The sequence below is a fragment of the Cygnus olor genome, chromosome 14, assembly GCF_009769625.2.
Source record: "Cygnus olor isolate bCygOlo1 chromosome 14, bCygOlo1.pri.v2, whole genome shotgun sequence".
Classification (NCBI taxonomy): domain Eukaryota; kingdom Metazoa; phylum Chordata; class Aves; order Anseriformes; family Anatidae; genus Cygnus; species Cygnus olor.
Window position 1 is genome coordinate 6624498 of NC_049182.1, and position 72089 is coordinate 6696586.

Below are 72089 nucleotides of genomic sequence, written 5' to 3' on the forward strand. Positions count from 1 at the left end.
TTGAGAAAAAATCTGAAAGTAAAATGTAATCTTCTTTGGAAATGTCAAAATAAAGTTTTAATATGAAAATATTCTTTGTGCTTTTTCATTTATATTAGTTTGAATATTTCTATATTATTTTGAGGTCTGTCATAAATACTGCTTGATAGGCTTTGTTAGGAACATGTCAAGATACAGTGTGAAATACAGACTGACATAACATGACATTTATATATTCCTTTACCTTTTAAAATAAGTTTAAATTACACTTCTGAGTTGAGACCGAACCAGAAAAGTAACACAAAGTCTGTCAGAGTGTTTCTCATTTGATCGAGAAGACAAGAGCATCACTGAAAGTATCACCCAGGGAATAGGTGTTGTCAGTAGCCCAGTGATGGGCTTGGAGTATTCCTAATTTGATACGTTCTTAGTAATAGATAGAAAAATGTATTATTTAATAAAAATGAATGGATTTTTAGACATTTTTCACTCAGCAAAAGATTTCAAGATTTCATCTATTCCTCCTAATTCAGAAAGAAAACAGGTCTTTAAGCATTAGTGTTTCCAGTGAACCCAAAGTGCTGACAAATTCTAATAACCATCCATTTTCTTTACTCAGATCGATTATGTGTGCATCTGACATCTGAAAAGTTCCACAGCCACCTTCGCAAATAGGATCCGGAGATTTTAGGTAGGCAAGATCACATTTACATACAGAGCAGACAAGCTTTGAAGGGGTGCAGCATCAGACACTTCATTTTCATGCAAAACAGACAAGCTGTGAGGCAGGGCCTCAATTACGCACATAAGAGAGGGCAGGAAAGGCAAGTCTCGATTCAGAGATAACCTGTTAAATTGTTAACAAGATCTATTAGGGACTTTTATATGTGTGCACTTATACATGTCTACATAGAGGGGCAACCTCTCTATAAAGGGTAGATATAAAACTATATATTTTCTTTTGCATGGATTATCCTAGTTCTAAGCCTTCCATAAATGAAAAAAATAAATATATAGATAACTTCAACAATATTGCAAGGAATATTAGTCTATATTTAGAAAGACAAACTGTGTCTCATGCTTCTGACACTTGTTTTAAAGCTACTATATGACTCTAAAAAGGTTAAGATATTGGTGTTGTTTGAAACCAAACGCCTTTTATTTACTGTCTGCATTTCTATTACATTTTCAAGTGCATGAGATGACTGACGTATGAAGTTTTCTGGGGATTTATCTGCCCAGCTTTTATTGAATATAACTAGAGTTCTGAGGATTTTGTAAATAACGTTTGAAGTACAGTTTTTGCAGAGCTCACGATATTTACTACTTGAGATTGCAGTCTTAAACCTATTAAGTATAGGAAAGAAAAGCAATACTCTCTGACGTTGCTTGAAGTCATGTAAATACAAATACTTTCCCCCTTAATAGATTTTTCCAGCTCAGTGGGATCCTGGCTGAAAATTTTGGAATAGTTTTGCAGTTCTCTATAGGAAATAGCTGGGGATAGTACATCATAGTATCCCAAAGTAGTGAGGGGAAGGGAAGGGAAGGGAAGGGAAGGGAAGGGAAGGGAAGGGAAGGGAAGGGAAGGGAAGGGAAGGGAAGGGAAGGGAAGGGAAGACACAATGCATTAGACTTCAGTAGGTAATTTATTCAATCCATATTTTTTTTCAGTAGAAAGAGAATGGTTATCAGAAAATGTCAAGTTGCTGTACTCAAAACCTTTCATGGGAATGCACTCATTTCAAATAATTATTGGGTGAAGATTTCTCTGTTTCAGGATGGGGTTCTAAGAAGCACATTGAAGTACTTTGTTCCTTTCCAAGAACAGTCAACAGCCCAGTGCTCTGGGTATTACCCCAAGCTTATGAGAGATCATATTCAAATCCCCGTTCCTACACATTTTTGAAATTAATTCCACAGTAGCCAAAAGTCTGGCACTTCAACTCCTTCTGTGGTGAGCAGATTGAGACATCTGATCCAGAGCTGTCAGAGCAGAGGTTTGAGCCTGACCTAGATGTGCCATCATGCTGAGCGAGCACCTACCCAGGAGCAAGTACCCACACATATAAATGTGTTTTCTCAAGGTAACATTCAGATAGTCTTTGTTTTAAATAAAACCAGATCCTAAAGTATTAATGTGGTAGCAGAGACATTTCTTCTCAATGTCTGAAAATTATTTCAGAAGGTAGCTAACATTCAGTGAAATTCTGGTGAGGACACATACCCACCAAACACAAGCAAATACAGAAAACGGAGATAGCTTTGAAATTTTTCCAAAGAGCAAGTAAAAACTATTTTTCCTCCTTTATTCTCCCTTATATGACAAACAAATGCCATTAATAATGACAAATGAAATGTAAAAACTTCTGTGACTTGCCTAGGGCTGGAAACCGGGTCAGTAATTCAACTACTATAAGAATACAATGTTTATGGTTCCCAGCTGCCTCTTTGCTTCCCTAGATTGCATTATTTGTTTCCCTGGTATGCTGAAAATGCCCTAAAGTATAAAGAGGAACTTTTAAGAACTACATGTGATTACATAATGACAAAAATGGGATTGTTTGAAATAATTTTTAAATGACTAAATGAGCTATAGATAAAAATTATCTCCTAATTTTGCTGATAAGAGTGTGATAGTTCAGAAACATACCTTCAGTAATGAAACTGCTGCACCTTAGAAAGGGAAAATGTAATCATTTTTGCAAAGGTAAAGTTAGACAGTTTAAAGTAAATTAAAAAATCAGTGACATCTAATTTACTACAGCTTTACACACACACAAACCAAATCATTAAAATTTATATACATATATATAATATATATATTGCATATTTAGTTATATATTCAAGTAGTTTTATTTGGAAATTTAGCTTAAACAATGAAACGCATTAATACCTGATATCTATATACTTTTCAGCAGAGCTGTTCCCATTTTTATAAGCCCTTATTATCATAATAACTCTAATACAGCAGGAAAATAAAAGTCAAATTCAAAAAAATATACTTGCACATGTTTCAAGATGCTTGCTCACTTAAAAGTCAGGATTATATTTAAGACTCTTTTGTAATCTATGTATAGTTCAGGATGCAGGTTTCTAGAAAGAGAAAGAAAAAGCAAGAGAAGCCCAGCAAAAAGGAAGTGATAAATAACCAAACTTCTGCAGACCTGACTTTGATTTGTTTTTTCCTATAAGTATATTCAGGAGCTGATTACTTCTGCTTTCTCAGTGACAAGTACTTCAAGTGAATCTATTTATCTCCTTATTATAGCAAAACCAACAAAAACAAAAATCAAAGCCAAACAGGACTGTCTTTATGAATAATCACAAATGACTTAACTGCATTCTGAAAATGTTAGTAACAGGATAGGACATACAAAAGAGGCAGAAACAGTCACCAGAATGAAGAGTGCTGCACAAAATATTGATTATGTCCCCTTACAGATATGCATTCAGGACTAATAAATATGTAAGGATGGGAAAGTGAGTGGTGGAAGAAGAACGACATAATCAGGTGAAAAATTAATCCTGGGTAAACTGCCTAAACTAAAGCATCAGAAATCACAACCTTCTCACTGAAGAAGAGTAGGCAATCAGTCATAAAGATGAAAATCTCAGTTTTACAGTATTTGACAAAAACACTATTGATTTGCTATGAAAGCTATGAAAGTTGTGATACAGAGGTGTTACGCAGAAGTCATCCCTGATTTTCTGTGTGTGTGTGTTGAAGAGGAAGGGAATTTGTTTTTTCACTACCCACAGGTAGCCAGAAATATTACAGGAAACTAAGGGGCTCTCACATCTGCAAAAAGAATGTTGTTACATCTTCCTTCCACCTCTCTCTACCTATGCTATGTGCCTCCAACATCATTTGGCTCACTTAGAGCACCTCCTTCCTCTCCAATCCTTGCTCATGTCCTGATTTCCCTTTTCTACTATCTTTTAATTCTCTCGGCCAAAATAGAAATCTTACTAACATCCTACCAACATAACTTGAGTCCATACTCTCATGTCTCAGTGCAGGATACCCATCTTCTCAGCAGGATAGGGAAGAAATGCAGAGAAAGCTCTGTTTAAACTCTGGGGACACGAGGATGGCTGGATGCCCTGCTGCAGCTTTTTGCTGCTTCTCCAGTTGCTGAAATCTGCAGTAGTGCAGTGTCTGACTGCTCTGAAGCCATCCATTCCAGATTAACCTTTTTTTTTTCTGTGTGTTTGCCTGACATCTGCACAGCTTCTCTTTTTCAGGTGTTCCTAGAAATCAAATAACACCTGCCATACAAAGTATATTAAATACATTTGCTATACCAACATTGATATTCATCTCCCATCAGCTTTGCCTGATGTATTTGTGTATGTTTGTGTCTGTGTGTGTAAATCATGCTATAAACCTGAGGGGATTAAAATGATCAATTTATTTCTTTTGACACCAGAGAAAATGGAGCTAAGGACTGAAGGTGCTGATCCATCAATGCTAAAAAATAATATTTGAACCCTTCTTCCTTCAGAGCTGACCTTTTCCTCACCTTCTGAGCACGCATCTCTCACTTGCTTGTTTTTCTGTAGATTTCTTCCATGATTTAATAGCTTTGACAGAAGAATACATGTAGTGTTTATTATCAAAATATCTTGGAAATGCAGATCAGCATGCCCAGAGCAGAAGTAGTTTGTTTGCTACTTAATGGCAAAGTGGTCGAATTCTAAAAAGGGCACTGATGTTATTATTTAAAGACAAGAGGAAAATAGGCAGTGAAGAGAACCGACCTATTAGAAATTCAGTACTGTCTACAAGATAGTAATAACCTTCTGCCATGGTAGAGAAATAGAGGTAGTTAATGCCTTTAAACTCAGTTAGAAACAGCGTTCATTTCTTTCCTTTCTTGACACTGTTTGTCTCTGAAAAGGCAAAACAAGTGTCTGTAATTGTCAGCAAAATGCCATCTCTGCCTGGGTAATGTAGTGGTTCCTCAGCTTTTTGTAAAGAAAGGATTTCCCAAGTTTTCTGGGGAAGAATAAATAAATAAATAAAAATTGTGCTGCATGTATAGACATCATAATATGTTCCCCAAAGCAGGTTTCCCATGCTGTCCTCTCCAGGGGCAGGTCAGGCCATGGGCAGAGGCAGGATCACAGCCTAGACAGACCATGGTGTGACCTGGCTGGGTAGATGCTATTTGCTAGACAGATAAATAGAATATATAAATATAAATATAAATATAAATATAAATATATATAATCCTAAAAGGAAATATGAGAGCTTTTGAGAAATTAAATCTTTGCATGCATTTTGCCTAAAAGTTTTATTAGTTTCTTATTGCAGAAAGTACTCTTGGGAACTGTGCCTCAATCTCATATAATCTTACAAATAAGGACCATTACTGTTCAGCAAATTTCTCCCTCTGGTGGAGATTGTGTTATAAACAGAAGATAATCTTTCTGTAGCCACAAAACTAAGGCTTGGAAATCCCATTGCTTGGACATGAGTTTCTCTGAATGAGCCACCCAGTATGAGGCTGTACACTTAACCCAGAAGCAGAGAGTTCTGCAGCTTCTGTGCATACAAACATTGCGAATATGCTTTCTTAATGATCTCCAAGAATGTAAGCCTCATATTCCCACCACAACTGGTGCCCCCCAAAAAAATAAAAATAAAAAGAGAAACTGTCTTTCTACTCAGAAAATAGGAACAATGCAAAAAATTTCTCTTTCATCAAGGTCTCTTTAATTTTGTCTGGAGCAAAGTGGTGTTCTGCTTAGGTGTTGGGGCATAACTTCAATTCTACCACCTTGGGACAATTTAAACTACACGGAGGAGCAATGCAAGGACATGTTGCAGTGTCCAGAAGGGCTGATAACAACCTGAAGAGGGTAGCACAGCGAGGACTATGCCTAGGAGCCTGGTTAGCACTATGAGCCAGCTGCTCCTTCATGGCCATGATCTTTTTGATGGAGCAAGGTGCCTGCCCTGCTATGGTTCGTGGGATGTGTTTCAAAGTTGTCAATTGCTTGGCAGGATACATAGCTGCTATTTGGGCCATTTAGCAGACATATCATCATCCAGTATTTCAAAATGGGGCCATTTTGTAGGAGGCATTTGTGAAATAGCACATTTGTGCAATCAGAAGGAAATGGGGCTCATTTCAAATGTCCCCCTTCACTACAGCTCTCATCAGCATAGTAGCAGAGCAACTTGCAATCTTCAAGGCCAATAGGCAGGCATGTAGATTTTCCTAGTGAGGTATGCCAGAGGATGTGCTACAGCATCTCAGATGCCTTTGGCTTGCAACATTTATCTACACGTGTCCACAGTCGTGTTTCACAGAATGAAGGTTTCACTGCACATGCACAGATCCAGTAACCTCTTGCAGTGCTTCCTGCTGGCAGAGGATCTGCCTTGCTGCTGATAACTCCTTCCCACCCAGAAAGGAGCAGGGGGGTTTGGGACTAATGTTCTGGACATAGGTCCATTTTTTCAATATATTCCTAAGTGACAAGCACTGTGCACATCCCTATAAATGGTGGGGCTTTAGTAATTTCTTAACCTGCAGTATAAAATGGCTTTTCATATAAAAATGAAAAAAAAATAAAAAAATCATTGTTACCACTTGTCATTACACGTATCATTTAACATCAACTTCCATCCCCAAATTGCAGCTAATTATAGAGATAAGGAAGAGGAAAAAGAAGGAAGAATAAAGACTACAGTCTTGAAGAAGAGTTTTCCAACAATTCTTTAGAAGTAGAAATAAGGATGTCAGTTGCACAGTTTCGCCTTCTTTGAATTTTTTTGTCTAGGTGAGTCTAAGTAATCAACTCTCATAACATTCATAAACTCTCTGGGAATGAATTTCAGCCTTGTGAGTTCATACTGTGAGAAAAATACCATAAATAAGCTCCCAGGATAATGATTTGTTTCCACAGAGGGCCAGACCATGGGGAAATGTCATAAAATGAGATGAAGATGCGGCCTGGACTCTAACAGGCAGATAATTCTCCCAAATTGGCTCTCTGTGCCATCAAACAATAACTTCAGATGCTGTTCAAATATGACAGTATTGATCTGGCCAGTGCTAATCCCCCAAATCTGTTCTTCAATTGAATATTGCTTGACAGCTTAGTGGCTCCAAGTCATTTCTCGGCAAGGGAGACTCAACAAATGATTGTTTCATTGCAGCAAGGTAAAATATATTGAATTATTCATGGGTTAGTCTATCTGAAACCCGCATGGCTGTGGCAGCCGCAGAGTGCCTGGAAGCCATCCCGACATCCATGCCTTCCCTTACACCCATGTGTCTCTCCCCTAATGCCAGGCCAGTAACCCAGTCCCTGCCATGGCAGCTCTGGGGAATGTTTGCATAGATAACCAGTAAACCCTGCCGATGGGGCAAGTGGGAATTATTCAGCTTGTCACCAGGACCAGAGTTACGCTGGGGCAGACTGGTGGCCTGACAGAGCTCCTTGAGGGTGTTGCATAAGGTAAGGGACAAAACGTCAGCTCTGAGGTTCACCCCAGTGGGGAGGGTGCAGGGGAGCCAGCCAGCCTCCCCATGAAACACACCAGGGTCTTCACACACTGCCACGTCCAGAGTGACAAGGGCACTGGGCGAGGGAGTCCAAAAAAACACAGATTAATGCTTGCGAACCTTCCACACCCAGCAAAAGGAGCAGTCCAGATCCACTGCAATGCAACTTTCATTAGTTTTGCTTTTCTTGGTGCTACCCTTTTTGCACGGAATACCACAGGTTTTTGTGGTTTATTGATTATTACTTTTATGGGAGAAAATATTTTTATTTGAATACTCCTGAAATGTTCAAATGACATCAGACAAATTCATTTAAGGTGGTGTTGCAATTCTGTAGTTAAAGATGAATCATCATAGTTTATCATCAAGATAGTTTTAAGCAATAAAAACCTGCTTTTGTGACTTATTTTAATTTCTGGTGGGTCATTTGCAGTTCTACTATATTTCTTAAGAACTTTTCATACAGTATCCTGCTAGCACACATGACAACTTGTAATGATTTGCAGAGGTGGATCTTTTATTCAAGGAGCTTTTTACTTTCCTGTGATATCCAATAATTACTGGAGGGAAAAGAGATTTTAAAAATAGGGTTTTAAAAGTTATTTTCTTATTCCTGATTCAATAGACACATGATTTTATATTCATTTTGTGGGATATCTGTGGATTTATGTATTGAGCTGGTTGTTCTGAAGTGATTGTACAATCAAATTATCTTAACATGACAGCTGGGAGGGTTCTTCCAATGAATTTGTATCCCACACAGCACTGAAAATGAAGGCTTTCCTAGGAATATTCACTTCACTTCATTTGAATTGCTTAAGTGCATTTCAATGGCCTTTCATTCCACTTAACCTCGCTCTATTATCAGTGTGGTAAGCTCCCTTCAAATGCAGCACTTAACCTCTTTGGGGTAGGTTTCAATTAGAACCAATATTGACCTTCTTCTGTAATGACCACTGTGTTTTTGGAGCTGGTGTGATTCTTTTTATTGTTTTTATTGTAAATGAATGGATAAATTGCTAGACAGGGAATATATTGTGTAATAATTTAACACAGAAAGCCACTTAAATAGTAAGCACTACAAAATGCAGTTAGTTCTGATGTTTTTGTTCCATAGACAACCTACAGCATACAAATATAGCAAGACCAAAGTATAATCATTGAACTAGAGATGGGTGGGAATGAGTCCATCTTACAAATAAGCAACGTTTGTCTAATATTTATCTCCCAAATATTTCGCATCTCTTAGACGTAAAGTATAATCAGGAATAGCTACCAGGAATAATTGCAACATTTACTTATTCTTAAAAACCTCCATTGCTGAAGTATCCCAAATGTTCCTCGTCTAAAGCTCGAATTTCCTTAATCAGATCTTTTTTCTTAATATCTCCATTATCTTAATATCTCCAATATCTCTTAATATCTCTTTTGCTTCCAATTAAGCCCCATATCTGTGAACATGGAGAAGTGCAGATCACTGCTCATGTGATGATAACCCTCCATGCACATTGAGGCTTATCAGATTTTCCCTGTCACTTTCCTTTTGTGGAAGAAATAAATTAATCTCTGTCAACTTTCTGTTATAATGTGTCTTTCCCAAAACTCTATTATTTTTCATTTTATAGCCTTTAGCTGTTAATAGCTGTTCTGTAATTATTGCAATTTACTGACTGCTTCCTGGTAATCACCCCCTGATATATTAATAGAGGGCAGTTAAGTACACTCTTAATTAAAATTTTAATAATATTGCAGAAGACTTTTTGTGGACAGCAATATCAGAGTAGAAAACATTGCAATTTCAGCCACTTTTTTTTTTTTTTTTTAGTGGTTTATGGATGAACTTTCATGCCTAAATATTAACCATGGAATGAATCTGATGTTATACAGTTAACAGGTTAAGGAATTCTGAGCTTAACAACAACACATACTGAAACAGAAAAAGCCTGGGAAGAGTGTAAGCTTTATCTCCTTGTACTGGAGTGGCAATTTTACCAAGCAACAAATTTATCTTGGAATTTCTAGATTGCTGGAAATTCTGAAGTGTTGGCTTCAGAATAGAAAAGAAGGAAAAATAAAATAGTTCTTTTTGTTGATCTGATCTAGTTACAGCCACACATAACCTTGGGGCTTAAGTGTTCTCTCTCACTTGAGGTTGACTTCATTTGGTAGGATAGCACACAAACCAACTCAAATCCAAGTATCTGAAAAAAAATATAAAAATAAAAAGACAAAAATGATCAGAAGTCCTGGGGTTAGTCTTGTTATTTTTGTCTGATGTTGTTTTAACTTAGATGGCTCTACTTAGCTCATTCCTCAAACATTATAGAAAGTCCTAAGAAGTAAAGGATTGGCTCTACAGTCATTGCAAGGACGTCTGTAGCCTTAAAGACAAGGACACTTGAGGAGAGGTAACGAGCTATAGGATTTTCTGATTAACCATTTATTACAGTGGAAACCCCAGGAAGAAAAATCCTTTTGTGATGGCAATGACTAAGGTGTAGGAATCAGTAGGAAATTGTCACTTGTCTAGTAGGTACATAGATAATATTGTTCACTTTCACAGACTACCCAGAGATCATGGCACGGATTTGGCATGGATGATGTCTACCCTCCCATTCATCATGGACGTATCATTGAGAGTTTGGATATTTCCTTGTTTCCATCTGTAATGCACAACAAAGAGTATCTATCAATCTCTGTATCCTGGCACTTCACTCTACAGAGGTAAGATAACTTACCTTAAAGAGGTAAGGATATTGGGGCCCTAGTGAAAGCATTGGTAACCATCTTCAGTTTGTTTTGCAAATCTTACTTGGTTCCCAAGAGCCTGGGATTCCAACTTAAAATTAAAAAAAAAAAAAAAAAAAAAAAAGCCAGGGGAACAACAGTCTTTTTTTAGAGTTGAAAACATTTGTAAATTCCTACAAAAGTCTTCTATCAAAATCTTTACGCACTACACCTTTCTGGGAACTGTGCTGCCTCAGCCTTTGGTTGAACTCTACTGACCTTTCCATTTATTAAGCTTCCCTGGAGAATTTCTCCAGGAGGAATAGCAGAGAAAAATACATGACTATTCCCTGACTGTCTTAAGATGAAAACAAAATGTGCCTTAAGCTGCAACTAAATGCATTATTTTAGAAACCACGCTGCAGCTTGACACTGGCAAACAGTTGAGAAGAAGTCCAGGCAATGACAGCCCTGCGGCATGGGGCTGGGATCGGCCGGACCCGGCAATAGCGCTCTGCTCTGCCAGCTGCATGGCGAGCACCGCGCTGGGCACTGAGCTGCATCACGCTGCTGGAACCGCACCAGAGCGAGCCTCGGGCAACCAAAGGAGAAATTAAGTGTTAATGAGCAGACTGCCCTGAATCACTGCTTCAAACAGACTGGAAATCTGGCCAGCCAGCCCTCCCGGGTGCGCACAGCGGGGCGAGCAAGAGCAAGACAGAGATGCTTATGGTGCAGGGAGGAACACCGAAAGGGCTGTAACGGGTTTTAGGGTATCCTTTCCATCCTGGAATTCACTGTACAATTTTTAATGGCACGGAAATTTTATTGAAAAAAAAGCAAAATATTCCAGACAGTGAATTATTAGGGAAATATCTGCTAATTGTGCAGCCACTGTGAAATGGGTGTTTCCAGATGAGACAGTGCCCTACAGCCAACAGAGTGAGTCTGTTTATAGTGCAATTGCCATTTCAGTAAATGTTAGCTGGGCTGCTGCTGAGAAGTTCAGGCTTTTCTGTCAGCAAATCTTTTTTTCTCCCTGAACTTTGCTGTTGTACTAAATTGTGGTGCTGAATCTGAAGAAAATTCTCCTGGCATTACATATATGCATTGAAAATTTGTCTTCCACTCTGTAATTTCTTGATCAATCTGTGGTAGTTCTGGCAGAAGGAAAACAGGATATCATAAAGCCACGGTGATTCAGAGTTAGTATACAGTGAACACAATTTCTTTTTCAAGTACAACACCCCCAGATTTACCATGCAACACAGGGTAGATTACTGCCTGAACTGCTAATAAACATTGCCCTATCACAAAGATAAATATCTACCATTAGAGCTAAATCATACAGCGTGTCTTGCTGAAAAAGTAATCCCATTAATCTAGCTGGTCTTCTCACCTTTAGTGGACATGCATACTGACAGACTAACAATTACCATTGCTTTAAAAGATGTACAAATATGGTTTTGTTTGCTTCAAACTGAAATATGTATTTTTTTCTCACTAAAAACAACAACAACAAAAAAGAGTTTTTTCCTTATTTTCTAATTTTGAGATTTAGAAAACAAACAGTGGGAACTAAAGGCCAGACATCAGCTCCATTCCACAGCTAGTGGGAGCAGTTCTTTTCCTCAAGTCAATAACTCACCACAGAAGGCACTTTCTTATCCCAGCTCAATTCCCACATCTTCCTGAGCCATTCTGACCAATGCCTCCTGCTTCCACAACCTTTGAAGTATTTGAATATGAGAATATGAGGTTTTTCCAGCCTAACCTGCGGGAAGTCTCCCACTTTCCACAGACTATTGCAATATTATTTACAGTATGAGTAGGTAGGTGCTCCCAACAATATAACCCTGTCGAGTAGATGTTTTCCTTCTTTGACTGTACAGACAAAAATTCTTTAGAAGGAAAAAATACATATATATTTATCTATTTAAATTAATAAGTTAGGGAACAACCCCCCCCCTTTTTTTTTAAGGTTTTCTTAGGTGTAAGGTTCTCAGTTTATCACAAAACAACCCCCAAAATTTCAGATCTTCTTTTCCTTTCCAGAAAGAGGAAAAACAAACTCTGAGGCTATAGAGATGGACTTGTTCATGGTCAGGGATCTGGTAATAACAGACCCATTCCTGAATGTCTAAAACACCATCCGCTTCTCTTTCCCCACTTTATTCTCACACTGATACAGAAGATTCATCTTTCTGTTTTTTTTTGTTTGTTTGTTTGTTTGTTTGCTGTTTGTTGGTTTGTTTTCCAGAGCTTTCAGTCAAGCTGTTATTTCATCTTGCTTCTCACATCTCCTAGAGCTGAACATTTTGGGCCATAGAGATGCTGTCTCATGGCCAGTTCAGACCCGAGCATGATTTTCTCCTGTTCTGGAACCTTACCGTCATTTTTACCTTATTCATTTTAAAACAAATGGACATTTGGCTTTCAAACTAAAATTTTCTAGCTCACATCTTTCTTAGCTAGGCAATATCAGCACAGAATGATGACTATATTAGCAGCAAAGTAAACTCTGTATTTCTTAGAAGAAATATCTTCTTTTTAAGGTTTTCCCCTAAGATGCCAAAGTTGCTGGTGGAGAAACACTTGAAAGATTTTCTGTTAGAAAAAATGGAAATGGAAAAATGGAAATGGAAATTATTTGATGTCTTCATAAGTCACAAACCCATGACTGCAATGGGGCTGTTCAGAACTTCTCAGCAAACCTCCTACATTTACCTTAGGACCATGGATTATTTTTAGTGATGAAAGTGATGCAGAAAGGGACAGAAGATGCTGCCCGGGTTTTCTGCAAGCAAGAGATAAGTTCAGGTATTGTATTCACAGCATAGCTGAAATAAACCTTAATTTTCCACAAAACCTGATTTTGCTAATTTCAGAGTATGAAGAATCACAACAGGTAGCTCAGCCAGTCTAGCTTGGTTCAACATAAGCATGGAAAATTGCAAATACATTCAACCCACATTGAAGAAAACAATTGCCTGAATAGTCTGGGGATACTTTGGCTTTTTCTTTCCCCTGCAGCAGTCTTGTGGGCTATCTGGGTTTTCTGATTGTTTCTCACCATTCCTGCTAAGACATTCGACTCTTACTCACTTCTTTTTGGATATCACTTGAAAAGTAGTAGCTTTTAAAAATTGTGTTTCAAGCAATTGCCCTTCTGTAAGGCAGAGAACAGCAAGGCTATTGTGCAGTGGTAATGCCAGGGAGCAGATGGTGACATTGATGCCAGTTACTGAGAGGCACAAGGCTCTCAGTAACTCATATCTGTGGAGATGAGTGATTTTCTACACAAAAGAAAATCTCCACATATGATCTGTTATCCTTTGACTTGTGTATATTCATTTAATTTTATCCCATATCCAACCCTTTTTCCTGTAGCTTCCTGAATCTTTTTGCAGTTATGAAATATTCATTTATATTGTCTTATGTCTGTCACTCATAGCTTTGTGCAGCTGGTTGGCGGAAGAAGACAAGCAAAAAGTATGGTACAGTGTATTTCAGTAACACTGACAGAAATGGTGCACAGGTGCCAGAGGGGCTGACTTAGGAAGGGCACCAAGAAACATCTGCCCCAACTCTTTCGGAAGCTGCTGCCCAGTACAAGGTGCTGCAGAAGTGAACATGCACTAATCCCTGAAACCCTCCCCAGGGAGAGGCTGGAGCCCCTTGTGGTGACACATCTGGCTCTGCCTTCTCTCCTGGAAAGACGTGGGAAGGCTGCTGTAAGGTGACAGGGCTCAGCTGTCAGAGCCCTAATCCTGCTGTCAGTCTCGTTGCACCTCAGAAAGTGAAATGCCACATGTGAGAAACTACCTGCAAGGTAAGCGGAGCCAGACACACAATGTGCTTTCCAATAAATTTAGCTTCAAGTCATGTATTTCCTTCAAGGGGACAGAAGGGCAGGCATGTTCAATAAAACCAACACCTTGCAAAAAAGCAAAAGCATTCTTGAACTGAATTTTAGACCAATTAAAAGGGTTTAACTAGACTGGAAATGAAACATTTCATTTCAAGGTGTTCAACCTTGAAATGTAATTAGAAATTTGAATGGAGAAGTCTGTTTTGGAACAAAATTAAAAGAAAACAAACAAACAAGCAAAGAAACAGAAACACAAGAAAACAAAACTCACAGCTTTTGATGTTGAAGCAAGACCCTGCCGTCTGCCAGTGAAACATCCTAGTCCTCTACTCTCTGACCACCAGGCAGCGAGGAGAGCTGGGTTACAGCATCCTAAAAATGGTGCAGAAAGATGTTCAGACATGCTTAGGATGTTAAACCATGATAGAAATGAGTCAGATCCTGATTCTTCAGTGTGAAGAAACAACTGCAAATAAATAAGACCGAATACAAAAGTTAAACATATAAAGATTAGAAAGATTTTGCTGATACTAAGCAGTGAACCCACAGTGCATCCTGAGTAGCCAGGGTTTTCAGCAGAGATCACAGATGTATTTTCAGTGCCAATAATGAGAAGCAACAGTTGGTTAAACAATATTAAGAACTTTCTTTTGATGTGTGAGTCAGCAAGGCATAGAGTATTAACCATGTATGATCCTCATGGGCTGGCTCTCGGCTTCATCTCTTGGCGGGGAGAATAAGAGAGCACATAATTGCTGGTCCCGGCAGGGAAGCAAAGCAAAAAAGAGCTGTAGCAGCAGCAGAGCTATAGGGGTCCCAAATGTATGAGCTACTGTGTGTATACCTTCTCTGGGGGGAGCCTGCACAATCCTAGAGCATAAACAGCAACAGCTGTTTGTATCCTCATCCTGCTCCAGCTCCGAGGGAGGACTTGCTTATATCTAGGAGAAATATTGAAGAGTATCTATCCCATTTTTTACCAGATGTTTTCATGTTTTTAATATGCCAAGGTGGGGAGGGAAGGGGAAGCACAATTCTGTTTCAGCTTTTAAAAAAAAACATATATTACAAAACCTTTCAGATTTCATTTCAAATTTTGGTGGGGAAGAATCATCTTGTAGGAAACAAAACCCACAAATATTGACAATCAGTACTTCCCAGAATTGACCAGGGAAGTTACAAAATCTATGAGGATCAAATGGGAAATGGCACAGCGAATAATTCAGTTTGAAATTGAATTAACACAATATTCAATTGTATCAGGTCTCAGATGGAATATCAGACAGAAATCCATCCCAGGACATCTGAATCCTGACTTTACAACTGAAACCTTTATAGACCAAATTCAACAGTTCTATGCTATTTCCTGAACTTTTCCCCAAGAAGAAATGCAATATTTGGTTGGCACTGATAGCTGCCAGGGCTTAATTCTTATCTTGCCCACATTACTTTAACAGAGACCAAAGTCTATGAATTAATTCACATTGCTCCCTCCACATTGCAGCCACTGTGTGCTCAGTTTCCTCTTCAGTGTTGTTTTGTGAAACAAATTTTATAACTCAATGTCTTGCTGCTGTCTGTGAATGCTTTCCCTTAGGCAATGCCCACTTGTGCTATTGTTCCTGTGCCTCCTTGAACAGGACAGCCGTCACTAGTCTGTCCCATAACAACAGCCCAGAATAAAACCTATGCAAGAGGAGCCTTGACTTGCCTGCAAGTTTCCAAGAGGAGCCTCTGGCAGTGCATCTTGGAGAGCAGAGGCACGGCTTGGGTTCCACCTGGTGGCCAGGAGATTGCCTGCGATAGCCACGGGCTCCGAAACGTCCACCTCGATGGCCACAAGGACTTGCACAGACATCCAAGGACCACAGGCCCAGCTCCAGCCATGAGGATATGAGTGACACCACGGAGGTGAATGCCCCTGATGAGACCAGTGCTGGGCACTGCCAGTGCCTGAGCAGCTGCTCTCACTGCAGCTGGGAAAGGGAAACAGGTCCATCAGTTTTCTCCAGTTAGTCCATGGTGAGCAGCTCCAGGGAAGAGACAGTTGAGGGTCGTTTGTACCTTCTCTGTCTTTTAAGGTTTGTCAGAGGTTGTCTGGAAGGACGCAATCAAGGCAGCTTGCTCCTGCCAGTTTTGCATGTCTCCCTCACCTTTACGAGGCACCTAAGCAGAGATCCCCTTTGCAGCACAGTGATGTTCAGTGGCAACTCAGCAGGATGACCCCCGTACATCTTTCCAAAGCAGCAGTGGCTTCTCTGCTGGATACTTGCCCATCAGATCATTCCCAACACGAAATCTGGCTGCAGCGGCTGGCTCCAAGGAGGGGCTGTGGGCTGTTCATTGACAAAACTGTTGAAACTTGTTAAAACATGTGCACTTCTCCACAAAAGTAGATCCTCAGTGAATTATTGCCATGGGAAGATCTACCCTGTGGCAGTGCTTGCCTAGGATGCTTCTGCAAGAATTTCCTGTCAAAGAAAAGCAACCACCAGATGTCATTGCAGGATAAATTGTTTTAAATATTACTGTTCAAAGAGCACAAAATGATTTCACTGGTTTGCCAGCAATCCCATGCAAGGTATCACTGAGACCTCAAGAAACGCCTCTTTAATCACAACAAAGCTTCCAGGGACCCCTTGCATCTATTTAATTTGTGTAATACAACAAAAGCACTAAAAAGGGGTCCAGACGTAATCCTGCTTTAGCACCTGGAAGGTGTTCTGGCATATGGTACTTCCCAAACATCTCCAGCTGTTCATTGCTACCCCCCAGCCATGTCCCACAGAATCAGAGATGAGGGACACATACCGGATCTCCATCCCTCATGTCCATGTTGTGGTACACCAACACAAAGCAGCCCCCAGTGGATGATAGACTCGAATACATTTGGCTCAAAATTGTGCACCTGAGCTCATGCTCCTTCCTGCTGACTCCAGCCGGGTGGATACTGGGCTGTTAACAACAGCTTTCTGCACATGGTGCACCAGTGTTCATATCTTGGAGCTCCTCTGCTAAGACCTCTGCTGCTGCACTCTCTGTTTCTAGGCTGTGGTTTCCCCAGTAACACTGAGACCTGTAGGAAGTGAATGAGCATACATAATTATAAAACACAAAATGGGGAGCTTCTGTGCTTTGTAAGAGCTTTATTGGCTTTGCTGGCAATATTCCTCCTCCAAATGTGAGTGTGGATTACTGACCACCAGAGGTCCCTTCCAGCCGACATTTCTCTGATTCTACTACTTCGCTCTCAGTTTGTTTTTCCCTTTTGTTTGAGGGAAGGAACTGAGAAGCTGGACTATATATTTATTTACTTTTTTTGGCAGAGAATGAGAATTTTGGTATTTAAGATTTTATGTGTTGTATTTTGGATTCCTTTGCAGGTTAAACCCTGTTAACAAATAGAGTGTCAGAAACAGCAATTACCATTACTCACATCCAGCCATGTAAATGGATGGGGAAATGCTACTGAAGGTGTGTATGGCTGTCATGTCCAGCAATTTTCTGTGTGATGGTGGGATGAGATGAGGGAAGAAAATTTTCATAATCGTACTGAATTCACAAGAAAAAAACAAAGGAACAGAAAATAAATTATTATTGGCATTGAGCTATTCTTATAGCTAAGCTTGGGGTTATGCCAGGCATAACACGTAGGACTTTTGTTAGGTGTCACTCAAACAGATGCCAATTAGGCTGCATGTGTTAGACTTTCCTGTTTGGTTTTCACCCTTAAGACATAATTGAAGCACAGGGTTATCCTCTAGCCAATTCGGTTTTTCATAATAACTAAAAATGCCTTCATTTTGAATGTTACAGGACACACTGTTTTGTCTCCCAGAAGATCTTCCACAATGTTCGGGACAAGCCCGTGGTTCTCTCTGAATCACTTTCTCACTTGGTGCGTATGGAATTCAGTGGAGCTCTGCTGACATAAGCAGAGCATCTGTCTCTTGAACTCCAAATGTAGACCTAATAGTGACGTGTTGTGCATGTGTTGATGTGTGTTGGTTCCTTTTATCAGGAGGCAATATGTTCTATGCAATTCCTTCTTGCTGACAGTTCCCTTGCAGCTCATCACATCTACTAGAGAACTAGGATGAGGGAATGGCACCTCTTCTGAAATTTCGCAGATGGTAGCATGCCATGACATCCAAAGAATAAAAATACGTCCTCTCCATTTGAGCCGCTTTGGATCTGGCCTGATCTTATGACATTCCTATTTGTATGCCCAAGGTGGAACCAGTTTAGAAATAAATATCATGATAAATTAATAATAGAGCCAAGATATAATTACACACACATTCAAAGAAAATTAGGATTGCAAAATTAAACACTACAAAATTAGGAAAGGTGGACCTAAATCAGCTCTTTTGGATCATACCGATGCACATCATCCTTAATTGCATAATCACATACTGTTTCTTCCACTGTCTCATCAGCTTACAGGATGGATGATGTTCACTTACTAAGCAGCTGTTCTATATTTTGTTTTCTCTTGTTTTTCAGAATGTTGCCCTGTATGTTATTTTTTGCAATGCATTACTGATTTGTTCTGAGATGAAGATTATTCCTTTTTTTTTTTTTTTTTTTTTTTTTTTCCTGGGATCGTACAGGGAAATGACTCAGAAATCAAACAACCCTCACCTTCTTCCCTACCTTCCCTCTAAAAGTGAGTAACGTAACAACTTAAGTACCATGCTGTGAGACTGCACTCTCTCATGTCTCCCAATATTTTTCCAGTATTTCCTCATCTGTATATATCTTGATCTATATCTTGTCTCTTTGTTCAGCCTGTAAATGGCTTGGGATAAAGCATCCTTGTGCTTTGAGCTTGCTAAAACCAAACTACCCTACAGCAACATTTGGTTTTCTCATCTAACATGTATTTTTTCTCCCTTCTTCCAGGACATTCTTGAGGTTTTTCAGCAAGCTCAGAGGAGCATAGAGTTGTCAGCAGGATATTACAGTGACAGATGATTTAGAAAACTCCAAGGCTGATCAGTTTTAATGGAGTCATGCTGAGGTGCGGCAAGCATAGTGAGCCCATATCGTTCCTGCATGAAATAGAATTTCTCAAAGGACACCACAGCAGAGCCCAGAATCCACAACCTTACAGATTGGAACTGTTTTCATCTTCTTCTGTCTCTGATTTCCACAATCATTTTGTATACCTAAATGGATTGTCCAAATTGGAAAAGACAGAAACAAACAAAACAAAACCGTTACGACCAACAAGAAAACCCTACCCTCCTGTGAATGAGGAAGGTTGGGGAACAGAGATAACAAGTAGATAGACTATCCTGTGGCTCCCTTCTGTAAGGACACTTTCGCATAAAGTTGCTGTTGCAAACTAATTGCCTTTGCTGAATCATTCACAGAATCATGCAGGCCACAGACTGTAATTATCATGTCATAATTATCACTTCAATAGCACAAAGAGTGCACTCTTATCTGATATGATAAAATAGTTCAATTAATTTTAAACAGAAGGAAACACTAGTACATCCTTACAGCCTGGCCACAAAGACAAAGCAAGCTGTCAGCATTAGATTATTGATTTCATGTTCTCTCCTGGCTTTATTAATTTTCGTTCATGCATACAGTCACCATTTTTCATGCACTTAATTTGGCATAATACAGATGAAAAAGAGTAAGATTAGATATAAATTGAGGAGAGAGACAGGAATAAAGGAAAGAGAGGTAAACTATGGTTAATATTTGCAGTGGAGGTACTGGTGATTTAAGCAAGCCGGAATCTGGTCCCACTGTGAACAAAAGGTTGCAGGGTGGAAAAAGGAGAGGAATTGCTTATTGCTGTCAGTCGCAGGGCTTCTGCTTCTCTTGACAAATCAAAAGAGGTAGCTGCAAAATTAAAGCTTATATCTGAAGCAAGGGAATTCTACAAAGGAATAGAACAAAAGTACCCTTTAATGACAATGCTTCCAAATTTTTCAGCTCGATAGTTTTCATAAGCAGTTTCTTTTGGGCTTGCTCCTGCTGTGTGCTTCGGGGGCAATTGCTGTGTAGCATGTCAGAGTAATTCTCTGTAATGTTACCTGATCAGTCAATAGTGCTGTGCTTTTAAACAACATGGTGAGCCGGGGAATCTCATAGGAAACCTAATGTACAGGGTTGTGGTAAACTAATTCTTTTAGCATCAGAAAACTTTCCAATGAGTGCATTGTGTTACCATGGTTGCAAGACATTTCACTATTCCAGAACTATCGCCTGTCAGCCCTGCTCGAGAAATAATAGAAAAGTCTGAAATAAATAGTTCAGAAAGAAATTGGGGTTAAAGAGTTAAGATTAGGGTTAAATTTAGGGTCAGTGATTCTCCTGTTTTCTAATGAGAAAGGCAGAAAAAGCCTTGTGTAGGAGGGAAGCTGTATTTAAGGACCACAGCAAGCAGAAGACCCCAGGATGTACCTGCACTGCAGAGCCTGCAGCTCCGGGAGGGAAGGACCATGCAGCTGTATCATGGGCTGCTTGTGTTCATGCTGTGCCAACACCAGGACTGCAATCACCTCGCTGGGTCCCTTTGGCAGCACAGAAGGTGTGGGAGGTGGTAGAGGACTGCTGTCTCCCCAGCCTCTAAAGCTGTAACTGGGGCTTCATAACAGCATGTGTCTGCATTGTGGGGCAGTTTGGGTTTCTGCAAAACCAAAGGCCTGTGCTGGGCTGGAAGGTTCCAGTGGTTTATGAAAGGCTTCTTTTTAGGGTAGGTAGGAGATTTGAATTATATAAACCAAGGAAATTCCAGTGGTGACTGCACCCACGAGATGACATTCAACAGATCATAGCCAAATTACATGATAAGCAGGGATAAATTAGGTTTGATCACAAAATCAAAAGTTAGGTTCTGCCCTGAGTTTGCAGTTTCTTTTCTTAGGTATCTCAAAAGATGAGTCAAAACCATCTGAATGCCTTTGGCAGACTCTGCTAATCAGGGTCTCAGCAAGACTTGGTACAATAAACTTCAAGACACCCAGCATTTCCTTCAAAGCATAATGAACTTTGCAGTGGCTTGTTGTCCCTCACTCTCCATCCCAGTGCCTCACAATCTTTATTGCAATTATCCTTATAGCATATCTTAGGTGGGCCTCTTTCTCACAACAGGTTGTAGAGCAAATTAGTACAGCAATTAGGGTTTTCAGAAACCCTAGTTAAACATCTAAAGTTTTCTTTGACATACCCAGGTCTGAACGACCTAAGTGAGCATACCTGAACTTCTGTAATACAGAGACTTTACTTGAATTTCCCAAAGCTCTAGTAGTTTATTGTCATTTCCATCCTAGATGTGTACCTAAAGATCTGGCGCTGTTCAAAAATAAATGGATTAGTTATGCACTTCCCTTTGAAATCTGAACTAAATTTTGCGACGAGGCAGTCAACAAAATAAAAAAGATTTATCTGAGATACCAGTCCCAGCTCTTTCTGCTGACGGAGACTCATGTCCTGCAGTATTACACACATTGGCAGTAATTCCTCATCACTCTTCCCTTGAGGGGGAAGCTGACAAACAGCAAGGCCAAGAGCTGCCTTCAGCTAGAACACAAGCATGTGGTCTGAGGCTGCCACGGATGCCTGCCAGGCACATAGCCAATGGCGCTGAAGTTTGATGTGGCTGATTTTCAGATCATAAGAATTCTGTATTGCCGGAACGGTAAAAATAACACAGTGCCTTCTAGTTTGTACTGAGACTTCTGCAAATTTAGATTATAAGGAAATATAATAGTAAGATTCAGGAAAACACACGATTCCAAAAGCAGCTTAGGGGTTCTGCCTTTTGGTCATCTCAACAGCCAGGCTTTGCATCCAGTAGCTGGCTTCATGTTGCAAACCTTTTCCCTGTAATACAAGCTCTGAAAACTGAACTCTGCCCTCTATCAACTGTCAACTTTCTTCAGCATGTCCTATATTAGAGGCAAAGAACAGGGGTTATATGGTGTAACAGCATCGTAGGACTGAACATAGTTCTTGAAGGAAAACAGAGCCAGTAGTGTTTGCCATCCTCCAGGGTGATGTCAAACAGGTATCCACAAATAAATCTATAAAATCTTTGTACACAGCACAAAGAGGGAATTATTGATTGTAGCTGCCTTTGACCAACTAGAGAATCAGATAGGTGCTACAAAGAGATAAGAGGACACTAGATTGTTTGTCAGTCTGGCCATGGAAAAATTTGCCTTAGCAAAATTTCTGGGCAGTCCGTGAAGACCTAGCTAGATTTCAGTCCCTCCTGATGTTCTCCACAGTATGACACTGCTTCCCGGTCTCTTTTGCAGACACTAACAGATCTGTGCAACAGACCAGTGAGTCTTCCCCTGTGGTAATGGCCAGACAATCACCAGTGAATACTGCTGTCGGGAACCACGAGGTAAGAAATTCTATACCACATAATACGTTCTCTCTTCATCCACTCTTCTCATGCTAGCTATATGCTCCAATAATATGAGAAAGGAGCCTCCATGGAGCTGCTCCCTAACTGACCATCATTAAAGCAGGTACAAGGGAGCATTGATCACTGGATCTGCTGGAGGAAAATAATCTACTAGGGGACAGATCTGGTGCTCTGTGCTAAACTAAACAATTTGTCTCTTGGCCTTGGACAGCCTTGAGGCTGACAACCACTAACTATGGCTGAACCACAACAGAGACCAAATAAAATAAATATTTTAGAATAAAGCCTAAGGATCCAGTTCAACAAAATAATTCAATGCATGTTTTAACTGTCGCATCAGGGTTCAGTAACAACAGCAGCTGACTCGTAGTGGTTTAAGCTAATTCACTTATTCACCCATGTAAGGTAAGCTAAGGGTGCCCCTGCACCCAGGAGATGATAGCATTCAGCTCACCTGCAGCAGCTGGCTCACTGGGTATACTGCAACGTTAACTGAGTGTCCATATTCAGAAGAAAAAGCAATAGTGATGTCTGCTTCACTTTTTCTCCTTCTGGTCCATGCAATACAGAGTGCATTGTTTATTATTTTCTCCACATAGATGTCACACACCATGTGTTACCTGATTATCTCATACCCAGGGAAGTGGGTGACTCCTGACGCAAATTTTGATTACTGAGATTGCCTGCTTCTCAAAGACGACATCAAAAATTAGCAGAGAAATCTTAATCACATTATCAATTTGATCTAGTTCTAAGGACCTAGACAAAACCCAGTAGCTAAAAGCAGCAAGCAGAGATAATAAACAGAGTTTCTGCCTAGCTGTAAGAATCCACCCAATCAATTACTCCTTGGCACATCACTGCTTAGGAGTGAACATCACTTAATTAATGTAGCAAGTGCAGTTACAAAGGAATTTATGTATTTATAGAAAAATGACATTTTTTCTGAAAGTAAGGATGTAAGATGCATTAATGTATTTATGCATGCCTCGCTTACATAAAAAGAGCTTAGCGTGCTAGTTGATGTTAATAGCAAAGCTTCCACTGACTACACTGATGCATAAATTTTTGACACATGTGCACAAGTCAGGTAGTGTATTTGCATACTAAGCAGGGAATTTGAGTTCTAGCTTTCTGGGGCAGAAACTGCTTTTGATTGCGTGTGATGCATAGCACAAGGAGGTTGACAGTGCTAATCGAAAGTTAACAAGCAGGAAGGATTTGTTCTTTGAAAGCTGAAATTTCCAAGTAATCCTTCACACCTAATCCAGCTTGAGCTAAGGAATGGGAGAAGAATTTCAACTGGACTTTTGTGACCTCTTCTAAAGATTGTCAGTCAAGTTTCTGCTCTCCCAGAGAGACAGGCATAGTTCTGGCCTAGTCAGTGACATAAATAAGGAGAGAATACTGCACAAAAGCAAATTGGAAAAAAAGTTTCATCGCATTTCTCTAAATTGACGTTTTTTTTTCTGGGTGGCTGCCAGATGCATGCCAATGCCTCTCTCGTATTGTTTGGGATTTGCTGGTTTCAGCACTAAAGTGAACAGCAACGGAAGCTTTCAGTGTGTTTGAAGATTAATTTCACATAATCGCAACAAAGCTGAAGTCAACAAGCTGAATTTAATTACTACCCTGACAGCTGGGAGGCAATTAATGCCCTTAAACTTTCGAGCGCTCCCTCGCTTGTATTTTTCCCCTTGTCTTACTCCTACTAATTAGAAACATGCTTCAGGGTACAGCTGACCATGGTGTTAAATTACCACCTTGTCATCAGAACCACAAAAACCTCCCAGTTAGACATCACCTCTTTCACCAGATTGAGAATCAAGGCCATCTCTAAACAGTATGTATGAGCTGCAAAGTACTGCTAATACTTTTCTGTTTTAGGGTATCTCCCAACATATTTATTCTCAGGGACCTATAACTAAAGGAATATCCCATTTTGACTGTGGTAGGAATATTTTTATCACCTTAGATAACCTTTTATATTCCTGTATCGAGTATTAAAGTGTAAGAAAAGCTTTACACAAGGAAATTAGTGTGCCAACAATTTAGATGAGCATATAAAGAACTTTTCCTGTCATGCTTAATATATCCCATCTTGTATGTGAAAGGAGTGGAGTTGCACATCTCTGGGGATAGTAAACATAAAAAGTTTCCAGTTGTAATGGCATCATTAAGAGAGGGTTGCACACCACATACAGAATCAGGACCATTGCGCTTTACGCTAGAACTGGAACAAATATGCTGATTCAAAAGACCGCAATTTGGAATTTCATCCCCAGATAAAGTTTCAGTGTATAGGTTCATTGTGAATCAGACAAACATGAACTTTTCATAGGATCAGGGATTTTAGTGTGTGTTTTTGTATTTTCAGTATTACCAAAATTAAATTCCCAAACTAAATTAACAAAATTAAAATATTTTGTTTTATTGGATTGATGTAAATATCTCTCATTTCTGTCAACATTAAACAGCATTTTTCTGTTCCAACACCTTCACTAATGCTCTTAAAGTTGTTTATCAGCTGATGACTGTGGTGCTATGTTGAGGACTACATAGAAGTCTACAATATACATCTGCATGTACATCCAGTACATCCTATTACAGAGCCCAAAGAGGGTTCAGAAACCACTCCCCCAACAAAACATATCCCCAATGACGCAATAAAACAATGTAGTGTATCACTTTATTGAAGAAGTTAAGAATATCACAGGTAGGCTACTTCAGTTAAACAAAATATTTTATTTTGATTTTCCTCCATGGAAAAAAGAATGATAGTTCCCCAAACAGTTACGTTTGTGAAATTGTGCAAAACCTGCGTTTTTAAGGGTTCAGATCAGAATACATTTGGCTTTTTTGAGAACTACCTACATTGTACAAAGAGGTCAGTGGAGTTACTGCTGGGACTGGAAGCCCTTGTGGCTTCCTTCCTGGTTGTGTTCTTGCGCTTGCTAAGCCTTGCCACTGGCAAATCCCAGCTATTTCTGTGTGTGCTCAGTCTGACTGCTGTCAGCAGAACAGAATTTGGAAAAGAAACTCTGCCCAATAGTTTTGCTTTATGTCTACGTTTCAGCGAGTACTGGCAATTAATGATCTGTTCGTAAATTAACACTGCACATGGCAATTGACTGTGGTAATGAAGTTATAGAGTCGTCTTTATGGTTTATTAGTACAATAATAACCCGTACTCAGCATGTAATAATGGCACACAGTTAAATTAAAGACTTGCTGATGCCTTATAAACCATTTTGAGAAACATTCTTGTAGCAATCGGTAATAGTCTTCCCTGTGAGTGCAGGCAGGCTTTGCTCTGTATTGTGTGGATATGGTTTTGTCAATATATTTTTTCTATTACTCTTACATTACTAACAAAGCAGGTCAGATAGTGGAAAAACAAATTGACTGAAGCATTCACTTCAAGTTGAACTAATTTTTAAGCACTTTGTGTGAAAAATCAGTCTTGGCTCCTTCAGACCGCATCTATTTCTTTTGCTATTATGAAATACAACACTAGAGTTGTTCATCACTTTCCTCTCAGACAGAGTCACCAGCTGAATTTTACAGTGTTTCTCAACACTTGGCAACTTGAATTGCCTGTGCAGCTTTTTTAAGATGAGCAGAGACTAAATCTATCCTCCCAAGTCAGCCAGGTGAAACATATTGTTGTGACCCAGGTGTTAAAACGAACTTCCCTCAATCTTTCTACTTCATATGTGTGACGAAGATCCTCCCTGTTCAGAGGTGAGGCCTGATCCAGATTCCCTGCCTGTTCACTATCTGATGCCAAAAGTGGCAAGGCCTTCACGCTGGGCCTGAGCTCTCTGTCCTGTGCCAGCTCAAACCACCCAGCCAAGCCTGGCATCAAAGTACTTTCAGATCTGCTTTATAGCCCCTACTGTAATACAGGAGCATTATTTCTGTCATTCTTCTGCAGGAATGGCAAGTGCTTTGCTTTATTCAGTGTTGCAACATAGGATTCACGCAGTGAATGATCGGGCTCTTAGAGGAGCCTGTAATGGCATCTGTACACCGAATTTAACAACTGACAAAAATATCTGGAACTCTCCAGACTTGTCTCTGTGGGAAGCCAAAGCGATGCTTATGGAAGCTATTATCTGTTTCTTTCCAGAAAAGCTGCATTTCCTTCCTCCAGCTCCCAGTGTGCAGTACTGGCCACTAGAGGACATCCCAGACCTCTGCAGCTGCTGGCCCCATTCACAAAGCCACGCTGAAAACCAAGGTCCTAGTCTGCCTCAATTCAATATTAGAGCTGACTGGTTTTTAGGTGAGTTGAATTTTTCTCTTTTTGTCTGACAGGACGGGTATAGGAATATGGGAGGAAAATTGTCTTTTCCCTACTCTTTACCTGTCTTGTTTGCTTAAACTGAAAACTCATTAGGGAATGGCCAAGTCTGGTGTGAGGCTTGACTGTAGGCTGAGGTATTACCCCGGTGTCTGATTCAAGATTTTCTCTTAGACAAAATACTGAGATGACACTGTAGTCAGTGTGCATAATGCACTGCCCCAACAGGAGCAAATAGTTTGTTACAGAGGAAACATCTTAATTTGGTTGCTGAAATGTTTGCTTGCAGTTCAAAAAGATGTCAGGTCATGCCCCTAAACTAAACAAAATGGCCTTCATTGTGCTGATGTAGGCATGCTCACAGGGGCCACACAGGGATTTCTGCGTCTTTCACCTGTGTTCATGAAAGAAACCCCTTGAAACTTTTTACTTTACCTTTTATAAAAACTAGACTACAGACCAGAACAGTGACCACTGCCTTCTCCTAGAAGTCACCTGAGGAGGTGGCCAACCCATAAAAGTATGATGTGACTTTGGGGATGTGCATAAAATTTCACTTTAGTCAGTGCAAGGAGGCTGAATAGTGGCTCTGAGGAGCTCTCAAAACTTCTCTCCATTCACTGCAGTGGGACACTCATCTTCCTAAACTAAGGCTGCAGATACCTCACTCTACGCCCAGCCCAGTGTTTAGTGCATATTTTTGCGTCTGCATGGAACAGACACGATCTAAAACTTCCTTTGTGATAAACATCTATAGCTCCTATATCACGTCCTGCTTGCCAGCTTTTGCAGATTCTTCACCAGGCAGTAGGTCTATTTTAATGCCAACTCTCCCTTTATTTTATCCCTTAGAAAGGCTTAATCGACATTATATAAGTTCCTTGCAGCAGAAAGCTTTTCTTCTTTTGAGCACTTTTGTAATATTACCGTCTTTAAGACTGCTCCCATTAAGGAGCTTAAAATCTTCCTGAGGTCTCCAGGTTAACCTCTTAAGACTGACAGCATTTTCTAGCCACTTCTGACACTATCATTTCCTTGAATTGCCAAATTCCCCTCTCTCCTCTGTTCATACGTGCACTGCAAGAAGTTTCTCAAGCCATTTAGGAAATACTTGACAGGTTCTGCTGAAGCTGAATGTCCTAACGGGGGAATGGAGAAGTCAGCAGGGAAATGGAGAGTGTGCAGCTGCGTCCTGCTGTTGCAAGACAGTCTGCTCTAATTGTCATTCAGCTGCTCCTAGCTGGTCACTTCCATGCCCGGATTCAAAATGCTAATCCAGAGCTTCTCATTAATTAATGAGCTTTGCCCAGTGGGAATCTGCTTACTGGGGGGTATCTGTGCCTGAGATGAGCAGCTTCTCTAGAAATCTAATATCCTCAGCAGGAGATGCTCAGTAAACTCAAATGTGTGCACATGCACTAATTAACATGTAATAAATACACCTGGCAATGCCAGGGTTTAAAGACAGGCTCATAAATGCTGACTGGACTCAAGGAGCTGTAATGACTCCTAATGAGCAATTATGAGTGATGACTTCCTTTTTGTTTAGTGTTTTGGAAAATGCTTATCTAGTGACAGTGTGAAATAAAGACTTGCAGGAACAAATGGAGCAGCTCAGTCTATGGCTCCCCTCCATCTTATAAAGGGAATGATTTATCTTGTAGCTATTTCACCAGGGCTCTTTGTGGCTTGTCCTTGCCCTGGCCCTTCTGGCTAATGGGACACTATTTCATTGGCCAGTTAGTCACCACTAGATAGCAACATCTTTCCTTCTTTTGCAGTATGGGAAGAATTCCAGCTGCATTTTGTTATGGTTCAAGTCATCCTCTCACTGCCCTAAGAGGTAATCCAAGCTTTTTCACTCTATTTCCATAGAAACCACTGTCACACTCTCTTTGACCTTTATAAAAACAAGAGGTTACTGATATTACTCTCTGTTCATTTCAGAAGAACACAAATATTCATACTAAAATAACACAGAAAGCATCTGTTCCTCCTCGTTTTCAGAACAGAGCCCTTGAGGTGTTCAGGGACATCAAACTGGAGAGCTGTGCAACTTCTGCTCAAAAAAAGGGAACATGGGCTGCATCCCAGGGCAGGCGGATGGATTAGAGGACCTCTTGGGATCCTTTTAATTTTAATCCATAGGGCCATAGCCAGAGCAGAACTGAATGTTCAGAGGGTGTGAATTTAGGGGGGCTGTGGGCTCAGGAATGTGGATTACATATATTTGTAACATGCTGCTTTGGAGATTAACTGTAAGGATTAAGTCTGGGACATTCAGATTCCAAAGCACAACTCTTTTGTTCGGAAAAAACAGACATCTGTATCTTCCATTTCTGTTTGAAGGCAGAAGGCAGACAGCCCCACTTTTAACACAAGTTATGCAGTGGGCTGGAGACAGCTCAAAACTGATTTCAGAACTTCTCTTATGTTTTAGATGAGGCAACTGAGAAGCCACTAAGATTTTCTGGTTATTGATTGCCGCGCTTAAAATACAGTGACAGATGCTCAGTGCTAAGACCTACTCCCTCTAATGAGATAGATAGAATGAAAAAAAATGTTTGGATGTTAAAAGGGTAACATCAGCAGCATCAGCACCTCTGAGAGATCTCAAATCTGAGCATGCAACTACCTATCGCTTTGTAAAACTTTGATCTGAAGCAACATGGATAATAAGTGAAAACAAGCTGGTTTATTTTCATTGATCACATGCCAATAAATCCTCCTCCTGTCATCTCTGGACGACTTCATCTCCATTGCTCCCTTCTCTCTCAAACTGCTCAGACATCTTCACTGAAGAAAAAGAGAGAATGCATGACACATTGTGTTTGTAGGTTACCTTTGAATTCAAACTAATTTGCAACCTGATCACACAATTTCTGAAAAACCAACACATAACAGTGCTTGCTATCTTTTTTTTTCCAGACTGCTATAATTTTTCAGAAAAGAGAATTTATCTAGACAGGAGTCTTCCCGACACTTTAGTACAGAGTTATGGGTTTACAACTCCTTGTACCAATCAAAATATGTGCTCTAAATGTTCTGTTTGCCAAATTAGCCTTGTTAACACTTAATATTTTATTGAAATCACTGGATCACTATGTCAAGGGAAGTGTTTCATTCTGTTGGCTATGGTTTGGGTGATATGTGACTGAGACAACAGCCTCGTGGATGAATTTACTCCTTCCTAATATTGTCAACACCTACTGTCCAGGAAAGCTTTTGTGGTAGAGAAAGAGCAGCTGTAGGTATTATGTCTAGCAAAAGCCAGGAAGTAGAACTACTTTTCACTGTCCTTTTCTTTCATTGCAATCAAACTCTTCTGAGTCCTGTTGCAGACAGGAATGAAAAAACGTTTTCTTCTGACCAGCCTAATTCGCTATAGCAGCTCATGTTTAATTGGCTACAAATTAATAAAATAACTGCTATTTTCAAGAGACCAAATATCCACTGTCTCCAAAGGAAATATTTGGAAGGACACTTTCAGTTGTTCTAACACCAGCTTTTTTGTTATTTCCACCAAAGTCTACTTCTCTTGTATGACTAATAGAAACAGAGGATGTGCAAGTACAGGATGAAAGGTCAGGCTCCAAACCTCAGCTACATCTTTATCAAGCAGAAGTAGTCTGTCATCTGTGCAGTGAGCACATCGTGGCCAAGTGACCTAAGCGCTCTGAGGGGCCCAGCAATCAGTCCAGCAACTGGGATGTTTAGACTTTGGGTAATGATGCAAAGAGGCTTCATTTTCTTCCAGGAAGTTTTCCCAGCTTTTGATAGCAGTTATGAATCTTTGACTGCATCAACTGTTTGCAGTCTGCCAGCAAAACCTCATAGAATGTGACTTTCATAAAGTTTCATCTCATAAGCATTACACAGGCTTATTTTGCAGTAAGAGAGATTCAGGTATGTACAAGAGAGGGGATACTGGTCTGTGCCAAACCAACTTTTAAAGGAGAAAGAACAAATGAACAGCTTGGAAGTCACTTCTCATCTCTAGGCAACTGAGACTCCCATAATGGCAGCTAGGCTCAGCTCAGACTGTAAATCAATTCTTGATTACCATATCCAGTGAGATACATTACTACTTGGGTTACTGATGATGATAAAGTAGGTTGTTAACAATGAGCCTGGACAAAGCGAGTGATTTTAATAGTTGAAATGTTATCCTCTCTAAAGAAGTCATAATAATAATGCAATATTATTGAGCCTTTCTAGTATGAAGGCATCTGTCTGCCTAAAGCTGATAGGGCAGAGTGCATTTGAATTTCTTCTGCAGGAAAGAAATGATGAAGCTTTATAACTGCTCTCTCTCTCTCTTTTTTTTTTCTTTGTTTCCTGAACATGGCAATAACTATATTTAGTCTCTTCTTCTTCTTCTTTTTTTTTTTTTGCTTTTTTTTTAAAAAAAAAACTTGCTACACATGGGGGCTCGTTGCTACACAGGACAATACTGCCCTGCTGCTATGGATTTACTGTTTAAGTTAACACAAATGGGGGTAACCGTAAGTGCACACAGATATTTTCATATCAGAAATAATGGAAGAAGTAGCCTTAGCAAAGGCAGTTCTTTTTTTTTCCTGCTTTGTGCTTCCTATCCATTCGTTTGTGAGAAATTGGCACCAGAATGTCCACACCAGAAGGTGTTAAGTGTTCCTACTGTAAACCAAGCACAGACATGTTCATCCATCAAAAAAGCACCAGAAACACTTCCTTTCCCTTTCCCTTTCCCTTTCCCTTTCCCTTTCCCTTTCCCTTTCCCTTTCCCTTTCCCTTTCCCTTTCCCTTTCCCTTTCCCTTTCCCTTTCCCTTTCCCTTTCCCTTTCCCTTTCCCTTTCCCTTTCCCTTTCCCTTTCCCTTTCCCTTTCCCTTTCCCTTTCCCTTTCCCTTTCCCTTTCCCTTTCCCTTTCCCTTTCCCTTTCCCTTTCCCTTTCCCTTTCCCTTTCCCTTTCCCTTTCCCTTTCCAAAGGGGCAGAAAGTAAGCAGCTTCCATAGATTTCAGTAGGATTCCTGAATGTTCAGCATGTCATAAACAATGCAGAAAACACTGGTAAATATTGCTTATGCATATGGGTTACCTAACAGCACCTGAAATAGCACAACAGGTTTTCATAACCCTGACCTGAAACGACACTGCAAGATTTGATAACCCATGCTCTGAAGCACAGCAGCACTGATATTAATACATTTCTCAGACACAGGTTGTGGATGACTCAGGAGACTGAACACATCTAATCTCGAGGTCATTGGATTTAAATCCCAATGACTCCTGAATCTAATAACAGCACAAAATGTAGCTCTAACCATCCCAGGCAGGTTAATTTGGAAGGGACAACCTGCTTATCAGGCTTTCCACCTGCCCAAAGTATATCTATTTATTTATTTATCTATTTATTTTTAATAATGTTGCATGCTTCGTAGCCACAGACCTGCAGTATCAGAAACATGATTGAGCTATTCATGTGAGAACATGATTTAAATGCTGATTGGGCTGCACCCAGAAAGATATTGCCTGGATCTTTACAAACGAGAGGGCTAGTTAATGTTAATATATGCAACTACTTATCCAGCCATCTAATCTGATCTGCTTTGGAACTTAACACAACCTCCATCATCAGACTGAGTGACTTTTGTTTAATCAACTCCTACTGCTTAATGAGTGGGGTGATTAGCATACAAGCAGGGTGTTAGCATACAAGATGTGTAGTATGTCCGGTGTTAGTGGAGGACAACACCTAACAGAACTTCTCCTTCCTACTTTTCTCCCTTTCCTAAAATGAGGGGTTTCCCATATGCTAAGCATAATCCCCAATCCACTATCAATTAGCTTGCTATTAGAAAATCATTATGGGATTGCTGTGTCTAGTAACTCACAGGAGCAGACCAAGCCTAGAATATGAACATACTTGGTTATAAAATATAGGTATATTGCCCCCCCCCCCCCCCCCCCCCCCCGATAACAACTGAAGCACCCTCACGTCTACCCCAGTCAGATGCCTCTGCCTATCAAGATTTGAACAAATTCACCCATCTCTTCTGCAGGTATCTACTTTTCTCTGAACAACTACGTTATAGGAATGTGCTGCTAAGTAAAACATCAACATGCTTGCAGGAGTTGTTTCATGTTGCCCACTGCACAGAACTGTTCAGTAATCACCTGCATAATTAAGATTATGTGCAAGACAGAGTGACTTTTCCAAGTCATCAGTGCACACTCATGATAGGGATAGCTGGATGGGTAGATGATACTGAACAGAATGAACTGAAGTAGGGGATATAGAGGACTCTAAGTCCAGCTTGTTATTCTTCTGGTATCTAAATATTATCAAGAAGATGACTGAATCTCATTGACGAGCATAAATCATGTTTGGACAAACAAGCTCCCACCTCTGGAACCAATAATCAAATTGTGTTCTTTAAATATGTGTTATACTTAAAGCAGCCCTCTGAAAGAGTCTTGGTTTTGGAATATGAAATGCGGAGAGGTGTGAAATCCTTCAAAGTGGCCCTCATGTCAACTGAAGTTGCAGGCGATCAGCCGGTGCTCAGCATATCCCAGCCTTATGTCTAATCTTGCTCTAAATTCAACTATTAACAACTCTGTTCACCAAAGAAATACCCGTACCCCATTCTATTCATGTCCTCTGAATGTGAATCGTAGTTGATCTTGTGTCAGCTAATTAGCAGTGTTTGTGAATCTCATATTCCAAACTGACTATGTTAAGAATATCCTGGATTATTGTTCGGTTTCATTTGTACCGGTAGTGCCACATTCTTCATTGTTGTTCTTAAACCCAGTGGGGTTCTCGTGATCTTTGTCTATCTCCTGTGATTCCAGTATATCCCAGGACAGCTTTGACTACGATTGCTGGGTTTGGTTTACACAAATACTTTTAAAGGAAGGCTTTTCAAAACTGTTTTTTACATCAGGTACTGCCTAAATAACATGCTGTTTCCAAAGCCTGGAGACAGCTGTTTGCATCTGAAGAAATGCTCTCAAAATGAGTTTGACAGCTTCACTTCTTGTGGAAGAAGTCACTCATGCAAAGTTATTCCTGCTCATGGATGCTTATCTTCCAAGTCCAGGGCAGAATTGACTTTGGACTCAGATTACCTTTCCTGCCAGGCCTGTGTCAATGCTTCTCCCACATGCCAGCCTTTTTGGAACTGCTTTTAGATTTAACTGAAGAGCATATTGTAAAGCTCTGTTACTGTTACTCTTCATTTCCCCTTCCTACACAGCATGAAATCCTATCACGCAATCAAGCAGCTATCCCCAGGACCGCTATGTTTAATGCTCTCCTAATGCCTGTGATTAGGAAGTATAAATGCTAGAAATTTATCTAGGTGCCATGCGAAATAAGTTTATCTATCTTTGGGGACAAATTATACCAGCCCTCCAAGAGCAGAAGAGACTGCGCAGCAGGGACACACAAGGGGAATATTTGGCCAAAACCAGCTCTGCACTACCTGAAATGCCCGTGCCAAACTGCTTTTATTCTAAAGCAGTATTGAAAAACCTCCCATGCAGTGAACTGCTCAATACTTCATTTATCTATTGCATCTTGCAAGGGTATAGGACTGAGTTAACTCTGCCAAGATTTTCAATACCGAGGTTAATATAAACCCAAGGCATTTCTTCCAAGCCCTATTGTACTCAACAGCTAGAAATAACAGCTTGTCTGCTTCCTGTACAGTAGAAGCAAAGAAATAGTAGGGCCTTTAGAAGGAGAACCTAAATGCAAGCCAATCATCTTCCTCCTGGCTCCTGCTGGCTCTCGTCTCCAATTACAAAGGAATAATTCACTATCCAAGCTATGTCTACAGCATTTCAAACTGGGCACTGAAGTATCAAAAGTTATTGTTAGCCTGCTATGCTCAAGGGAAGGGAAATAAGGAGGAGATAATAGAAAGACAGAAATGACCCAGATCAGTGAGATAGTCTTTATGGTTTATCACAAAGGAGTTTCCCAAGAGACCTTCATGTCATGCCCCATGCACACATGCACACACACACAGCACAACCCAGAAAGATAATGAGGGAGGGAAAACTGCAGTTTGTATCAGTACGAGCGCTGGTTTCTTTCATGACTTTTATTCCCATGAAAATATTTTCCCTCTGTATCTCTACGTGCATGGCCATACTTTCTCCTCTAGGTGACACTGTGTCTGCTTGGAATCCAGAGCTGGAATGGCAGGAGCCCTTCAGCACTGGAAAAGTCATCTGGAAGAAAATTGCACCAGCACCTGCATACGCTATTCTTGTCTCCAGTGATTTCTGTACAGTTCAGAGTTGCTTGCTTAAGGACTCAAAGCCACTGAATCTCAATACCTCAGCAGGAGCTGGTATTATACATGTGCAATCCGTGGTGTGAGCAAAGCTGCAGGAATGGTTTGTGTATGCATATGTCTATATATACGTAGCTACCTCTTGGTTTGTCTGGCTCTGTTTACAAACATCACGAGGCCAAAGGCTGCAAAGCAATTTGCAGCTCTGGGCAAACCTGTTTTCCAGTGGATAAAATTCAGTGCAGGAGTGGGCTAATAGCACTGACAAGCTAGGAGAGTAAAACAGACTGACTGAGTCTAGACACTGCAAAGAGCCTGGCACTTATAGTTTAAGCTGACTGCATGTGCTCTCTCCAGGGGAGAGAGATTTCCCTGGGGAGGAAGGTTTCAGAAGTTAGGCTTGCATCCGAAGTGCCCTGGAATGCCTCTGATTTCCCCAAGGCTACTCCCTAGTTGCTGTGAAGTAATTTGGATCAGTTTTAGACTCGTGACAGTTCAAATGTATAAATAGTACAAACAGATTAATTAGCAACAAAGCAGGAAATAAATGCAGATGGCTCCAAGGGAATTAACAGAAATGCTGCTCCTTTTAATCTGTACCTCAAAAGTTGACAGCAGGACTCAGAAACTCATGACTTTTCTGAGAAAATAAAGACTAAATTTCTTCTCGTTTCACCAGTTTCAGGGTAAAATTTTGCCCTCTCTCCTGAATAAGATGGCTCCAAAGGATCAGGTCAAAATCTGGATGACAGGCACCTAATGCAAAGATATCCAGGTTTAGGGGTATTTTCCTGTGGGCATCATTAGCTACCCCTTGGTTAGAAATGTCTTGTAAAGAACACGGAGTAACACAGACAGGGAGCAGCAGGTTAATGCACATGTCCAAGCTTCAAGTGCAGTTACTTCTCTTCAAAAATCTGGGAAGAGACTCCACTGGAAGTGGGGTGGAGAAGGTGAACTTTGAAGAAGGTTTCCTAATGACTCATCACCCCCAAGAGAAGAAAGACACGGCTTAAAATTGATCCCTTCCTCCTTTGTTTGTTTGGAAGATGGAAGAGCAGGATTTCTTAGCTTGCTCTGAACATGGGCTGCTAGTTTCGCATTGCAGTGTTAGAAGGCCAATACCAGCTCAGGTCTCTACAAATTGACTCTCAGTTTTACTCTGTGTAATGAATAAACAAACCTTCCTCTGTAAGATTGAATTAATTTGGATTTATTTGCCTACGTATAGACATTGCATACGTTTTCATTTAGGCAGTTTACACTGTCAAAGTGGCTCGTCTGGCTTAGCCTTCAATTTCTGCCCACGCAGGCAGAATTCAGAGTGGCTTTTGCAGACTTTTTGACCATGGGACAAATCCAGCTCAATATCATCTGAGGAAAAGAAGTTAAATGAAGTTTAACTGAAGTACATGGAGTGGTTGCCATAGCAAAAGTGATGGAAGCCTCTTCATTTTAGCTGTTGAGAGCAGGGCTGACAAATGCATGTGGTACTATACTCTCTGGAACATTTCCGCAGCTGAGATGTACATCTCCTCTAATTTACACTTTCCTGATCAAGAAATGAACTGAGAGAGAAAGGAAAAATTAAGGAAGAAAACTTTCCCCTTCTGAAAAGGGACACCAACCCTGCAGACCTCAGAGGAAGGCTGGTGAAAGGGAAGAGGCTGTGGATTCAAAGGGGGAGAAGGTACAAGATGCCTCCCTCCAACTGAGATCTGAGTGCAGTGACCCAGACAAATACTCTTTGTTTTGGCCACAGAATCCTATTGTTTGCCAATGGATATGTTGACCCAACCTCCCAGTGAATCTGTCTTTATTTTCTTGCCTCAGTGAGCACAGAGATCCCAGGAGTGAATGTTGTTGATAATTTACAATTCTCCATTGAATGCTGAGTTTGTCCCACCAGGTCTTACTCCATTCTGATGTGTTTCTTTTGGCTTTAACTGATAACTCCAGGGAGGACTTAAGTACCTCATTTATTTCTGTCCCATGAGGGAAAAAAGATAACAGCAAAGAAAAAAAATCTTTTATTTTTAACGTTCAATTTTGATATTCCTTCACTTCCTCAAGGATTTTGTTTTCTCACATCACACCCCATCAAAGGCTCTGGTCTGTAAGTGAGTAATAGCTTGTTCTCTGTCCTCTCATCATCCACCCCCGCAAATACTCCTGCCTGGCTCCCAGTGCCATACCATCCTCACGTCCATGAGTGGGTGTGCTAGAGCTTCTACAGATCAATAGTAATTGGAAAAAAAAAACAAATCTGTGGTCTTGCCTGGGTCAGCGCCTGCTAGGGGAGCACCAGGAGTTTGTGGGAAGCATGCTGCAGATGATGCAGAGGGACAAAAAAAGAACTCCTAGGTCCCAGAGTACCAGCTACAGGTATCTGTATCACACAATACTTCTGCAAACCACTTAAGCTTCATCTTATAAATTAATACTTGTTTTATGTGTTCTCTCTATACCTAATAGATATTGCAGAGTGTTGTTGCCCTGGGAGAGCTTTCCAGTAAACAAACTTGCTGCAGCTGGTTTACAAGGCTAGCACATTCTGGGCTCCCAGCGAGGTTCCTATATTTTGCGGGAAAAGAAGTTGCAAGACTGTCTGGAGCCAGGTCTCCTGTAAAGCCCTTTCTTTATAGCTTCCATCTAGCTTCCATCAGTCCTTGCCTTTTAGCAACTCATCATTTGCTCTATAATCAATTTTAGCCTCTAAAATCTGCGTCTGAGCTCCCATTCCATTTCAGCCCATCTCCATAGAAAACTGGTAACAAAGAGGTGGGCTTGAGCTTTCTTCTTCCAAAATCTTTCCTTCCCCACCACTGATTTCTCTCTTGCCATTTTAATTCTGTTACTACAGCAACCTTGTATTTCTTGCTTTGGCGAAGTTGACATGTTAGCATGGGGACACACACAAGGCCTCTCTAATCAGCAGTTATGTGGTCTAAAACATTTAGTTCATCTGCTCAGAAGACTTATTAAAATGTTCGACCCATCTGCTGTGGGAGGCTCAAGTGAAGCTGGAGCCAATATTTTCCCACTCGGTTTCCTGTCATGCAGCCTGACCAAAGCCTCTCATTTCAGCAACACACAGCAACGGTGTGTCTCTACCATAAGGCAGAACACTTGCTTGTGTGTGGTCTTTGGACACACTTAAAAGAATGTCAGCTCAGTCTTCTGCAGCGACTGTTGGATAAAATGCTGGAGAAATCATTTGCCTTTCAGAGTGCTAAATGCTAGAAAAACCATTTGACTGTGACACAAGAAATTCAGAGGAACATCGTTCAGGATGCTTCCTGCATCCTCAAATGCTCAAAGGGAGACAAAATGGATGGGACCAGCCCCAAGGTCCCAGTCCCTCCAAGGAACCATTTAACCTGGTTGACAATATGGCACTTCCTTTTCCTGCTTTTCAGCATCTCATCGTCTGGAGAGCTGTGCAACTTGCTCTGTTCCATTTTGATCTACTCCGTTACTCTTGTCATCCCCAGAGGGAACATCACAATTTCCTTTAATTCCCTCGCCATCCTCTGATACCATTCAGGCTGCCTGAATGCGATCAGCTGACCTGCGTTATGTTGCCTAAGTCTACAGCTTTCCTGAGGGAGTTGGAGGCGGTGGTGATTTTGCAAGATGTATAGCTCCATCATCTGAGTAGTTATAGCCATATCCATATCTGTGAGAAGCCATATCTGTATCTATAAGAGTTCATTCACAAAAGCATTTGTCTCCAGCCTGCTATGAGTGCTGGACTGTTAACAAAATGTGAAGTTTTCTGTTATCTTTGCTCAGCAGTTCTGCAATCCTTCCCAGCCATGGCCATAGAATACATCAGGAAGCTGAAGGTAGTTCCATGCCTATTTGTCCTACAACTTCTCTGCCCTTGAAGGGAGTGGCAGCAAGTCGGAAACAGGAGATGGGAGGTGGAGAGAGGCTGTGTGGTGTAAATTTGGCCAGCAGAAGATGGATGAGTACAATTTACACGGGAAGCACAGCGTGAGGATGAACAGCAAACAAAAATACCTTCAGTCAACTGTCTGGGCAATCACTGTCAATTGACTGAGGCATCTCTGAGAGCAGGTTTAATCACGCAAAGCTCTGCTTGCTCATCTCAGCTAATGGAGCTGATGGGTGCTTGTGGTCAAATCCCCTTCACGATGATCCTGTTTAGAAACCAAGTTGCATGGAGGGAAACCTGTTAAATAGTCAGTTCATCTTCCCATTACTGGTGGAATTTACTTCTTTAAGTAGCTCTAGGGATTACTGAGGTATTAAGGAAAGTGCTGTGGCATTGAATTGTATTTCCTCTGCAAGGGGATGGCAGTGTGTAGTTGTCCTCTGTGGAGATCATGACAAGGAGTCTGTGATTTTGTGAAGGGCTCTTTGTATGTGTGTGTGTGTGTGATGCTGTTTTGCTTTAGTTTTATAATGAGGAAAAGAAAATCCAGTGTCACTGTCTATATTAAGGACTTTAAAAGTGTTTAAAAACACTAAGAAACCCTTTAAAATGCAGACCTCATACTAGAGATAAGGCATCTACCCAGAGAAGAGATGCTTTGATGCCTCAGATGTATTTGTTTGTTTGTTTTAGAGGGGAGAAAAGAATGGTATGTTTTACTGATACAGCTATTAACCGTCAAGATTGCCCAAAGGCATCAGCAGGTTCATTTAAAATGTAAATGAGCCTTTCCGGCATTCAGTTGCTCAGATTCTACAGGCTGCTATTATGTGAAATTGGATGGGGCCTTCACATGGCACAGCTGAACAGTTAGGCTGGCCTCCCTCTTCCACCCAATTATGGCCAATGTGAATGGCCACTCCTGTGGGCCTGAGAGCTTCTCTCCGGATTAGGGGAGTTACTTTATTATAGGAGACAGGGACAATTAACTGAGACCCTGTGCTGCTACCGAATTGTCTCCTTGGGAAATACCACTTAGCATCGCAAACAGCAAGTGGGCATTTATTCATGTCCTTCCTACACCCTTTTGGGAAGGATCATTCTTTTGAATTAATACTTGGAGACTACCAGCTAAAAACAAGCATAAACCACAAAATGCAATTGGACTAAGGAAGGCTTTCTCTTTTCATTCTTAAGCACAGCATGCCTTGAGCTTAAATGGGGCTGCATTCGCCAGTGAGATCCCTTCCCAAACAGCGCCCTGGTGAATCACTCGAAATAACAGCTGAAGGAATACTTTTGCCTTGGAGTGATTCTGCATCAGGGACATGTTAAAGATTTGCATTGTCACTTTGTAAAGTTCTGCAATATTTTTTCATCCATAAAAGAAGGCGTGGGAGGCACGTCTCCCACTTAATGGGCAAGTCACGCTGTGGTGGATCATCTTGGTCTCCCAGAGAACGTTGGTCCCAAACCAAGAATTCCACTGTGCAAAGGATGTCAGGGTTTTGCCACTGGGATTTGTGTTGATGTGGAACAAAACACAATACCATCACCACTGATTTGGAGCTTGGTGATGGCAGAAGTACCAACAAACGAACAAGTGACAAGTGAGCTGCTGCAGCAGAAGGCTCAGAGTAGCAAAGATGGTTTGTGGAAAGGAGGCAAAAGCAACCAGAGAGATGGCTGTGGAGAGGGGATCCTGTCTTGTATAGCATGATCAGAGTGGCCTTGAAAATCTCGCTTGTTTAATAAACCAAAGTGTAAGAATGCATTTTGGTAAGTTAGGAACAATGATGTGCTTTTCATGATGATGGTGATCAGCATCGTGGAAATGCAGTTTTGCAGATGTCTCTAGACTGGAGAGTGTTCATCAGAGTTTCAAAGAGCTTGATTGTGCATGACTGTGCGTGTGCACACACACGTGCACTCTGAAAGCTAAACTCATGGATGTGCTTAGTGGAAAAACTTTAATTACACATTTGATAACTTTGTTTAGAGTATTAAATAACCCTAAACTTTTCCATTTCCGTTTTTTGTGTATGAGAAAATCACTGCATTTTTCAAAATGTGCTGAAACTAATTAAGTTTAACTGTTCAGTTCAGAAGAAAAGAAGCTTCTTATCTAGCAACAAGTTTCCCAACTGCACTGCATGTTGCATAAGCAGGGTTAAATAAATAATAACAAAAAAACTGGAAACACTAAAGGAGATCTTAATTTCTGTTTCTATATCAGCTCTTCCATTACTTCTGCATATTCTGGCTTGTACTGCAGCCTCTGGATAGGACTTTCCTGCCCCTATTAAACATAATCAAGCACTTGGGGAACTTATTTCCATGTATCTAAAACAGAACCATGATTCACATGTAATTAAAAGAGAAACTAACTTGAATCTTTTCCGTTGGTTTTGAATATACTGCTTCTAAATGGAGCTCACCATGCTCCTATAACAACAATGCGAGTTATCCTAACTGATGCAATATTAATCGTTTCATATAAGATTTTTAATTAAATTAAGAAAAAAAAATCTCTTGGGGTACATTCAAAGCTTGAAAAGGTAAGAAAGCAGCATGATGAGTAAGAAAAATTAATTTCTCTTTTAGTGAGAGATTTTAAGGGAGGGAGAGAAGGACATTTGTTTTTGTCATTTACCAGGATCTTGAGCTAAGGTGGGTGCATTGCCATTTGCAAGCTCTGCTTTTTGCAGTATAGGAAACTGGCTGGGATGAAGTCATTCTGACGGTCAATTGTGCTTTAAAAGGTTACTGGAGCGCCACCATCATCCATGCAATGATATAATGACTTATTGTTATCAAAGTCTGCTACACAAGGAACAGAATAATCTAAGCTTCAGCATTCAATACAGACACGTTGCGTTCATTTGAAAAATAAATAAATACATGTGATACCAGCACTGCCTGAAGCTAAGCTGATCTTATCGCACAACATCAGCCTTGGGATTGCAGAACTGTCCCTGGCAGTGTTTTATGTCTCTGCTTTGCTGAACAGTGGAACAAAAAGAAGAAAATTTGTAGGAGTGAAGCTTATGGCAAAAGAACAGAGAGGATGCGTTACACACTTGCAAAAAAACGTGTCTGCCACAGCAGGGCAAAATGTGCTGAATTACACTTGAAATCCCCGCAGAACTTCTGCTACTCCACATTTCTATTATAAGCCCAGCTCTCCTTGAATTTCTTACCCTGAATTTTGTACCGATCCTAGGTAGGCGTCTAGACATTACAGCTCTTTATGCTGATGGGCTTATTGAAAATTGCCTTCCTCTAGCTTGCTCTTCTACGATTAAGTTAGGGAGGAAAATAGTAGGGGGCCTCCTGCAGAAAGTGCACAAGACACCCTTGAATCCTGCCAAGAGGGTTGTCAGCCTTGCCCCGGTGTGGAGACCCTGCCTGACAGCCTGTCAGATGGGGATTTCCTCCTCGCAGGGAAATGAAAGGAAAACCTACACCAATGTGTGTAAACCATCTTCCACTCATCTTCCACAGCTCTCTTCCACTGTAGGTTAAAGCAGGAAAGCTTTTTTTATTATTATTATTATTTTATTATTATTATTATTTATTTCAAGAGACAATGAAGTCAGCATTGGTTGGAGTATCTCTTTTTTTGACTTTGGACAAATCCATCTTTTCACTGGTGTTCTTGGGGAAGGCCAAAGTCTTCACATACAAGGCACTGCATGGCATAACGCCTAGAGGCAAGTTCTGAGCATTGCTGCCGTTTGCATAACCCTCCTGATTTCTGAGGGCTTGCAGGGGATGTAAGGCAGCCTGCTTTATCCTGTCGCTGCTGTTTCTGCCTCTCTTCCTTGCCTGCACACCTGGAGAGGCTGCGAACTCTGCGGTGGGGGAACTGCGCAGAGCAGAGGGAGGCTGGGAGGTGCTGCCATCTCTCCTGGTGCTCCTATGGAAGAAAACCTACAACACGGCTGGATGCTTTTTAACAGGATGTCTTCCACTGCATTCTCCTCATGGCATGGCTGACATTTGATTTTATTAACAAAACAGAGAAACTAGTGCAGAATTAACAGCAGGGGAAAGATTGGATTGCTAGAGCATCCTTTGGTGGTAAGAGCACGGGTCCAGAGAACTGGGAGCTGGGCTCTGCTTTGCTGTATGGACGGGAATTGATTCCTCCTCATGTCTGCTTTCTAGCTTATACTGGCAGGGATTTTAACAGCCCCTCTGTAACGCCTGTGCTGATGTCTATACTCTAGGAACAGGCACCGAGATCTTGAGATAAGTAAGGCAGGGAGAGCACTGGTGACATACAGAACCAAATTCCGCTCGTATTTCTCTGCAGTAAGTGGATTCCTGTAAAGCTTAAATTATCGCCCTGCGTTTTATTCTTGCACAAACTTCTGGGGCAGCACGTACAGGAGGAATGTGTTGTGGATGAGCCGCGGGCTGCCTTTGTCGCTTGGCTGGGGAGCCTGAGCCTTTGCCGGGAAATCACCAGATGGCGCTATTAGAAACGGTGCTCAAAATGTTCCTTTTTTTGGGCAATTAAAGCTCGAAAAAAAGGTTTATTTGTGAAATTGTGACTCAGTTCCTTCAGTGAGAAGTATTTGTATCAGCCAGAACTTGTTCTGTGGCTGAATAGAATAAATCCTCTAATTCAGGGCTAGTATTCAGAGCCTACCCGCGCAGGAGCCAAATGGAAAACACAGCATTGTGTAATAAATCACCTGCAACAGGCAGGCAGGCAGCTTTTACTGTTCCCCTTAGTTTCATTTCAGTTTTAATCAATATTTGTTTGGATTTGTTAGGCTAAAAAATCCCGGGGTCTGTACTTGCTTCCCATCAGAGCACAATGGTTATTAAAGTGAATAAGAAGTTTGCCTGAGTGGGAACCATGTAACAAATGGAAGATTCGGAGATCTGAATTTATCACACTTCTTCACTGCTCTACAAACAGATTGACTTCCCCTTGCAACCCTTCTTGCAGAGAAGTTTGCTCATTTTGGAAGCTGGAGAAGTTCATTTTCAAGTAGGTTAAGCCAAAAGGTGCCAAAAATGCATTTTTCCCGCAGTCTATTATTGTATCTTACACTGTAAGTGAGAAGTAGCTTCACCAAGGAATTGATTTCTTGCAAAAGGAACTGAAGCCATGGCTGGAAGATGATTTTTATAACAGATGCAGCCCTTCAGCAGGGATTCTCAGCTTTCACTGCTGGATAGAAGCAGGTCTTGAGTTCAGTCCTTGTATTTAAATATTTCATTAAGGGCAGGCATGTTTCCTACTCGCATCTTAGGGCTCCAGCTTTCAATTTCTGGCTTATCCAAAATCAATCTTCTTTTTATTTTTAATTGAGCTCTTCTATTATTTTCCATTTCACCTATCAACTCGCAGAAACATACAATACTGTAAGCCCTGATAAGTGATCTGAAGGTTATTACACATCCTAGCATTCAAGCCACAGTTTCAGCTCTGTGGGAAAAGCAAAAATTAAAACCAAATTCCTGTTATGGATGGAAGTTGTGTTACAGAAGGGACCCTTTGTTTCTCTAAGATTTGTAAACATCCATACTTGTACTTTGCAGTACGTAACACCTAGAGATACCTCATTTCCATTCAACTGCTGCACTCTTGTGTATATACCATAATATCATATATATGCAGAGAGAAACATCAGCTCAGGAGGTCTTTCTGGCCCTACCTCACAGGCCAGATGAACTATGTGGCTACTCTCCTGACTTGATTCAGTTTTATGGCCCACCTGAAAATTCAGGAGAAAGATATTTGGTTTCAAGACAAGGCAAAGTGTTTAGTATCTTTTTTTTTTTTTTTTTTTACAACCAAGTAGAAAGATTTTCATCTTTTCAAGTCAATCCAAATTGAAAGGGAAGCCAAAACAAAATACCAGCCAAAAAGAATACCCCAGCAATCTGCTATGTTGTGCTCCTCTTTTTTTTTTTTATTTATTTATTTTTTTTATTCCCCCACAGGCTCTTTTAAAGGTCTAGTTTTCATTTTGTTCTGGAATGGAGATGAATACAGAAATCTCTTCCCACCCTCCCACAACCCCACCTGACACCCAAATTACTTTTTCACCCATTTTTATTTCTTCCACATTTGAGGTAATTTCCCTGAAAAAAAAAAAAAAAGTGGAAAGAAATAATTTCCCTCCCTCACACACGCTCCCCATTTTACATGCTGGATTGGCATTTGGCTCTAGGCATGAGTCAAGTTTTAGGTATGGACCAAGGGACATTTGTTACTACTACCTTGACCTTCCTCCTGTTAATTCACGTCCGAAGAGAGCAGAAAAGTGCATTTCATGCTCTAGTCACTGCAATTCCATTTTGCCAGCAAAATAGTACTGGGCCATCCTTTTCCCCGAGAGAGCTTTTCCTTTGGTGTCTGTCATGCCTCATTACACTGAACAGCACACCTTATGCTAGAAAAATAACAAGCAGGAGAAACGGCAACAAAATGGGCACTGTCACTGCGAGGATCGTAGCCCTATTGAAAAGCACTCATCAGAATAGACCAACACGTTTTGAATAACGAGTTTCAGTTTCACCTAGCCTTGCTCGTTGCTATTGATATTTGCTTGGGTACTTTACATTATCTATTTGTTTGAAAAGTAGTAATGACGGAGAGAAGTGCAGGGAATGAGCAGGGTGAGCCTCAGTTGTACAGAGCCTGGAACATTCTTTGCTAAACAGTGGACCGCAAACTCAGGGTGGATATGCAGCTATAGGGCTGGGACATCTGCACCAAGAAAACGCATCCAGTTTGTCTTGTGAATTTCCTGTTGAAAGGCTTCAAGTGGGAAAAAACAGAACTGATCCATGTAGAAATTCAAATAAAATCCTATGTTTGATGCACTTCAACATCTGAGAGTGGTCAAACACTCCTGCAGTATTGGGAAAGCTCTGCTCAGTGAAGCAGGGACGTGCAGCCTGGTGGAGCTGCAAGGCAGCAGCCAGGCACCAGGAGCGCATTCAGCACCTACTGGAAGGAAAGGGCAGAGCTCTTCCTTCCCACAGATGTGCTCAGCCAGAGAAAAGCATTACACAAGCTGGCTTGATAGAAACTCAGAGGATGGGCAGTTTTTTATTAGGTTCTGGTTAAAAAGTGACATAGATGGAAAGCCACCCAGAAATCCAAATCTGTCTGTATAAACCTGCAAACTCTGAGTAACCTAGGAACCAGAAATGGTCGTTGCTCAGCTATGGCCTTATCTTCCATCCACGAATACACATACATGTGAACATTGAAAGACAGGAGGTGGCAGGGGAAAAAAAAAGAAATAAGAAAAGGAAAAAAAAAGAAAAGGAAAAAGGGGGAGAGGAGAGGAGAGGAGAGGAAAGGGAAGGAAAGGGAAGGAAAGGAAAGGGAAGGGAAGGAAGGGGAGGGGAGGGAAGGGAAGGAAAGGAAAGGAAGGGAAGGGAAGGGACGGGAAGGGAAGGGAAGGGAAGGGAAGGGAAGGGAAGGGAAGGGAAGGGAAGGGAAGGGAGGGAAGGGAAGGGAAGGGAAGGGAAGGGAAGGGAAGGGAAGGGAAGGAAAAAGATGGGAAATGCCTTTTTCTTTTAGCCATTTGGTCTTGGTCCAAATTAGCATAAAAGTGGTGAAATTAACATTTTTAGGATCTGAGTGATCCTAAGAGCGATTAGCCAGGGAGGTTGGTCGTTGCAGAGCATCTGTGAGGTCCTGGGGGCTTCTGTTCACCCCAGTGTCGGATCAGCAGCATTTGCAGAGCTGCAGGCTCTCTTCCAGGGCAGCTCCTCCATGAGACGTGGCTGAGTACCGGGGTCACTACATGCAGTCTGTGTCCAGAGCATCTGCAGGAATTGAGGAGGAACTCGGTAGAAGTTCCTCAGCTAAAACCCATCAAACTGCTCTTTTTGTTATTGTTTTGGATGAAACAGTTTTTTTGGAAAATCTATGGGCATGTTTATCTTGCCCCATGCTGTACCTGCCAGCTGCCTGCCCCCTCACTTCGCCTTGGCTTTTGGGTTCTCTGCCTTTCTCCCTTAAAAGCCAGTTGCCTGGGAATTGTCAAGTATCAGAAATCTGACCTGTGTCGTCGCCCCCCCCCCCCCCCCCCCCCAGTCAATAATCACATTAACACATCTGTGTGACAGAAATAATAGCTTTTGTCTACCAAGCTGCACAGTCCTGTTGCCAAGCAACTCGGTCCTGAGGCAACAAACCCGAGAGGAACGGGTGTGTGGGAGGACCGAGCCCAGCGCAGGGGCTGCTGCTTGTGCTGCTGGTAGCTATAATTGGGGGAAGCTTGGAATACGCTATTCCGCCAGAGATCTGGGATAACAGAGCCTGCCAGGCTCCGAAACTTTCAATTAGGTGGCTACAGACTGCGGCTGGTTCATCTTGTTTTGTTCTGGTGTTCCGGAAGGGCTTTGGGGATGCTGCGGAGAGCAGAGCTGCAGGTTGGGGTGGCTTGTACCAGCGATGCTAAGCCCGCTCCTGAGGAAAGATAAACGCAGCCAGTCTTTCCAAATGCATGGCAGAGCACAGCCTAAACACATTTGGTGGTCTGTCCTCCTCGGGGGCCGGGCCCTAATCCCTCTCCATCATCAGGGACTGCAGCAGCTCAGCTGCTCCGGGTTTGTGTGCCACTTTGGGCAAGGTGCGTGCCAGCCCGACAGGCACAGCATCATGTGGTTAGAGAAGAGTATCTCACCTGATACCCAAACCCCTGATTTATCAAATGTAACCTCATTCATCCCAAAGGGAGAAATGTTCTTAAAATAATAAAGGCTCTTGAAATAAATGGGATGGGATTTTCAATTGTATTTTCCCAGCTGAAAGAGAAAGGCAGCGTGAAAAACCTTGGAGGGGGAAGTTCTCTTGGATGAAAAAGCGTTGCATCCTTAGGGACATCAAGGAAGACTGAATAATCCCCATCCATCTGGAGGCTAGAAAGAGATTTATTTCAAGGTCTAAACCACTCTCCTCTGTTACCATAAATGTACTGGTCCAATCCAGGCATTCTTAAATAGCCCTGTGGGTTGCAGCCAGAATGGACATTGCAGAGAAATTAGAACCAAAAAATGTCTAAAATACTTAAAAGGCAGAAACCAAACTGTTTGCACAGGGAAAAATGAAACCAGAAGCAAACTCGAGCACTGGAGCTTGTCTTTAGAAAATATCCTGAGGAGAACATTGGCAGTACCTAGCTCGAGGGTCCACTTTTGGTCATTCCATTTATACTAAGTGTCCTATCCACTTCCCTTTCATGCAATCCTTTATCAGATCTAGATGTGGACAAGAATTAAGGCATATATATAGTTACTGCAAACACTCAGTCCTCCTGCTAGGATATGGCAATGCTGCCCATACTTTGCTTTTCAGTGCACGACATCCAGGTTCTCTCTCCTGTACAATGGTTCAGTCCACAAACCAGGTGCACTTACAGCAATTCTGGGTGCTCTACTGGCTCTGCCAGAAGGAAACCTAGTATTTTCTAACCTAGGGTATGACCCTGGACAGTGGTTTAGTCACCACCGGCCCTTCTGGTTGTTTATATTGGTATGTGATAAATCCAATTTCAGCTGCTGGATATATACATGTGTGCACACATTCTGAATATAAGGATTCAAAAGAACCTCTTGGTCGCAACCTCACTGAGTGGAACTGGAAGTTTTCCAGTGATGTAAATGACCTGAAATTAATAGCAATCAAGTTACAAAATGCCTTAGTAAGATCCTTACTGGACCACAACAGCCAGGTGCTAAGGAGTCCCTGTGCTTACACGGATATTCGTCAGATAAGGGCTGCAGGAAAAAAGTTGAGCAATTCCTTGAATAAATTATTTAGTGGTTGTTATTCAAGCTTCTCCTCTTACATGAAGTCGCTGTATCCAACTGGGTAAAGAACCGTTTTCATAACCTGTCTTGTACTATAAAGCATCTTTGATACTTTCCACAGAGACATTTGTAGTTTGTGTAGGATGGCATAAGTATGCAACCCCGTGTCAGAAAGCTTTTACTTCCACATGAATATTTGTTTCGCTGGTGTTTGATGGTTGAATGGTTGAATGTACCGCATTCTGGATCCTGGATTTCTTACAAGTTGTCTCCTGCTCTATGGCAGCATCTAAGGTTGTTTCTTGTTCTAGACCCACATACCAACAAAGGAGAAATTAAACCTTGGATATTAAGCAAGTGAACAGTATATTAACAGTATATTAAGTGTGAACATTACCACATTACATTCATATCTTGCATGGCACAGGTGCAACTGGCCATAAATCTGTGCCTGTTTTCCTTTTGGCTTTCCTGTAGACTTCCGTTTGTGGTCTGAAACACAGGTAAGAAAGGAGGCCTTATTCTTTTAAAAACACAACACTTCAAAGGGTAGAGAATAATTAAATCCTGTCAAAAAGGACAAAGAAGGAGGGGTTGTGCCCAAGTTCCATAGGAGGTAGGAGACAGACTTTTACCTGGAGAAATTAAAGAGTATAGCTGATGGCACAAGCAACCTAGGATTTGCAGTCTCTTTGGGGAAAAAAAAAAAAAAAGTAACTCTTTAGACTGTTTATCTGTCATAGTACCAGTTAATATAGGTGGAAAATAAATAATAATAATAAATAATAATAAAAAGAGAATATCAGGAAGCAGAGAGAGATGGCACTTCTTGGACACAAAACTTCAGAGAGACAGAGGTAGGATTTCTGCTCTGGGAAGCTACTTCTCACTCGTGGTTTAGGGGAACCAGAATTTGGGTATATTGGCTCAAACAGGTAATAATAGCAGCCTGGAGAGACCTGAACAGTGGCAACTGGAGCAACACAGAATTGACTCCAAGAGCAGTCGAGGTAAGTCCTGTACGCTCTGCAGACAGTGAATAGGGAGAGGCTCTGCTTTGAAATCTGTGCTTTCCCCAGCACTCCTGGTTACCTGGAGGGTGATGGCACATGCTGGGATCGGTGTTGGGCAGCAGGTAGACCGGGGATGGCTGTGACTTTGATGACTGCTCATCTTCTGAGCAGGACAAAGGAAGATCTTTGTAGATGGCTCTGTAGTATATGTGTTTGGGACTCTGGCCTGTTAAGAGGTATCACAGGATGCTGATACCTGCCCAGACCTCCTTAACTTCTACACGCTTCCAAAGAAGGAGATGGAAAGGAAGCCAAAGTTAGGGGTCAGGGTAACTACTCAGCAAGGAATCTTCAAAACACTCCAAAATCTTTCAAAAATGTTTAGTGGAATAGCTCTGTTCCATACCAACTACTATTTGCTCTTTCCTCAGCCTGGAAAAAAATACATGCACACAGAGAGCACTCAGTTGAAATCACATGCCTCTAGGTCTTGTTATAATAGCGCTGTAGTTATTTGTTAGCTTGAAATGCTTCTCCACTGCAATGGGGGGGCTTTACTGCTTTACTGCAGCATCTAATTTAATCTTTCAATGAATATATTCCCTTGAATAAAGTGTATTTTGTTTGACAGTTCTTAAACGCTTGGATGAATCTAAACATCGAACAACTGGAGTACACACATTATTCTTCTGCAGATTCATTTAGCAATTCAAGCTAACAGCCAGATTATTAATAATGAGCTAAATAAGACACTTTTCTAAGGGTCGATGGGCATTTGAAATCTGAAAAAGAAAATATGATATTTGCTTCTCGGCTTCCCTCTGGGACAGCATTTGAAAAGTACTCAGATATCCCTCTAGGAAAGACTATTTTTTCTCATGGTTATACTTACAGTGAAGAAAGGGGACAAACTAATTGCAAGGGAGAAATGCGAAAGTGATGCTGCTAACTTTCCTAATGTATGTTTTGCAAAGGCGCAGGGTTATTATTATGCCAGAATTTTGGCTGATAAAACAGCAAAGCTTCCCAGCCTCTTGGTTGCATTCCTTTAAAAAACAGCAGCTCTGAGGTATCTTGCAGATGTAACAATTGGTGACCAGCTCATACAGATGTACCTAAATTAACTTCACAGATTAGCGTTATAGCTCAGCTACTAGTGACAGCCTGAAAAAAGAATATAATTTTGTCTTATGGCTCAACTTTTTCTGTTCGTAGAAGTAATTATTGGTCTAACCTTCCCATTCCCACAGCTCACAGGAGCTCTGCCTATATTGAAGCCTATATTACTGTGCCCCAGTTACAGAAGAAGATGGTCTCTCCTTAAATGTTTCTATTCTGATTAAAAAAAAAAAAAAAGCAACTGTTTATCTGTCATTGCATCAGTTAATATAGGTGGAAAATAATGGACAAGACACTGAATTCACAAACCCTTCTGCAAGATCAAAGCACACTTCAAGATAAGAGCAAGAGCAATTGCTCTGAGTAATTCGGTTGTGTTTGATGCTTGCAGAATCTGAGCAAGATGGACAGTTCAAATGTGTGTGTCAGGGGCAGCACGGATGTCTTGGGTGCAGACAGACATGTAGCACCCCTCAGCTACTGAAAGGTGACAGTCGGAGTTAGAAAATGGGAAAAAATATGTCTTATACAGCTAACAGTTATATACAATTGTGAGTCTACAATTATTAATAGCCAGAGAGCTGTGACTTTTAGAAGAAAGCAAATGAACACAGTAGCCCCCCAGATTTGCTGGTGGTCCAAAGAGCCAGGGACAGGCAGCCCTGAGGCCAGGCTGAGAGACCAGATTGCCCGGACCTGGCATGCCCTGCCAAGCAATGCCAGCAGTGTTTGAGTTCTCTGGGCATTTTCATTTTCTTTCCACCTAGAAATTCCCTCTCGTTGGAACTAGAGGATTTTATTTTTACCTTTGTGCAGTAGGTCAGACACGGAAAAGGGGGATTGGAAATTCCTGGCCAGACCCATTGCACATGTTGTGGGAAATGGACAGCAAGTCTGAAAGCTCCTGGTCTGGTTGGGTTTTAGGGCATGTGCAGAGATCAGCTGTGATCTCTGCTCAGCAGGGATCCAGGGATCCACTACACATGAGCAGCTCTGTACATGAGGGCATGAACTGAGCAAATGCATCTCTGTTTATATTAAAAACTTTGCACTTTTTAAAGTTTAAGACCCAGTTAGCCACTGTAGGAAAGTCCTAGCACCTCATACCAGCCAACACACACAGACAGAGCTCTCTTTGCCTCTGTCTCTCCCACGCTAATAGTCTTTCACACCCACATTCATACCAACACGGGAAGGGATGGTTCACATGCACAGTCGTCTCCAAACAGCATCCTTTGTTAACTAGCAAAGCTTCTCTTCGCCCTGCTTTTATTTGATAGCCTCGTCAGGAGAGTTTGCACCTGTCCTCTCACACTCATCTGCTCTTTGTTTTTTCTGAAGGTTTCTACTTTTCAGTACAGGACATGATGAGCAGAGGGTTTCATTCAGTATTGGCTAGGAAAAAAAAAAAATCCTGTCTAAAACAAAGCTACTAACAAAGCAGGAAGAGAGCAAAACAGAGCAAGGGAAAGAGAAATAGATAGTGTGCCTGCAGGGAAAGTAGCTTAAGGAGAAATGTAGGAGGAATACTGATTCCAGACTTGCGACAGCTCTATTTTTCATAAAGATAATAATAAAGAATAATATGGTGTAATTAGGGCAAAAAAATCATACAAATTTTTTGAGTGCTTGTCTGCAGTTTTCGCTGAAAGGGAAAGAAACAATGGGGCTGAACTGCTCCTCCTTGGCTGAGCACAGAGACACATTTCCCCAGACTCACCTAAAGGATCTTCTTGTTGAAAGTTAGATTAGGGATTGGAATTTGAAGAGCTCTTTTTTTTAATTATTGTTGGTATTATTTATTTTTAATCTTTATAAAGGCCCCCAAACCAGATGTAAGAGGCTGTCATGTGTGTACTGACCAGCGCACGACCACAAAGACGTGCCCACTTCGGTACTGAAAACCTAGGGCATGCAATCTGTATTGCTCCCAGAACTACCTCGAACACTGGAAACTGGCATTTCTGCACCATCTTTTCACCCTCGTGGTGAAATATTTTCCTGTCTTCTGTGTTCATGCAAAGGGGTTGGGGAGCCCCTTTGCCCTCCCATTGCTGTGGGTTCTGCTCCTTGCATTCTTCCAAAAGCACACGCACAATGCTGTAAATGCCTTCAGCAGCCAGTATGACACGAGCAAATTCCCATGTTTAAAGAGAGAAGGATCCAGTTCATATGCTGTTCTTACACTGAGATGGGAAGGGAACTACTACTGATTAAGGGCGGTTGGTACCGGATTGAAAAGCTTTCCAGAGAACCATACAGTACAGACCTGCTTTGATCTCATTCAGGTACTGAACAACCAATTGTCAACAAATTGGATTTATTCATCACCGTTTCCTATCCTCTGTTGAAAATTACTTTCACTTTAATTTTCTACACGGTTTTCTTAAATAAGGACATCAGTCTCCCTGAAAGAAAATCTTTGATTCCAAGTTCACAGAGTTGGTTTCTAGCATGTGTATAGCAATAGTTCTATTGAAAATAAGAGATTGTTTTCAGCGTCCTTTAGCATCAGAAAAGGACATTTTTCCCATAGTCCAAGATCCTGTCAAGCTAGATAGGTAGATTACTACTAGGTAATCCCTTCGCTAGGGATGTGGCTGTGGCTGTAAACCCCATTGAATAATAAGTGGTGATGCTATCAAAAGGCTAGTAAGAAATGAGGATTTTGTATCCAAATGCTGACTATTTGCTACTTGTCCTGAAATCACCTTACTGGCAGGCCACTATAGACAGTACAAGTTACAAGATTCAGACATAAATGAAAAGGCACATGGGTAAGATGTGTTTAAGAGATTTTCCTCCTTTGGTGTCATCCAGCTAACCATCTCCCAAGATGCTTATGCTGCCTTGCAGCTGGGATCCAGGACAAAAGCAAGAGCTTCACTATGAAATCAGCCTTCACTGAGGAGGATGCTGTTTTGTCCCTACCTTATTGTTGTACACGCAAACTCTGGGGTCATTATATCAGTTTCAGCCATTCTCCCCAAGGGTTTCTTGTGAGTTACCATTTGATCAGGGGTCACATTTTAACACTATCCCCATAAGACTTCTGACTGCATCTGTCTGCTTAAAAACAGTGATGTTCTTTGAACACGACTAGGGAGAATTATCTGATATCTAGGACTTACTAAGGACTGTTTAAGTATTTAATTGTAAGCACACATTAACCCATTGTGAAGTAAATGCACTTTTATCTGGGAGAGGAATATTTAAACCTCACTGCATTGCTTTTTTATAGTGGGAAAATGTAACTTATATAAGATAGCAATGATTCCTTAAGCAAGTTCAGAAAGAGGAATAATGTATGCTATTCATTACTAGGTTTTGATTGTGATGAGACTATTTTGTGATGAGACAGAACTATTTTGGGATAGGTTTGTGAAAAAATGTGCTGCAACTATGGCTTTGGGAGATACCATGATGGAAGTTCATATTTCCTTTAATTTAAAAAACTGAAAAGTTGCTTAGGACTTCATCTGGTCATTAGTAACATAATCTCACATGAATAAATAAATACTACATAACAACATTTATATAGAGAAGCAAATGAAAAGTAATGGAATATTTGTTCTCAACGATTGTCTAACTTAGTTGGCATTCATGTTTCCAGGAATCCACGCAAAAGCACCAGATGAGGAAAAGGTATGAAATGTTTCTGATTTAAATAGTTTAGTAAAGTGACATCTTTCTTACCAGCCAGATTGTTTTGAAATTAAATTGTGGTCTATGTTTTGAGGCAGTTTCAGACTTGATCGTACTTCTTGGTCTTAAAATCTATAAATTGAAATTGTTATAACATATCTCCATGACTTCATTTCTTTAACAACAATTGCATGATTATTGACTGCTGAATTTGAAAGTTTCAGAAGTCCCCGAGAGCCTCAAATCTCGTATGTGTATGGATCTGTACAGGAACCCTGCTCAGGGGCATTTGCAGGAAACAATCTTTCATTGTCGCTTTGCAGATGATGAATGATGGAAGAGAGAGATTAAGTGCCTTCTAGTGAGAACAAATCTTTTGCAGAGCCGGCACTGAACTCACATTATTTGATTCCCTTTTCAGTACCCAGGACATGAGATCATTCTGCTCCTGTACTGACATTAAGGAAATAACCGTAAATAGGACCATGACAAGACTGCAAAGTTTTCATGTTTTGACGATCACCTGGAGGTGAGTGCTATGGTCTTGCTTTGGTATTCCTTCCTTCTTGTCCATTTTGGAAAGTGTGTAAGAATTAATCAATTAATCAATTCTAAAGTTTAATCAAGGGCTTAAGTTGTAATCAATTGGCAGCCCAATGCAACACAAGGATGTTTGCCTGGTTTGTTGCCTGCCCCTCCGAGCTTAATTAGCAATTATCCCTGCTGGGTGACCCCTTGATCCTGTACAGTTTAGCTGAAGGATAAATATATCCAAGTGGTAATTTCACCTTTTGCCTCCCCATTTGGTATTATTCTAAACTGTTTATTAAATTTCCAGCCTCTCCAGAGCTTGCAGGATGGGAAATCTTTAGTAAAACCTGCAATTACTGTAATGAGAGGATATAATGGAGTTATCATTAAAGAAGAGGAATTCTTTCCTTATTTTCCTCTCTCCCCTTACTTATAACCGTCTTTTTTAGTTCTCCTCAAACAGAGAAGCATCAACATTTCTAGTAGAACCCACCAAGAAAAATCTGTGGTGACTTCTTCAGCAACCTAATTCCTCATAGTTTTGCAAAGGCAGATCTCAACTTCTTTATCTTACCTTTGTGTTACCAGGTGATCATACTCACAGCAGAAGTCAGGGCACATAGATGTAAAACATGTTCTTTTAGCATATTTAAGTATTGCATATTTATTTAATTAAAAATCCTATTTTCCCATCTGTCTCTGAAGGATCTCTGTAGTGGAAAATAGCTTATCAGAAGCTGAAAGTGTATCACTCAGAAAATCAGCCTTAATTTGAGACAGATAAACTAGAAACAGCCACAAAACACTGAACATTTTCTAAAATGTGGAGACCACATTGTAGCATTAGATGAGGACTCTGATATTTGTGTAATTATTTGCAAAGGCTAATATAAACACAGTAAAAGGAACAACAACAACAACAAAAAATGTTCCCACGATATTGGCAGATTCTATTAGAGAGTTCTTTTTACAGTAGAAGCTGAATGCTCTTCCCAAACATCGATATCAGTGGTTTAGCAACCTCTACACTTATATCTTTACAAACTCAGCCTACTCTTATGATGAAAAATAAAAATAAAAATCCAGCTTTATTAGTTCTATGCACAGAGATTTGAATAACTGATAAGCTAAAACCAAAGGTCCTGCCAAAAGAACTCAGCTGACTGTCTCAATATGATATTATCATGTCTAGTATCAAGACTACACCATTACAGCTGAACTGTCTCTGCAGAAAATATGTACAAGGTCCCGAAGTCAGCTTCCAAGGCATCTCATCTGGGTTTGTAAAAGTTGGTTGCAAAGACAATCTCCCCAGGGTTACAGATTTGACCTTCTCCTCCCTCTCTCTTCTCAGGAATGGAAGTGGAGGCCAGGATTGCTTATGCATATAGGGCAATGTGAGGTCACAGCATCATTGGAGGTGTTCGAAGATAAATAGCAGTAATACTGCAGGCGTATAAAACTGTCAAAAACAATATTCCCATTGGACAAGTGGATAAAATACTGGCTTTGCACAGTGCAATATCCCTGGGAGAAGGTCCCTAAATTATTCCTCGGGGTATCTTTTTGCTACAAAGGCATGATGGATGTCCATGCATTAACAGTGCTACCTCAAAGCTACCAGAAGTGTTGACACAGATGAAACATTTTGATGAAGTGCTTCAGTTCAGTTTTATATATTAAAAACTGTATTGGATGGAGAAGCAGAGGCTTTCAATGAAAGTCTCACCTTTGCTCCATTTTTATTTGTATTCTCACAAAGTAGCAAAAATAGAATAAAACAACTGGGAAGACAAGACTGATTTCAATATTCTTATGCTCACTGGAGGCAGGGCCTTCTCTGGGTGGCCATAGATCCATCCACTTCTAGGGGTATGTACCAATTTAAGTAACTGTCAGGTGATGCACTCTCGAGGTCTAAATTACTCCACCCATAATAGACCGTGTGTTTGTGCAGCACCTAGCACAGTAGGTGCTGGTCCATGTGTAGGTCTCGTAAGTGAATAGATAGTTGTGTGAGACTCCTACTGAATAAATAAAGATGACTCCTCTACTTTTTTTTCCCCCTATGGTTGTGGTATGACAGCCTAGGAGAAAGATGTCCAAGCCTGCTAAATGGGAGTGGTTGTTGTTGATTCTTCATTTGCTTCAGAAATTACTGAAGCACTAATGAAGAGCTTGTGAAGGACTGTTGATTTGCAGAGTTTGGGGAACTGAACCACAGAACATTACACAGGTCAGAGAACTGGTATTTGCTAATATCTGTTGTCTTTGACAAGATTGTTGTGTGAGGTTTACAGAGGGTATTTGCTGCTAATTATTGTTAATTTAACAAGAGCAGATGAAATGCCCCAGCACAGCACAAATTAATATTTAGGGTAATAGCTGCAATGAGGATATAAAGCAACATTCAATACCTTCAAGCAAGGCTGTATTTTCTGACTTCTGACTTTCAAGGAACTGGCTGTACTTTGTTTTGATAGCATTGTGTGAGCTGGTTTGTCTCTGAGGCTCCTGTCTGGATGAGCTGACAGGAGTCCCATTTCACTCCAAGGCTATCGCAGGTGAAAGCAGGTGTCACTTCTCCTCTTTGAATTCTACCTTTGCAATAGTTATCTCAAAGCAAAAGTTCTAATGATAACAGAATAAACTTCCTTACCATCTATGTCTCCAATGAAATGGCTTGTGTGTCCCTAGAGGCAGGAAGGATGGCTGGATCTTTCTCAATTATTTTTCTAGTCTATTAAATTGTCTAAACTCCAGTTTCTCAAAAATATATAAATAAAATAAAACCCAGAGAGAGTAAATGAAAATTGAGGCCTCTGCTCATCTCATCCAGCATCATGGTTTATCATCCCCAGGAGATGTCTTCAGAAGCGTGCTTTTATGACCATGAGAGAAAATAATGATGCACTGAGAAAACTTACAAATGCACAGCCCCATTGCACACAAAATAGATCCCTAAGTGATTTATCATTACCATTTGCAAAATAAATAGGGGTAGGAGAAAGGGAAGAGGTGGCTCTGTTTAATTTTGTGTCTTGACACAGCAAAGAGAAGCTACCACTGAGGGTGAAGAAAAAGGATCAAGGCAGGGGCAGGAAAGATGAAGCAACTTTGTCTCCTTACAAATGATATATCACATCTGAGGACTGCTCTTGTTCAACTAACCAACTGAAAGAAAGTGTGTTTTCGATGTATAATGATGTAAACATATAATTTAGATATCCCAGACTGAATCCTCTTTAGCTTACTGCCAGAGTTTTGAAAAATACCCGTCTGTGTCTGAAGCTTTGAGAGCAGACAGGATAGCACCCTGTTATACACAGCCCGTTTCAAACACTGTGGATCATATATGTTATTTATGTAGCCACCTTTTGGAATATATGTATACTTGCCCATTATTAGTGAGATTTGTTTTCCCAGCTCTGGTTCTCAGTGACTTTTTAAGGAAAAGAAGGCAAAGGGACAAGGTACTGTTATCTGTAGCTTGCCTTATGTAGCAAGATTTTTTGCTATTTTTTGTCTTTATCCCATCAGACACCCAGCTCATGTACTTATGTATCCTATAAGGTCCCAATGGTCAGCAAAGGTTTTCCACCCCACTGTAGATCTGCAAACTTTTTCAGATTCCTGTCCATATCTATTGAATTTAAAGAGTAGTTTTATTTAGACAGATCAAGTGAGCACACAGAGATGAGGTTGAATACGTGGCACAAGCCCTTGGAGAAGCTTTGCTCTGTTTGTACAGGGTGCCCAGAAAAGCAGAATAGCAGCTGGAGGCTAAAGCTATGGAGAAACAGCTGGCAGGGTTACCTTAGCTGCTTTTCTGGCTGACCACTTATTTATGTGCATTATAACTACTTACTTTTACTCCCTAGAGTCTGCTCTCATGGTACCACATGAGAAAAAGAAGACTGGGCTAATGGCATTTCCTGCCTTTCTCAATACTGAAGCACAAAAGCAAAAAATGCTACATAAATCTTAACCACTGATGCTTTGCTACCCAGCCTCAGCAGAAGCCATGGACTTACAGAGCCACTGAGGTTGGAAGGGACCCCTGGAAGCCATGTGGTTCAAGCCCCTCACATAGGGCCAAATTTAAAGCTTGATCCAGCTTCCAAATTACAGCAGGTTGGACTAGGTCCATTTGGGTTAAGTGCCAAACTTTCTGTCTCTACAGTGAAAGAAAAACAAGAAGAGAGACTTAGGATTAGGGAAACCTGTGCTATCATGTACTTTCTCATCTTAGTCACAGGGCACTGCCACAAGTGCACTCTGTGCTTAGGAATGCAAGGTACACAAAAAAGATGGGTCCTGTTGCTGTTGGTAATCGCTACAAGCACAGCCTATATGCCTGTGCAAAATACGATATATATTCTGAAGAAACAAATGATGCATTTACAGGGTCATGGCTAAACACAGAAATGCTAATTGTGGGTTAGTTGTCCTACACCTCCATCATACTCTGTTCACTTACCAGTGTATCCTTGCATGTCATGAGGACATCTCTGCTCCTTCATAATGCGTGGGCACGGGAAATGGATTGCAGCATGGCTCAGATAAGATTCCTGCTGATCCCTTCTACCTCTGCTTTCTACCGTGTACTTTGCTGGGAAGCTGACTCATTAAGTAAGGGGCAGAAAGCAGCAATTTACTGTTCTGAACTTGTCCGCACCTTCTTGACAAACACCTGTGAAGTTACATCTCGCACCGTCTCACACAGATGGCTTGCAGGCCATCTCCCTCACCTGCACAATGCCAGGTTGACAACTCTATCACACACTGAAATGAGATGATTGGAAAACTGTATCTTCAGCTACTCTGTCCCATGGGTTCAAGAATCAGATTATATTTTCATAGCTTTGAAATAAAATACCGTATGCAGCTTGCAAAGCAAACAACGCTGAAATAATCAGGCACTTTTTAATCAATCATTTCACTGAGGGGGATGGTGGTTTAGCTTAAAAATGTTCAAGAGTGATATGGCATGAGTAAATACATGCACAGAAACAGTTCATTTATTTTGGTTTTCCATTCCCCTCAACATGTTGTTGCTGTTTATACTCAACACAAATCAATTTAAGAGGAGCTGGGGGGATTGGAAAGGGTCATATACTCATCTGTCTTCCATTGCATTCATTGAATGGGTTGGACCTTGTGTTTTAGCTCTGCTCATTGAGAGGGATGGGGAAGCTTTTTCCACTCCGGTTAACTAAAGGAGCTCTCAGCCTTCCCATACAGACCACCTGCTGCTCAGCCTTGCCCCAACAGTATCCTGGGCAATTAGAATATTCTCACCCCATCTCTGAGCAGTCAGCAGTAAGTGCTTAGGGGAAGGAGAACAGTAAAGATGGAGTGATGTTTTCTGAGATAAACTCTCCAGCTCCTCACAGTCTGTGATTTATGAACTTCTAGAGCCTGAGAGTGGACCTAGACCATAGTCTAGATGTCACCAACACAGTCTAATATTCGCCAGGGGCAGCAAATTGTCCAGCATGTCTGATTTCACTTCCCAAGACCTGTACTTAAGTAGGCCATGCTTAGAGGAAAGATGTGCGTTGTGTGTTCATATTTGGGTGGGGAGAGGAGAGCTCATATGGCCCTAGAGTATCATGCTGGCAGATAGGAACAAGCCTTGTTTGTTAGAGCAGCCTGATTTTTTTGTCTCAGCAGCTCCCACTTGGCCTCTTGGGTGAAATCTCAGCAGATGACACCAGTCACCAACTCAGCATTTCTCCCATCAGTCTGGCTGGACCCAGTGCTAAATTCAAATGCCTATACTTTTAGCTGAATCTCAGGGAGATCGTTGAAGGACAAACAACACAGAGAAGTGTACTATGAAATCCAGAAGGCTGAGATTTAAACAATACCTCTTTTTCAGCGGCAGCCTCAGGAGAGGTGGCCTTACTCTAAAGAGACCAAAGTAGAAAAAAAAGAGGCTGGGGATGAACTTCTTTCCTAGAACTGAATTGTCACTCACAGCCTGAACTTCTGGGCCTCTCTCCCTCCTCCCTCACACGGGGAAAGCTTTGCTCGAGGAACCAATCCGCACATATGGAGATTTGCCATCTTTGTCTTCCGACATGTAAGAGATGAATACATGATTAAAAGCAGGGTTTCATCTCTGCTTATTAACAAAAAATGATGTGGTTTTCAATTATGAATCCCTTTAAGTGTAATTAAGTATATTGAGAGAGTGACTATTGCAAGAAATCAGCAACTTGGGATGCCATGCCATGCCGCTATTCAGCAAAAACATTTTCAGGTCTTTCTTCTCCTACAGCATTAACACTGAAGACATGAAGATGAGGATGATTCTTCTTTAGGACCTAGTAAGTGAATCCTCAGTCATGAGTTCATTGGAGCTGAAGTGTTTGGTCTACTGTCTGGGGAGTTGATCCAAGCACGGAGAAGGAAGAGAGGAAGAAAATGTTGTCAAGAAATTTTTGGAATGGTGACACTAATCCTGCTAATCTGTCTCTGCAGAGTCACACAGCCTATTTATGGCCTGAACTTCTTAGTAGCTTCAGAGACAAGTGAAAAACACTTGTAAAAATGTTTCTAATAAACCCAGACACTACCTCAAAACAGAAAAAGTAGTACTCAGTCCTTTACAAGTTATGGGTTTAAAATCCCATGCCTTGTTCTTCACTTAAATCATGAATGAGGGTTGTAACGAACACTGCTGTTTAGGGACAGCTTCCTTCAGAATCCAAGAGCCTCTTCACCCTGGCTTCCCAGTTTAGAAGGACAGGAAGATGTGAAAACAACTTCATTCTGGCACCATTGTCCATAAGAACCGATGCAGAGATGTTCCCATGATCTGCTAGAGCAGAAATGCAGCAGGGCATCACTGTGTGGGACAGGAGCAGGACAGCAGCCAGACTGACAGCAGTGAGGACACTTACACCCTGGAGCAGGGGACCAGAAAGTCAGGGGCATTTCTGTCCATGCAAATACTCCACACCTGGCTGGAAAAGGCCCTGAATTGCCCTTTTCTCTGTCTAGAAAAGGCCTAGGAACTTTGTCAGGAGACCTAACTTTGAATTTAGCCCTGCTTTGAGTGAGGCCTTGACCAGATGACCTCTAGACATCCTCTTCAACCTAAATTATTCTGTGATCCTATGAATCCAGGCAAGGTCAGCAGCAAAGCTACTTTCTATTTCTGTACTTCTATTTCCCTCTCTGGCATTAGCTGGTCTATTTTGCTTGGTACAGGACGTCTCTCACTGTCCACCTCTATCGTGTCTGACATAATGAATGTCTGACACCTTGACCATACCCTCAAGGTGCTGTAACATCTTTTATATTCCTATGAAAACCAAAGGAATTTCTCAGTTCAAGCACAGTTTGCGTCATAAATCTGAACTGATCTCAACAAAACAATGAAACCGAATATTAACGTGTATGCTCAATTTTTTTCCTTCTTTTGTTGTAGAAGAATATCCGGTAATCTACACTCAGACAAAAGGATGGAAAATTCTTCATCTCGGAAACCAGCGTGGTGGTACCTACAGAAGCACATTACATATGACAAGGATGCACAACATGAAGAGACAACTCATTTTCAGAGACTGCAGCATGAGGAGCTCCGTTGAGGTTTCCTGGAGCAGGTTTGGCACATTCTCCTAAATCGGTCATGGCTCCAGCACTCCCAAGCGTGCATATGTCACGGTCCTCCCATGCCAGTAACACTTTTACACGGGGTGTTGATTGCACCTGCATGTTTTCCTGCAACAAGAAAAACTGTATATTTTAAGTGGCTTTTCACTTTCTCAGTGTTTCAAAGAACACAGGGATAAAATTATAATAATAATAATAATAATACAAGAGATCCAGAACCAGGTTGGCAAACATAATCACAAGGTATATTAAAAAGTTAAACATAGCTTGGCGCTTTGAAAACGAGGCACCACGGGAAGCCGAGGATGTGTTGTCCCTTGGCTTTATGTCACTGTTTAAAAGGAACGCTGTAATTGAGTAATCAGCTTGCTGGTTGTCATGGCAATTGCTGCCGGCTGCTGCGGGGAATCGGCCTCCGCGCTTTGTCTGCGCCGTGCTGGGGGCAGCCACCCACCGCCGCTCTCCCCGGGGCCGCTGCCGCTTGGAGCCCGAGTGCTCGCCGCTCTCACAGCCGGAGCCCGTGGCTTGGCGTCGAGGGGAATAAATAGAGAGAGCATGGGGAGGCCATGGCCCGGAGGAGGATTTGAGTCAAAAGCCGATGGCATCTTCCGCTGTCGGTCGTCAACTTGGGGCATGCTGTTAGGCGTTTAGCAGATGGCCGCTGTAGGGGGTTTGGAGCTCGTGCTAGTGGGGGGCTTGGGGGGTTAATTCCAGATCTAAACACAGTGTGGAAAGGGAAAAGTATGTACAGGATGCATACTGGGAAAGCTGTTTGTCAGCGGCCTTTGCCTGGTGATTAAAGTCAAGTCACGCTGATCTGCATTTAAACTGTTAACAGAAGGGTGGGCCTGCTAGCACCAGGACATGTGTGTACGGATGAAAGAAGGAAAACACATTAAGTTGAGGTTTCTGAAATGCACAAAGGGAAACAACTCCTTTTATCCATGGCCGGAACTTCACCTGCTGTTTCTCCTGGGGAATCCTCTCATTGGGAGTTTGAGAAAAGTCTTTTTAAAAGTGAAATGACTGTTTTTTTCCTGAAAGGCACAAGAGACTGAATCACATGGTAAATAGATCTGTTCAAGTGAGAATAACTCAAAATCTTCCATTTTGCTGGCTCCCCCCATCCCTAGCTGCTACATTTGCATGCCCACCCCGCTGTGAACCTGGAGCTATCGCCCCCCCAGTGTACTGTAAGATCTCTGCACGGCGCTCCATTGCACAGGGTGCAACACCCCAGTTCCCCACATTTTGAACAGAAGAAAATGTTTAATTCCTCTTGCTGACTGCGGTCACAAGAGGTGTTTAGAAATGAAGTACTGCATTGGGGAGTGTTACCACTTCAGCATCTTGTGCCTGTACTCAGACTACCCCTGTCATGAGTATTACTGCTCTTGCTGCACTGAACACAGCCAGGAGCTCTCCTACGCCAGTAATTTGCCTCAACGTGGTAGTTAAAGTTAGGCTTTTCTAAGCATACCTTCTGTACTAGGTGGGAAGAGCAGCCTGTGGAAGAGATGTGCCCTTCATACCTGTCCCCTTCCAACATGACTGCCGTGGTGCAGATAGTCCAGACCCATGTGCTAATATATCCAGTGCTACCTTAGCTCCCACATGTGATGAAACACACCCCTTGGTCACAAAACGGCACATTCAAATTTTCAACATGGAGTCTACAACAAAGGCTGCTCAAGAATCATCCCATCTCATCCATTGGAACAAGCTGGAGCAGTGCAGAGCCGCTGGGAGCAGAGCTATGATGGCAATATTCCAAATATTCAGAAGTTCCTGACCAGAGGGCACCTCTGGAGCCACATCCTTAGAACAATATTCTAGCTCCATTTCTCTGTGCAAGCATCTGTTGAGTTTTTGGCCTTAGGTCCTTACCTGCAAACTGAGTATCTTCTTGATAGGAAAATAGATAATTTATCTTGATAGGAAAACAGTTAATGCATTTAGATTTATCTTGCTTCAGACACTGCAATATTGTGGCTCTGACATACACAGAGAATCAAGGCAAAAACCAAAGTTGTTTAAACACAGATTAGCCAAGCCATGGTGATAATTACAATGCTACCACTCCACAAAAGCTTTCAAACAAACAAACAAAAATCCCAGCGCTCCAAAGTTTGTATTAAAAAGAACCAAGCACTTATTACCTGTCCTACTAAAGAAACAAGCAAACAAGCTAAGAGGGACCAGCATGTTCTTCCTCAAATTCAGGTTCTTTTCAAGATTTGATTTTATTCAGAAGTGGGACATCTTAAAATTTGATAAATAAGGCCTAAAGTAATTGACAAATGAAATGATTGATGCCTCTCCAACACTCTAAAGGATTTCTCCTTAATATGTCTGATGGCATCTCAAATTAATATTGTTTCATTTGTTTTCTGTCTTCTGCATGTCAACACTGTTCTGGAAATTAGTTCTCATTACTTAGCTCCTTCTATAAGAGTCAGCAGAGACCGTATGATGCACTGTTGCTTTGCAGAGTTTACATAACTATTACCTTTTTTCCTCCTCCATTTTTTTAAGGGTAAAATGGTGTGTGTTTAAAAGCTATCTGAACTTCAGAGACATCTGCCAGCGCAGCGCAAGAGAGTGAATATTAAGGCTGATCAAATTTAAGTACACCGTAATTCTTGACAGAGTCCTTTAAAACTTGGTCTCTGCATAGTGCAAATGTTCTGCCATTTGTAATAATCATTTCTCCCTTTACTTCTATAAGTTTAACTCACTTTGTTTTGCACGCTGTAATGTCCTTAGCAGAATATGCCATGCTTGCTTCTATCTAGCAAGTTGGAACAGTGATAGCAATTTTAATTAATCACTGTAAGGTTCTCTTTTGTATGAAGAAGGCTCAGCCTCTTTGACCCATTAATTAAATTGTGGAATTTACAGTTGCTTGAAAATGTTGAAGAAGCAAAAGATTAGACAGATCTGAGCTTTATTTGAAATTGAAATTGAGACACATTGGAGTGCAGATAGGGAAGAGAGAAGTGACATGTTAAAAAAAGCTTCCAGTTCAACAGCCATCCACTAAGACAAAGCCAACTCGGAGCACAAATTTTCCGTGACAAAAATAATACAGCAGCAAGAGTCAATGGGTTAGATTTTTAGGGCTAAATCAGCCAAGTTCCTTTAATCCCAGCAGAAACTCGAGCTTCCGCAGCAAGAATTTGCATATTTGTTGTGAGTGAAACAATCTGAATTATTCCTCTTCATTAATGAATTAAATCCCGACATGTTTAGGCAATGCCCTGGAGAAGGCCAACTGATCAAAAAGATAGAGCAAAGAATTCAGGTGCCTCTGGCCCCAGCTGAGCTCCTGGCCTGCAATGTGTCTGCAGGCGAGTCACTCGCATGCCTTGTGCTGCAAACAAAACTGCAGAAGTGGGTGTAAGCACCAGGCTCTTATTGTAATTCAAAAACTCTCTCAGTTCTGGGGTAGGAAAAGTAAATATTTTATTGAAAAAGTAGTTGCTTATAATGTTAAATTCATCGATAAGGAGGCTCAGATTCCTTTAAATTCTTTCTGTTGGTTCCTAGCATAAGAATCAGTTTAGTAAAACCACTAGGTATTTCTTCTGGGAAATTCTCATGGAATATAGTAGAGAATTGTATATATATTTCTCTATTCTGTCTTGTAAAATTGAATTCATTAACACGAGGATATGCTGCAGATCCCACTCCAACAAAAAAATGGAAGTCTGACTTGGGTAAAGCACAGTAGCAACAGATAGACAGTTAAAATCACCGTTACTTGTTTACATTCTCAAAGCTTTAAACATCTCCATAATAAATGCCCCATAGACATGGAGTCTACCATGGATGCGACCAGTCTCAAAGACCCTCAGCATTGACACTTCTTTGCTCCAGAAAATGTCTGAAGTCTGAATTCAGTTAATGTATTTGGTGGGTATATAGCTTGTGCCTGGCTCTGAGGTGGGTTGGAAAGAAGGGTCTGGGAGATCTGGGATATTAGGGAAAGGGGTACGAACACAGGGTTTGTTGTGTGAAACAAACAACTCCAATGGTGTGATTTTGGCTTTCCATTGACTTCCTTAATCTTTAGGGCTACTATCAGGAAAAATATGCTTAAGTATGGCTGTATGTTCATGACATTTAATACTTTTTTTCTTTCCTCCAAAACACCAAGAGAGATGGGTGCTCAAACTGCAGTTGAGAAATTTACAATCTCCAAAAGTAATTTCTTCACAAATCATTACCAATCATTAATGATATTAAATATTTAATATTCATCTACTTGCTTTTCACCTCCCCAGACTGTCCATGCTTCTCAAATTAATTTATCTCAGTCACAGGTATGTATCCTCCTACTCCGATTCCTGGTATTCCCTATCCCATCCTCTATGCTGAACAGCTATTCCAGGGCATGCATATGTTTCCTTTGGGCCAGCGTCCAGACAGATTAGACATAGAAATATTCAGCTTTGTACCAATTGGAGATTCAAACTGCATACACATTGCAAAAATCACTCAAGAAACCTGATTTGGTGTATGGATTAGAAATGATTAGAGTGAAATTCTGTTCTGCATGATTAGATATTTGTTTTCTTAACATCTTTCCTAAATAAAGTGATATTTCTCTTCCTCAGACAGTGATGTTTCCAGGATTTTTTTCAGCCAGTCATTATGTCTAGGACAAGTATTTGGCCTCCTTACCCTTGGCATGATAGTATTAACAATCCTTACAAAAATGTTTATCCGCATCTTAAGCCTTCTTGGCGGTATTAAATCATCTACCATCCCACGTATACAAGCTGGCTGATGGATGTATGCAAATGCCTAGTGCCAGGGAAGGACTTTTTAATATACAGTCCCAGTAAATTACTGAGATTATTACAAGAGGAGAGAAGGCATGATAAGTCATTCTGTTGTTGACTATATATTCCCGCAACACAATGGTGATAGACAGGCAGACAGGCAGATAGGTGTTTGGGATACCTGTCTGTCTGAGAATCTCAAATATAAATAATGTTATATGTTATCCAATTATTTGCTTTGTAGCTTCTCAAGCTGTATGAGCAGTGCCCTCTTGCTAAGTCTTTTGGGTTTCTTATTTAGGTGAATAAAGAAGTAAACCTTTCCATTTCTATTTCCTTTGAACACAAAGATCCCAGAACTGAGTGTCATACAGAGAGGCAAGCATTCAGTACCTGTGCACAGCCCTTTGCTGCCTGGGCTATGGCTGTGGCATTCAGTGGTGTGCCCATCACTGGGAAGAACAGAGGTGTCCCTGCTCTAAAGGGCTGATAAATCCAAGCCCCGGGTGCAGTGCAGGAGCCCTGAGACAGGTCCCACCGCGGGGTTTGCTCCTGTGGCCCCATGAATCGCTTCCCGCTGATCACAGCGATGGTTCCAGCTGGAAAAGGGGCAGCAGGTGGCGCTCAGGAATGCACCGAAAAGCTGCGGGCTCATGGAGAGAAGGCGAGAGCTCCCCAAGGCTGATGCTGCTCCCTGCGCATCTGGAGCCGCAGCCGCACCGGGGGCGGTGGGAAGCAGGCAGCCGACTGCACCTTTCGGGGGCTCCTGAGCTACGAGTGCAGCTATTAAAAGAAGGAGAGAAAGGCAGGGGATAGCGTAGGAGAAACCCTAAATCCCATTTGGAAATGTGTTTCAGTTTGAGCTCTGGCGTGGTAAGAAGTTTGGAAAAAAAAAATCCTACAGAAGGGATGTAATTTGGTAGTAGATTCTAGCAGCTTTTAGAAAACTACATGATTTAATTTCTACAAAACCTCACCGATTTCTGCACCTTTTGAATTTCTCCATAGGGGAAATAATTCCATGACTGATCTGAAAAATATGTTCCCAGACTTGTGGCAGAGAGGGACAAGTTAATTAATTTTCAATACTCAATACCTTCATTTTCACTCAGTTTATTTTATTATCATTATTATTTTGCATTCAGTGGAGATTTATTTATTTTTTCAAACCACTCAAGATGTTTTTCTGCTGTTATTTTTATTTCATTACCTGACTTCTGAACCAATATTGAGGCACTTATAGGAGAAGATTTATGGATCTGAAAACAGAGGGTTGGCTGTCAGTTGGGCTTGTTTTGCAAGCAGAGACCTGTACCTGAACAGGTCAGCAGAATGGATGGCATAAAAGGAAGAAAAATACATTAATTTTGAAAACGAAAAGGAAAGTGAGATGGGGGGAGATGGCATGCGTCTGATTTCTACAATTAGAAGCTGACTGTGCTCTGCATTTCAAGCAGATTAATGTCTTCTTTTACTTTTTTAACAACAACAAAAAATCTATTTAGTAACAGTATTAGATATTATACTGGGACTTTGTTTATTTTCTTACCTTTTTCTTTGTCATGAAGTGTGTTTTATAAAGCCAAATGAAATCTCTTAAGTGACTATCAGAACTTGGCCCCGTATGCACAACAATAATACAAATCCTTAGCATTTATACAGCTTTTGACATGTCAAAGCTTTCTGCAAACATTAAGTACACAGCCACGGGAGAGCTTTCCGCACCACGTATGTGAAGACCGTTGCTCCCCCCGTTTTGGAGCTATCTGGCAGCCTTTTCCCAACACTCGTGTTTACTGGTGCCAGGCTGCAGGCAGCTGGGCCAGGCTGTGGGCAGGGGTGGGTGCTGTGAGAAGGGGCTTCTCAGCAAAGCATGACACAACTGCTGGCCATGCACCATACCAGGGCAGATGGCATGGCTGGCTGGCATCCTGAGCTTTGTCTATGCAAACCTGAGCTATTGGCTTCCAGGAGCTGTCTAAAACCTCCTACATTTGTATGTTGACAAATCTTATTTATCCCTGCAATACATGAAATGGGGGCACCCTTGAATTGGCCTGTGGGTTTGGCATCAGTCTGGGGTTCCTGCCAAGGAGCAAAAATTCAGTAGAAATGAAGACTGCATCTTGAGCCCTGGCCATATGTGAGGTTTTCTCCACATGGCGTACCAGCTGCTGGGTATACCTGTGGCCCCAGCTGCAATTAGGATGTGCAAGGATGGTGTGTTTGGCCTTGATACTGCTACTGAAACCCAGTGCTTGCCCAGTCCTGCTGTCAGGGCTCATTGTCTACTTCAGAGATATCTGGGGGCAAAAGGCAGTTAAAATAAATAAGACAACTGGAGAAAAGCTTAGATGAATATTTCAGGAAGCCATCTGTGCTGAGACAGCTATGACCGAGACCAGGCATTGGAGACAAAGAACGAAAGGCAAAGTAGCTCTGTGTCTAGTAAGGACAAGTTATTGCTAAGCAGTCCTCTGTTTGGGTGCCACTTCTTGGAAATTTAAATACAATTCTTCCAAAACGAGAGGCCTGTAATGTCCTTTTCTTTAGGCATATTCTTCCGAAGGTCAAGCTCAAGACAACAATTTTCAGCTTGTACTTGCACTGATTCAAAGGAGAATTTGGAGTATCAGTTGCAAGCTCTGGGGCTCACACTCACGAGAGTCTTAGTAAAGGTTATCCCAGAGAGCCTCCAAAGCGGTGGTCTGGAATTGGCATGTTCCATGGACACTTCCAAAAACCTTCTCTTCTTTTGTGGAGCAGGGTTCACGTTGCAAAACATCTGCCTCACTCTGTAGTACGAGGTCTGTTACTACTATGTAAGATCAATTAACAGCTTAACAGCATATACCAAAGAGGAAAAAATAAAAAGGAAAAAAAAAAAAAAAAGGTGCTTATGTACTTATCACAATGTGTTAAACAATTTTTCAAGGAAAGGCTTTATTGCTGGGGTGACCTGCCACCTTGTAAGAAAAAGAAAATCCAAGAGAGGAAACATACGCTTAAGATTTCTGTTGTCAGTATTAATAAGACCACACATAGAGCAGTATCTTTGTAAGAGCAAGAAACAACAATATAGCTGCAAAGATGTTCATCCTCAGATTAGGGTGAAAGGGTTTTCCCTTGTGCTTTCACATTTCTTATTCAATGACAATGTTTTTTTGCAGTTATCTGGCTCTTGGAAAGGGTCTCCCACATATCCAATTTACTATCACCATCTTTAGTGATGTTTATTATTTTATTTTATTTTATTTTATTTTATTTTATAGAAGGAAGTGGACCTTCAAAAAACTAAAGTCACAGCAAATAACATTCTTTTTGGTTCCTTGTGGTGATAACATAACAAGGTTTGTTTTAAGCCTGATTTTCCAGACATCTGTGTCTTTCACATGTGCCTCTGTGTGCTCACATGTACAGTTCTGTTAGAGATTATACTGTATGAATTCTCAGGAGGTGAAAGAAAACCTCTTATTTATTTCTGCTTGCTTGCTAACCTTTTAAATCAGAAGAGATCACTTAATGACAGCATCAGGCTTAAAAGCACTACTCATTCTGCTCCCACCAGTTTGAGTCATGGCTGGACTTACTCAAACCTTTCAGGAAGACAGGAGGAGTTTCCTGGGGTATGTTGATCCCCAGCTTTTTAATGAAGATGTTAAAAGAAACAAAACAGAACAAGATCTCTTGATGCTTTGGGTTTGTCTCGACATGAGCTTTGGTGAGTAGCACAGTACCTCTGTGTTGTCTGAGCATGGTTTCTTCCAGAAGAGGCTGAGCGCAACATTTTCAGACGTATTTAAATGATTTAAAAACGTAACTGTGAAGGTCAGGCTGTGCTGAAGAGCAGCTGATGCATGGTGCAGAATTAACTAGGCAAATATTAAACTAACAAGTTTGGGTACCAGCAGCAGCCTGGATGCAGCAGCAGTGATTAGAGCAGGCTGTGAAGCCCACGAACGAGGCAGGGTAAATCAGCTGCCTGCTGGGTTTCATGCTGCTGGGGCTCAACTGACCCCACTCCTGGAGCTAGGCATCGTATGTTCACACATATCATTGGTGCCTCAGATAACCAACCTCCCTGAGAAGCACCATTACATGAAAATGCTCAGATAACCCTCAGGAAAATGGTGGAAAAGATCTTGGGAAAGGAGAGCCATTGCAGGAAAACAGCAGCAGAGATGATAGGTAAAGGTTTCTGGGATAAATCTGCCCGTCTTAAACACCCATGCACATAACCCACACCATATACTTGTGAAAATACAGGCAGCTAATAAAATTGTCTCCTGTGCATCTCCAGCACGTTGCAACCCCTTCTGTGATATTGTACTGTCAGTGCTTAAGGTAATATTTTCAAGAGAACTTCCATCTTTGTGGTGGTTGCAGAAATTTCTGCAGGCATTTGGTTTAAAGAATATAGGGTATGAAATAACTTCATGTGAGGTGTTGCTATTTCGTTTAGTGTTATTTAATTGCCTTTACTTAGTTTATCCCCATCTTTTTCTATTCTCGTGCCTCAGGTCCAATTTCCATTATGTTTTCACTTCCTGTGAATTTAATTACAAGTCACCTGTCT

At 41.2% G+C, this 72089-nt stretch overlaps 2 long non-coding RNA genes across 2 annotated transcripts; one reads left to right on the plus strand and one right to left on the minus strand.

The window, feature by feature from the left end:
• Positions 1 to 9244: 9244 nt before the first annotated feature.
• Positions 9245 to 14553, minus strand: LOC121078140. Its single transcript, XR_005824458.1, has 3 exons — positions 14372 to 14553; positions 10241 to 10341; positions 9245 to 9703 (listed from the first exon to the last, which is right to left on the minus strand). It is a non-coding gene; the product is annotated as an uncharacterized LOC121078140 (long non-coding RNA).
• A 9740-nt stretch (positions 14554 to 24293) lies between these two features.
• On the plus strand, positions 24294 to 37674 carry LOC121078010. The gene is made up of 3 exons (XR_005824415.1): positions 24294 to 24344; positions 26634 to 26789; positions 34965 to 37674. It is a non-coding gene; the product is annotated as an uncharacterized LOC121078010 (long non-coding RNA).
• Positions 37675 to 72089: the final 34415 nt, after the last annotated feature.